Source organism: Dreissena polymorpha, chromosome 13 (assembly GCF_020536995.1).
Source record: "Dreissena polymorpha isolate Duluth1 chromosome 13, UMN_Dpol_1.0, whole genome shotgun sequence".
NCBI classification, from domain to species: domain Eukaryota; kingdom Metazoa; phylum Mollusca; class Bivalvia; order Myida; family Dreissenidae; genus Dreissena; species Dreissena polymorpha.
This window is the reverse complement of record NC_068367.1, coordinates 24,816,401-24,888,489: the sequence shown is the minus strand read 5'-3', so window position 1 is coordinate 24,888,489 and position 72,089 is coordinate 24,816,401. Positions and strand designations below refer to the sequence as shown.

Sequence of the window (72,089 nt, the reverse complement as noted above, 5' to 3'; positions counted from 1 at the left end):
AGATTTTATGAATATTGGTCATAATATTTTTATTTGCAAGCAAAGTTTGATGTTTGGTCATGAGGGATCAAACTATAGGTCACTAGTTAAAATCTTACAAAAACCTCGTAAACACTCCAAACGCCAGAGTTTAGGTTCAATAATGATAAAACTAGACCAGGATGTTTGTCTGGACAATATCTAGTTCAAGTTTGACGTTTGGTAATTTTGGGACAAAATCTAGGTCATTCGGCCTTATCTTTCAAAAACTTGTAAACACACTAGAGGCCATAGTTTTGTTTGTGTTTGTGTTTGTTTTTGTTTGTTCGTGTTTGTTTTTTAGGGTATATGGACTATCTTCTGTTGACATGTATGGTAAATAATAAACAAGAGATGTGGTTGTCAGAAACACAATGCTCCCTATTGCGCAGCTTTGAAGCCATAATTTGACCTTTGACCTTGAAGGATAACATTGACCTTGGCCTTTCAGTACTCAAAATGTGCAGCTCCATGAGATACACATGCATGCCAAATATAAAGTTGCTATCTTCAATATTGCAAAAGTTATGACAAAGGTTAAAGTTTTGACGCCACTTTGAAGCCCTATATTTGACCTTTGACCTTGAAGGATGACATTGACCTTGACCTTTCACCACTCAAAATGTACAGCTCTATGAGATACACATGCATGCCAAATATCAAGTTGCTATTTTTAATATTGCAATAGTTATCTAATATCGCACAACTTTAACAAAGGTTAAAGTTTTCGACAGACAGACAGACAGACAGACAGACAGACAGACAGACAGACAGACAGACAGACAGACAGACAGACAGACAGACAGACAGACAGACAGACGGACAGACAGACCGACAGACATACAGACCAAAAACAATATACCTCCGATCATTCTATCCGGGGCATAAAAATTGCTTGTAGTGTTTTCAATACTAGCTTGTTTTTTAAAGTTGTCAATTTAATAAGCCTGTCAAAGGGCAGCATGTAGGTAGAGACAATCAAGATTGATGCCTTTCACTTTCTTTTTACCATCTGTCCATTCGTCTATCAACTATAACTGCCCTTAATGAACTCAGAAGCTTTGGAAGCTGTATTATTATGCCCACCAGTCTATACCGGGGGACATATTGTTTTCGCCCTCTTTGTTGGTTTGTTTCTTGGTTCGCGTGAAACTGTAACATTGGCCATAACTTTTGCAGTATTTAAGATAGCAGCTTGATATTTGGTATGCATGCGTATCTCATGAAACTGCAAATTTTGAGTGGTAAAAGGTCAAGGTCATCTTTCAATGTCAAGTTTATTGGTTGGTTTGCGTCAAACTTTTAAAGTATTATTTAGACGAATGGTACTTTTCCCAATAGGGCAAAAAATCGCTTGTTTACTTGCTTTCATGATGTGAATTTATGTGTTGACCACTTTTGACATCAAATTAAACAAAACTTATTGTACTTGTAAAACATATTTTATATGCTCCCTTTATTGTTTGCAGTGTGCAATTCATCTACCCCATTTCCATGTTTGGATGGGAGCAAATGTTTTAATGCTACTCACATTTGCGATGGCCAGGACTACTGTGCCGACAAAACAGATGAAAGCCCTGATTTATGTGGTATGTAGTGATTATGATTTTTAGCATTTGTTAAATTCATGTAGTCGTAGTTTTTTGCTAACCTCAGCAACTTGGCCATGGTGTGTTTTTCTGATCGCCTTTTGTCTATAGTGTAATGTGTGCAGTGCATCTTCTGTAATTAGCATTACCTTGTCGACACTCTAGAGGTCAACATTATTGTCTTATTTTGGTCAGAACATTTGTCTCAAAAATATATTGTCTGACCTTGAAAGAGGGCATAATAGCGTCTTTACTTAAGTCTCTAAGGCAAATTAAAGAACTGTGTTATTAACACTCTAGAAGTCTCGTTTTAGCTTACCTGAGCACATTGTGTGCTTTTGTAATCACTTTCTGTCAATTGTTTGTTTTCCATCGTGCATTGTCAACATTTACCTGGTAAATACTTTAGAGGCAAAATTAATTGACTATCTTCATGAATCTTGCACAGAACATTGTTTGTTTGATATCTGAGGTGAGTTTAAAATGGTTTCAGAATATATGCCATAATTTTTCAGGTCCAAATCGGGACAGTCTATAACAATTGTCGGTTTATGTTAACTCAAAGAGGGCCGTCTAGCTGGCTCACCTTAAACAATCTTTCATTTTATCTGTACTAAAAAATGAACACAAACTTCAAATTTCTGACCACTAATTTGTTTAACAATTAAATTTTCACAAACGTTTTCCGTTTTTTGGAAGTAAACACAGGTGCATCATGCTTGTTACTTCATAAAGTGAAATGTGGATAATACGTCTATTTTAAATCAATTGCAAAACAGGTATTCTTATTGAACATTTATAAATCATGTACCGCATCTAGTGTCTGCAAGGTGCCCATCATCTGCGCCATTTCCGTGTTTGGATGGGAACGCATGTTTTAATGCAACTCACATTTGCGATGGCAAGGACTATTGTACCGACAAAACAGATGACAGCCCTGGTTTATGTGGTATGTAGTGATTATGATTTTTAGCATTTGTTAAATTCATGTAGAAGTAAATTTTTTTTTGCTGACCTCAGCAACTTGTCCATGGTGAATTTTTCTTATTGCCTTTTGTCTATAGTGTGTTGTGTGCAGTGCATCTTCGGTAATTAGCATGAACTTGTCAACACTCTAGAGGCCACCATAAGTGTCCCATTATGGACAGAACATTGGCCTCAATAATATATTGTCTTACCTTGAAAGAGGGCATAGTGGCGTCTTTAAGTAAGTCACTAGGGCAAATTAAAGAACCGTGTTATTGACAGTCTAGAAGTCTCGGTTTAGCTCACCTGAGAACATTGTGTGCTTTATGATCACTTGATGTCCATTGTTTGTTGTCCATCGTGCATTGTCAAGATTTACCTGGTAAATACTTTAGAGGAAAATTCATTGAATATTGCAAAGAACATTTGTTTGTTCGATATCTGAGGTGAGTTCAAAATGGTTTCAGCATATATGCCATAATTGTTCAGGTCTAAATCGGGAAATTCCATAACAATTGTCGGTTTATTATCCCTCGCCATAGGCGGAGGGATATTGTTTTGGCGTTGTTCGTCCGTCTTTCCGTCCTTCCTTCCGTTTTTCCATCCGTCTTTCCGTCCGTCCGGAGCCATATCTTGGAAGTGCTTTAACGGATTTCATTGAAACTTGGTATGAGTATATATATATGGATAAGAGGATGATGCACGCAAAATGGCAGTGTACACCATTTGTTAATAAAGGAGTTATGGCCCTTTGTTTCTTGAAAAAATGCTTTTTTGTGTGTCCGGAGTCATATCTTGGAAGTGATTAGATGGATTTCATTGAAACTTAGTATGAGTATGTATATGGATAAGAGAATGATGCACGCCAAATGGCATTGTACACCATCGTTTAATAACGGATTTATGGCCCTTTGTATCTTAAACAAATCCTTGTTTGAGTGTCAAAAATAACACTTTTGTGACCAGAAGCATATTGGCGGAGGATATCAATTCAATGAATTTGCTTGTTTCAACTCAAAGAGGGCCGTCTAGCTGGCACACCTAAAGCAATCTTTCATTTCACCTTTACATAAGTCACTAACGAATGACCACAAACTTTCTGACCACTAATTTGTTTAACAATTTAATTTTCAAAAACGTTTTCCATTTCTTGGAAGTAAACACGGGTACACCATGCGCGTTACTTCATAAAGTGAAATAGTGAAATGTGATTAATGCGTCTAGTTTATATCAATTGCAAAACAGGTATTATTATTGAACATTAATAAATCGTGTAGCGCATCAAGTGCTGTTCTTTTTCGACCAATCGTAATAACATAGCTATTTTCTTAAAATGAGTATTCAAACCGCAGACGGGGTAATACACGGATAAAGTTCTTTTGGGCTTGATTGGACCGTTAAATTCAAACGCTGTAACGGTTGGCTTTTATTCCGTTATAATACATTTATGCAACTTATACGAAAGACGTCTGACCTTGGACATATCCAATCAAATTTGCTGAGGTCCTATAATATTTCCTCGACTGTCTGATCTTGTGTCCGTTAAAAACAACAACAATATTTTAAACTGTGGTTAAAAATGTACACACAACTAAGAATATTAAAGAATAATACGGACTGGTTTAGGTGTATTTTGCTGTGATAGATTATTTTACTTAAAAATAAATCGGATTCGAACGGCTATCTTTTCTGCTGGTGACGTAAAAAAATCAAAGCTCAATTCTTAAAATTACATTTCCCGCTTAGAAAATTATTAGCAATTTAAGTCGAGATGTAACGCGAATATTAATTCGAAATTAACACTAATCACTTTTCTAATATGGCTGGAAATCGGGCAACATTTGACAGTCATACAAAAGTAACAAATGGTTTAAAACGGCGAAAAATAACTGTTTCGGCACGGACATTGCCATCGTGATTGTCACTATGAGAGTACAAGATTTTATATTGCTGTCTAAAATTACTTGCTATGTATGAAACAAAGTTTGTAGATCTTGTTGACCATCAGAATGTTTTGGTATTGGTATTTCAGTTTTATTATTCTTGATTTCATGATGTGATGATTAGAATTTATGTGTCGACCACTGTTGACATTACAGTGTACAAAAATTAATTTACCTGTAAAAATATTTTATATGCTCCCTCAGGGTCTGCAGTGTGCCAATTATCTACCCCATTGCCATGTATGGATGGGAGCAAATGTTTTAGTTTTAATCAAATTTGCGATGGCAAGGACGATTGTGCTGACAAAACAGATGAACGATCTGTTGTATGTGGTATGTAGTGAATATGATGTTAAGCTTTTTTTGTTAAATTCGTGTAGTAGTTGTTTTTTTTTTGCTAACCTCAGCAACTTGTCCATGGTGAGTTTTACTGATCGCCTTTTGTCTATCGTGTGTTGTGTGCAGTGCATCTTCTGTAATTAGAATTACCTTGTCATCACTCTGGAGGCCACCATTAGTGTTCTATTTTTGTCAGAACATTGGCCTCAATACTGTATTGCCTGATCTTAAAAGGGGGCATAGTGGCGTCTTTAACTAAGTAACTAGGGCAAATTAAAGAACTGTGTTATTGGCACTCTAGAAGTCTTGTTTTAGTTCACCTGAGAACATTGTGTGCTTTTGTGATCACTTTCTGTCCATTGTTTGTTGTCCATCGTGCGTTGTCAACATTTACCTGGTAAATACTTAAGAGGCAAAATGTATTGACTATCTTCATGAATCTTGCACAGAACATTTGTTTTTTGATATCTGAGGTGAGTTCAACATGGTTTCAGCATATATACCATAATTTATCAGGCCCAAATCGGGACTTTCCTCAACAATTGTCGGTTTACTTTTACTCAAAGAGGGCCGTCTAGCTGGCACACCTAAAACAATCTTTCATTTCATCTGTACATAAGTCAGTAAAGAATTAACACAAACTTCAAATTTCTGACAACTTATTTGTTTAACAATTTAATTTTCACAAACAATTTCCATTTTCTGGAAGTAAACACAGGTGCATCATGTGCGTTTCTTCATAAATTGAAATGTAAATAATGCGTCTAGTTTATATCAATTGCGAATCGGGTATTCGAACTGAACATTAATAAATCATGAAGCGCATCAAGTGCTGTTCTTATTCGACCAATCGTTATAACATAGCTATTTTCTTAAAATGAGTATTCACACCACAGACGGGGTAATACACAGAATTAAAGTCCTTTTGGGCTTGATTGGACTGTTTAATTCAAATGCTGTAACAGTTGGCTTGTATTCCGTTACATATATCATCATGCAAGCCATACGAAAGACGTCGGACCTCGGACATATTCGATCAAATTTGCCGAGGTCCAATAATATTTTCTAAACTGTCCGATATTGTGCCCGATAAAAACAACAACAATATTTTAAACTTTGGTTAAAAAATGATCACAAAACTAAGAATGATAAAAGAATAATACGGACTGGTTTAGGTTTATTTTGCTATGCTATTTTTGCTGGTGACGAACGGCTATCTTTGCTGGTGACGTAACAAAATCCAAGCGCAGTTCTTAAAATTACAGCTCCCGCTTAGAAAATTAAGAGCAATTTAAGTCGAGTTGTAACGCGAATATTAATGCGAAATTAACACTTATCACTTTTTCTGATATGGCTGGAAAGTGAGCAACAAAATTATACAAAAGTAACAAATGGTTTAAAACGGCGAAAAATACCTGTTTCGGCACGGACATTGCCATCTTGATTGTCACTATGAGAGTACTAGAGTTTTATATTGCTGTCTTATATTACTTGTTATGTATAAAAAATAAAATAAAAACTTTCTTCTTTTTTTAACTGTAAGTTAAACAATATGTTTTCATACAATGGGTTAATTTTTTTATATTTTGTTGTATTTAGAACTATTCAATATTGTGAACGTCATAATACTAAAAATAAATTCTATACATGGTATTTCCTATTGTTTGATCAAAGAAAAAAGAGGTTCGGTAAAATCTGGTTAGGTCTGGTAAATTTTTTAAGTTATCAGACCACATGTCCTTTTGCATAGGTAGCATCTATGAATAGTAATTAGTACTATCATGCAAAACACCAATGTGTGAATGACTGATGAAATCCCTACTTTGCCAATAAAACGCAGCTAAGGCTTTCACAACAAAATTGCAACATGCTTGATTGCTGATAGTAGGGGCCATTTAGAAGCAAAAAACGGATTATCAATGATTTTTTTGGCAAGACCAAGCTTGCATAACTAGTTTAAAGTAAACTTTTATAATCATTTTTATTTTTTTATGAATTTCGGGATCAATCTTCTCAAACTGGGACTTCTTGACAAACTGACAGACATCTCATGGCTATGGTGAAACATGGGAGTTCTTCAAGTCAAATTTTTAGCCCAATCATCATGAAACTTTCTGAGAACATTTGGATTTATATTCTAGTTTGAAACTGATACAGTGGTCTGTTAAAAACATGTCCATCAATAGGCATGTGTTCTTATATCCCTATAGTGAAACCTTTTAAACGCTTTCTCCTACCTTCATGAGACTTTCTCAGAACATTTTATGCAATGATATCTCTGCTGCGATTAATATATGGTATCTGTCCATACAAAAACATTGCCATGACCATGAGTGTGGGGCTTTTTTCTTTATATGGCTGTAGGGAAATCACGTGAACATTCCCATTTTTTACCAATCTTCATGAAACTTCAGCAGAACATAAGAGGGTCATAGCCATACTGGCTCTATGTGCATTTTGTAATGGCTTGATAATGATAAAAACTCTTAATTAAAAGATTAAAACTAAACAGCCTTAATACCTTTCAGTGTTTTTTTCATTCAAATTTGGGTCGAGTATAGGTACTTATTCCCAATGGAAAAAATGTATATATATTTTTCCCACATTGGACCTAAAAATTCCCAATTATAAGTTTTCAAAGAATATTTTTTATAAGTCTAAACATTTCAATTATATCTAAATCCAGCTGTATAAGTTGCACCTTATAAATTATAATATTGAAATCACCTTTGTTATCAATTTTAAAGTATTTGTAAGCATAAAATCAACAACATTAATTTCCCAATTTGATTCAATAGGACGCAATATTTCCCAATCCATATGGACCTGGCCCATTCCCAAAATGGTGAAAAAACACTTCTTTTTTAGTTTACCTATGCTCTTAGTGAGGTGAGGTATTTAATGTCCCTTGCTAAAGCATGGAAGTGGGGCAGTTAAACTTAGAATTCTGATGTAGGTTGTGTTTTTACCTCTTTAGAGATTGTGTAGGTCATGCCCCTAGTTTTGAAACTTTCCTCTTTATATACCACAGGTGAGCATTCTATGGCCATGTTGGCCCTATTGTTTCTTTTATATTTTATTTGAATTTAACATGCATGATTAATAAATTTTGTTTTGTTTATATCGTAGTTCATATATTTTTGTTATTAATTATTACAGAATTAAAAAAAAATGGTTCCAGTTCTGTGGTGTTGAAGGAAACAAAATGTACGTACTTAAAGTTTTGTTTTACTACTTACTTCAAAAGGTTTTACTTTAATGCTGTTATAGTTTCAATAATGAAATATTGAGGAACTCTGTTTAAACACGTTGTTTTGGTTGAATGAAGTATTTGCAAAAAATACAAACGCGACGCAATTATGTCTTAACAACACCAAAATGCTTCCAAGACAGAAACCAATTCTCTTTAGTGCCATACAAAACTTGCAAACACTTTTATTAAACAATATCACTTTTCAAGTGTTAACACACTTATAAAAATTCTCTTTAATATATTCCGACACGCTTTACGGCTGAGCTGCATATCACTTCGTTCATCATTTAAATGAATTTCGCTATATACAGACACGCTCCTACTTGTGCTCGGACTGTGGCTAGGATTAAGATTTACGCTCCTGACGTATGTGCCTGCGTGATTAATGAATAAAAAAAGCTGCAGGTAGGTGTAACTAAAAAACATATGTTTGAACAAATTTTCCTAACAATAATTTTTCTAAGTATGAGTAAATTACAGTGATCCGATTGACGAACGCACGATATAAATGCAACTTTGTATAATTTCACAGTAAGGTTTGTGTGAATATACAGATATTTGATACAAAAAAAGCAGTAAACCGGCCTTAAAAACGCAAGCCTTAACTTGTAAAAGCAGGTAAACAGAGCCATTACAGTGACATAACTTGGGTGCTCTATTTGCTGTATACTTCTCATGTTCAATATAATTTTGTGTGAATTGTTCTTTTATAATATAAATTAATGTTTATTCTGGACTTGGGCTGAAGGTGATTTAAATATGCATTTAAGCACTGTTCTATTATATATTTCTTTTTTCCACATACAGCCGAGTGCAGATCTTGAGAGCCTCGGGTGCTTTTTGCGAGCTAATGAAGATTAAAGCCCTCAAACATATAGTTCTACGACGTTTACATCCCAATATTTTTAGACCAACTAACGACTAATATGTACATTTTCTTCTAGGTGCACAAATAGAAATAACTAAAACGTACTTCTAAGGTTGAGGTCATAGCTTAACTATAAATTATGTATTATTGAAATAACTTCTAGATATGTTTTTACATTGATCTTATTTTCTGATGCTTAATAAACGCTGATACATTAACATAAAATCCTCTTTTTCACATATAGATTTGAAAACCCGATCTTTTATTTCGCGGTCCGTCGTCTTGAGTCTTATTCTGAAATATATAGCTTAAGGTTTTTCTGTCCAGGAAATCTAAATCTTAAGGTTGTGCACATGATTATGAATTCATCTGTATACTAGTGAAAGTAGTAGTATTATGTAATCTCATTATGCGAACATTTCACATCTAAGCCATGTGCACCCGTTTTAATTTCACAAAAGGTCATTGTTAAGTCATATTTTTTATTTTGCACAATTGCTTTAACATTTATAATATTTTGCAGAAATGTGTCGCTTTGATTGAACATTGCATAAAAGAGGTGCGTACAAGATAATGGTTTTTACAAGAACTTAAACATGATATGTGTTTATCATGAAATATTTTAAGTTACCCAGATAATTGTTAGAGACCTCGAGTCTTTACACAAGATTATTTAGTCGCTGTATTTTTTTTAATTGATACTTATACCTGTTGATTGCTATTGTATTGCATTGTATGTACAATATTTAAACAAACTCTTAAAATAACCTAATAAGTTGTATGTACACTTTTACTTAACTTCCTTGCAAATATATTAGCCGTATCTTTTGAAATTGTATTTACATCTTTTTGCTAAATTTGAACTGTAAAAGTATAGGATACATATGCAATATATGCATTTGTGTGATATATGTGTGCATGTTACAACCATAATCTTTGTATTGTACTCATATAATTATTGTCGATCTCATTGTATATATCTGGGGTACAACTAGACTGATCCCTTTGTTTCTGACATGTTTTCAAATCATTTTCATTTACCTTGCTTTGTTAATTGTTCAGGTTCATTAGTGATTATGTTATTAACGATAGCCAATGCAAAACTCTTAAACGACCCTTAAGTAATTTATCATCAATAACAACGAAGGAAATATTTTTTATTGGGTTCGTTCAAACTTACGGGATATGGTTTCCCTGGATTTGAATGCTGTAGGGGATCTTTACGTTTAACATATAAGAACACAGATTTGCATAGAACATATTAGCCGCCATGTATATGTGTTTTTGTGTTTTTGTTATGCACATGTGTATAATCGTCCTGTTTTCAATGATAATAAATTATTTTTCATTAAAAAAAACACGTCAGGAAAAAAACGTTTTATTTATAGAGGTGTCCGTGCAAACTAATTCATTAACATTAACAAAGAGGTTCACAGCCATGTATGTATTATTGGAATCTCATATATCTTAAAGGCAATACTTGGCTTAAAGACTCATTGGTTCTTACTTATCGATGAAGCAATAATGCTAACCTCTTTTTATATGTACATAGAGTTTCATTACAACTAGATATTGTTCACTTTATAACGCGTAGGCTGTATTTTCTATATTTAACTCGTGCATTTTTTTGTTATAAAACAAATGCTAACTTTGGGTAAAATAGCATTATATCCGAACGGTAACACGTAATACAGCTACGGGACATTACTTCAACGGCACACTTACAAACACACGAGGCAAAAGTTCACTAAAGAGCAGATTAACTATTATTATTATTCACAAATCAGTCATTCCACATCGGCCATGTACATTGTCTTTAAAGAAGCTACTATTAAACTGCAATTGCTTATATCAATTTAAATGTATTGCAAATGTTGAAAAGGTTCGCTCCACAAACTTAAATCAGTTTATTGATTCTAAGTGTGACGCCTTGGGCATGATAAAACTCTTTCAGATCTACGCCCTATTTAATGACATTTTTGTTTCATTTTCAATTGCTTAATAAATTTGGAGGTAGTTCTCTTCACAAACTTATTAATCAACGGATGACTCCAATGTACCCGCGGGCATCTAAAACAATGTAGATGCCGCTAATACACACATGCATTTGCTAATAAACAGTGCAGATGTAATGTTATAAATAATATTCATGTTGGAAAACATGTATTGAACCAAATGTCAAAAACACGTCAAACATTCGTCAGCGACTTTAACTCAATGTATATTGCTTGAATATTAATAATTAATAATAGCAAAGATGGCCATAAGCCCACTTAGAGCCCTAATGTTCAGTTCAGCATCATTTGAATTGGTTATATGAGTGCAAGTCGCCATGTTATGAAGTTAATCCCATTTTTAAATTGTGCCGTATGCCATTATAATACTGCATCATCTACATCAGGTTTTACGCATATGAAAACATTAACATATATATTTCAGATACATAAACAACATTTACTATGTAAAAGCTTTATTTGCAAGTGAGATACTTGTGTATACATTTAGGACATAAGTGTCCAGTGCTTAACTAAAAAAGATGAGCACGTGTTATACAGCTTTAATATAATACTCATTGGTGTATTTTTATTGACACAAACTTTATCTGTAAAAAGGAGGGCCAAAATCAAAATGAGTATTTAGGGAGAAACAAAAACACGCTTTAAGTCAATATATTGAAAACTGTAAATTCGAGGATGCTCTGAAAATTAACCTGACCAGAGGCTATTAATGGGTTGCCCTTTTTACAACGCATGAATGAAATCGAGTTATTGCTGTTATTTATTAAATAAGGCAAATGTCAACAAGTCAAATATAGTGCAACTTATCAGCCCTTGTTTTTTGTATAAATGAGAGAGGCTAACGAAGCTGCTCCCGAATAGGTAGCAGTGTTGACGAAAATACCACGTCTGCTTTGTTACAAGGTTACAAGGTTGCCCCGTGTTCCATCCCTACTAAAGAGTATCGGTATTTAATAAGCATGAAATGCTCATTACGATGAGCTTTTGAGTTTTGGTTAAAAGTAGCTAACTTATATAGAAAGAAGATCTTTTCCGGATAAGTTTGTGTTTACAGACGTCCATAGGAATTCGAGTATACCCCGACTACTTATTACGAAGGAAGAGAGTTGACGGTGTGTGTTATTAGATGCATTTCACATTAATGCATTTGACCACTTTTAAGCCCATAAACCCTATACATGAACGAGTATTTCGAACAATATTTCGAAAACAATAAAGTTAACACATACATATTTAATGTTCCTTATAGAGATAGACACACTTTCAACTCGAGATGTGGTCTGGTAACATAGTCTTAACAAGACACAAAATGCTCTGTTTTGTTCTTTTTCGGGACAATATATTCAACACGTGTCAATATACCAAGTTGGTGTTCGCGTGTCGTATGGATAGATAACGTTTCCGGAAACTAATATGTTATATATTGTGCCAAATAAAAATATAAATGGGCATTTTGTATCTCATTAAATCTGTTTTACCGTACCACATGTTTGCACTGAAATTTTGGCTCTTGCTATAAGGAAAACTAAATTGTTTATGGTTTCGCTTAATTTTTACGAAATATTTTGCGAAATATTTGTTTATTTTGAGTATTTATGTTATTTGACGTTAGCTTATGGTGAGTTTTATTTACACGATCCGATCATAGTAACAGACATGAAAACGCGGGTTTACCTCTTTTGATGAACACTTGACTTTTTTGTAGAATCATAAACGTTTTGCTACCATCTGAACGTCTTTGAAACCATCCTGACAGCTCGGCATCTTAGTTAAGCCTTCAGTCAAGCTTCCTTATACATTATTTACCACTAGTAGATGCAGTATACAATCAACAACGAATGCGTCAGGTATGTTTTCATACAAACTATTGTTTAAATGATATACATGTATATGGTAGAGACACTACTCTTGTATTTCAGTTCTGGTAAAGGTTTGGGGTGGCTATTGCAGATTGACTTCGCCTGTTTTTCTGCCTTCAATACTGTTTTACTTTGAATGGCTTCATTCATAGTGAGTTGTTTTATTTTATAAAAAACAACAACATTTGTTTGATAACAACACAAATGGGTCGTAGTCTTTTGTGTTCATTGCTTTGATGTTCCGTTTTTTTACACACCGACCAGTTCCGGTATCGAATTAATTCAGCAGTTTATCGATGGACAGCGATAAATGTCATTCAATACACAAATATTTATAAGCAGTCAAAGTACTTAAATATCCCAAACCAGGACATCACTATTTAATTATACAAATGGCCCCTGTTAACATAGAGTAATTAAACGATCAATATGAGTCCTTTTTAGATAATTGTTTTAGTTCAACTTAAAGGAATACAAAGGAAATATTTTATATTTGTTCCTGTAAAATGCATGTTAATATCATGTGCAGTCCCCTTATGTGAATGTCTTTGCTGCAACTAGTTTAGTGGAGTGTAACCTATATTGTGCGCATGCGCTTCGATTGTTTTATTACATGCGGTATTGGCAGCCATTTAAAGAAATGTGAAAACAACACATTAATCTTACTTGTTCTCGTTCTAAATAATATAATTTTTCAACAGCTTGGTCGAGTATCGAGGTAAAAATATTTAAATGCGTTTGCATATAAACTGAATACCGTATGAAACGTGTAGATGATGCTTTTCTGCATTTATTAACGACTGCAATTGTCTGTGAAATACCATTGTTTTTTACTGTTATAAAATTGTGTATTTCTAATGATATTTGGGTATAATACGTGTGTCTGGATATATTAGCAATATTATATGTTTTTTTTATATTGTGCATATACGATGGATAACTTATGAGGGCTTTGTGTGACGATTCAGAATACAGTTTGGATCCTGATGAGACGCCATGTTTTGTGCCGTCTCATTAAGTGCAAATATTTCAAGGGAGACAACTGTTACAAGTTTCTGATCAGCACAAATTAGACAATTAACTCCCTTTCTTTACGGGCTTAATGAAAATGCTATGTACACGTATAAAACTGTTTAAGCTGTGACAGATCCATGTTACTGTTTATTTGGTTTCGTGCATAATACAATCTTCTCCTTGATAATTTGAGTTAATGAAGATTGATTGTCTGTTTGCTCCATACTTCTACTTGTTTGCAGTATTAATAGTGTTATTGTACTATTGCATTCAATCGATGCACAGTCATGTGATGTTGGTCTGTCACTGCTTTACAGGGGGTTGAATTTGAATTACACTTACTTTAGTCATAGCTTTTCAATTTGTATCATATTCAGTCTGTTTATAATACTTTACAGCAAGTGTATGTCGTAAGAGTTGTACTAAGATTGTCCTATTTTTTATTTCAGTTTTTACGGTTTGATGAATGGCAACGAATAAACACAAACATCAGAAACCAGTTATTTCACATTATATGACCAAGCGGTAGTTGACACCTTACACATCGTCTTAATCATTTGGTCTAAGAACAATATATGCAAATATGACTTATAAATTAAGCAAATCGAATGGGTAGATTGAGCTTAATGGAGATCATTAACAAATTAAGTTTTCCAGAAAACCACCATATGTTTTCTGTGTCAGTTTTAAACACTACATACATGAGTGAAATGTGAGTAATTGCAACTACCGGCAATACATTATAGTTCAGCCTTTAATGTTTTATGTAATAAAATAGCGAACAAAGGCACTTACACTACAGACATGGGCATTCATTTTCCTCAAATTGAACAATAAAATAAGACATCGGACACGGACATAATTATTGATGTTTAATCAAACTTTAATAGAACTTAAATATACATTCTATACATAAAAGCAACAGACATAAGCCAATCGTTAACAATACTCGTATGCAGTTAAAACTTATATAAATTCGATTATATATCACAAGTAATACATATCCTTTCACATTTATAATAACTTTTATAATTGTTTTCACGTTTTCATCCAGGCATTGGTTTATTTTACGTTTAATCATATGCGCAATCACAAGAAATCAACATTTAGCAACGGGTATTTATGTTATTTAATCAGTAACGAACAAAGGCATACTAATAAAATATAAATCATTAAACATTTCGTCATACAAGTATAAACGTGTTAAATATGATAGTCATATTGCAAACAGAAAGTACCCTCTATACATGAAATGTCATATGAATCCGAATATGTACAGGAACACGGATTTGAAAAACCGGCAATTTAGTGTTTTTTTCACAAATGTAACCATTTTGTTCTTTATGATTTTAATTTAACAGGAACAAAACTTCGTTCATATTAAACACAACTGCTCATAGCATAGTTTGACGTAACAAGTGTCCACAAATAGGTGAAAGAGACCATTACATGTATGTATACATCAATTTCAAATATGATCGATTTCACCTATGTTATCCCCATTCGGTTCAAATCTGTTTCTATCCGTTCATATAACTTTCTTTCCACAAAGGCCCTTGCCCATATCCATAGTTTGAGTAAGAACCGTTAAGCTTCATATTGTCATACATTTTTCCTCGTTTCTCGAATACCCTCTTTTCTCCGGGATCACGGGATCCGCGTTTAGCATTTCTCGAGGTAACTTTATATCTACGTCTTGACACTGGCAATGGGGTTTGCCTATGCGCAGGTCTGCAATGTAGAGTTGATGGCTATAACGCTTTAACGCGATCAGTAATTTACATAAAATGCGGTTTTCTGATAAGAAAAGAAATACTTGTTTTGTAACTGTGTACGTATACAGTTAGTTTAAGCCTATTGATTTCTTTTGTCAAGTACAATATATCAAAAAACACAATACAATAGATATCAGAAAAAGATTGAAACGTATACAGTTGTAAACAGTCTTAGTTGAAATGTATGTAATACTGTACCCGTTATCGCCTTTTGGGAGTTGTTTCTTTCGTAGTATGACCGCCACAACAACCACAAAGAACATGAGAAAAAGAATGAGCGTCAAACCGATACCGAGACCAAGTCCGAGTAGAAGTGGGAGGTCATCTGATACAAATAAACACATGCTCTCAGTTTACTAGATGAATACTTAGTTTAAGGTTTATTATGCTAAGATAAAAAGCCAAATGCAACGTAATACAGTTTACTAATAAATCGTATATGATTCATGTATTGAAATAAAAATTATGTTGGGTTTATTTTAAAACAAGTACTGTTCACTTTACATCCTGCAGCTTATTGACAAACCGTCTTCCGGTGTAAATTAAATAGAGAAAAAGCAATAAATGTCATAAGTCAGAATCAATGGAATTGAATACTTTAAATGATAGTTTTTAAGGATGTGCGTTCAGAAACCAAATAGATTGGCTCGCATTGATTTAAAACTTGAAAATCTCACTGAAATCCTTAACAGAGAAATACCCGAAAATACATAATCTGAGAGACATGAAAGCTCGACGAATAGCAATTGTTTGGTACCCAATGTCGTTTTTATATTTCATTCAGCCGAAGAGTCAACTTGATTATAGATTCTAAACTAAACAATCGCACAAATTACACGTACCTTGCTTTTTTTCCCTGGAAACAAAATATAAGAATTTCAACTTATGTTACTTCCAAATGGTAATTATCCATCAAAATTATAATACAATATCACACAAATAAGCATTTGTTCAATGTCTTATTACGTTATCGGAACTTTCACTGATTAATCTCTTAATTAATGGGAACTTTGAATACGTTGAATATTAATCAATTACATGCATGAGCATAATTTTAGTCTTCATATAGATTCGTTAAACAGATATATAGTATTCACCAATCTCGCAACGAAATCAATCTTACTGGAATCTTTATTAAAGTGGAACATAGTTTGATCGCATTTTATTATTCTATTATCAGGATTAACACTTTTGCAATCAATTCATTTGTAAAGCATAATCAACTGCACATTTGTCACATCTTACTTGCAGTACGTAAGGTTTGTGTCTTTGTCCACTTCACACGAGTTACACTGCGCAATAATGGCGTATACTTCACAGAGATGTTTATTTGTGTCGTTACCAGCTTTAGTTCGGTTCACTTAAAAATATATAATTTGTAAAAGAATTGCAAGCTTATACTATAAATTAAAAAATCAACATAATTCCCCCAATTAAATGCAGTTGAATGCTTAATCATCCCTTCTTAAAGGCAGATATTTTAATTCCGGTATCTTTTGAAAGCAACCCAAAAGATTATTTTTTTCTACTTTACACAAATATATATATTCTTGAATCAAACTCACGAGGAATAGTCGAAACATATATAGATTGGATGGTGTATGTTTTGTCTCCGTATACTATCTCCTCCTTGCCGTCACGTATACTTTGGAGTTCTTGTGCAAATTGAGCCATTTTCGTAGGATTTTTGTCCACTACCACGTTCAACTCCACCACTAGTGAACCCTCCCTATGAGTTGATGAAATTGTTCGCATCATAATCGTTATCAACAGAAACACTAGTTGTTGTAGAAACATAAGTGGAAGAAGTATTTATAGTAGTAGTAGTATTAGGAGGAAGGGGACAAGGAGGGAGAGGAGGAAGAAGAAGAGAAAAGGTAGAAATATTAGAAGGGATGGTAGAAATGGTAGAAGAAATAGGGGAAGTAGATAAGGAAGTTGTAGTAGTAATGCTAGTTGATGTTGTTTACAACTTGTCTTATTATTAGATGTATTGAGGAGTATGAACCGGATACCAAATAATTCAAATAAGTTAATAATCTATTTCTAACCCAAAGAAACAACGGCTTAAAATTACCTCACATCACACACTTCACAACTATCAGCATACCGCAATTGCAAACACTGAAATAACATTCAAAAGGAAAAATAAAACAGTGGTTCGGCATTTATCCACTTCGGACATGTTCTTATTAACACTCAATAGTGGATATGTAATAGCATGTACCTCATGTCAATTAACACATCTGGCACACAAAAGTATCGAAAATAAGAAAAATAAAATAAAAAAATATTGAACTTCATATTGTTTATTTTCCAGTTGAGTGTTTTATTTTTTATATATCTACTCACGGTTTTATTTGCATTGTTAAGGTGTTCCTCCTTACAACTCAGGTATGAGAAGTTGCAATTGGGAGTCAGGTCTAAGTTAAATGTTACGTTTTTACTGTTCTCATTCACTGTTCCTACAAAAATATATATACATAGAGAGAGAGATTTATAAACAGAATGCAAACATGTAATATCCTTCGTTAAAGTAAAGCACACAATCAGCAACAACAGTTTTATTCAAATTTAAGATCAAACACGATGCAAAACAAATAATGTTGGTAATGATAATGTAAATCTAAATGTAAGTCATTTAAACAACGTTGTAGACTAACTTTGGACTCTAAAAACCTTTTATTATTGGTAACGCTTGCAATAATTCTAGCCCGAACTAAAGCGAATGACGTCATGCTTAAATGACGCAGTAAAGTGAATAACTTTACGGATGCATTAAACCGACATGAAGTATTATAAATCATGTTGGGTTGCAAACCATTCGGAATCATTTGAATATGTATACAAATATTAAAACACGAAAAAAGTGTCCTATGTTAATTGTATTAAGTTGCGCGGTGTGATTTCCCCATACTACAATTACATTTTAGTATAATTAAAAATATATTAAAAATGTAAGTTAATTGTTAAAATGCGTGTACCAATTATTCATTGGAAGAGTGTGCACTTTAATAACTTACCACAATTCTTAGGTGCTGCAATAAATCAAACACGTATTTGAATGTTTTCAACAAAAACATAATATAAAATTACATAAAACAAAATGTGTTCACAATGATTGAACGGGATAGTTTTTGACATGGTTTAGACGTTAGTGTCATGTTCATATTTTACAAGTTCGCAATTTTTCTATTTTGAATCTATAGATATCTCAGTTTAAAATTTTGACATAAGTATATATTTAAATTGCATACAACTCTGGCGAAAATTACATAAATTAAATGTATTTGTTACGAGCGAAAAGGTTTTCGCTGAGATCTTCTTTTTGAAAGCCTTACGAATATAGCATGCATGGAATAATATTTGGTGGACATAGTGGTTTTTACGTCATACCAAAATCATTAATGTGGCAACGGAAAGCCTTATCATTGTATCAACTGTTTGCTAAATTACCTCAATATCTTAGCACATTTAAGATGGCATTATGTCAAATATTGTTAAAATCTCTCTTTTGTTAACACCAGTGACGTCATCGTGGCAGAACGTATACATGACCTGTGTATTATCATGCATTATAATGGTACGTCATTTACCTTCAATGCAAGTAGAATTCGTTTCTATAAAACCATATTTGCAGACACAATCGAATTTCGGTATTGTGTTTTTACACACTCTGTTTTTTTCTTTTATATTGCACGGATCAGGGACCTGTAAAAATGGTGTTTATGTGAATTATGAAATATATGCATTGTACTAAAAACTAAAACAAACATAAACTATTATAAGTAAGTACATTCTGTTCAACGTGCAATTCAATGATTGATTCAACCAGTACTCGCTTTTATTTTGGATACTATTTAAGGTTGCTTTGTCCGTAAACGTAACATATTTTGCTAAAAAACCTCAACTAGGCATTTCATAGTGTTCTGGCACAATTAAGTGAACGTGTGTGTCATTACACTTACCATGTAACATTCGTTGACGTCCGTTTCGCAAGCTGCTCCAGTCCAGAACTTTGAGCACTTACAATGACCCGTGACAATGTCGCACGTCGGAAACCCAACATCGGCCGGGAGCTTTGCTGGTTCGCATTGACATTCTTGTGCACAGTTTCGACCATATGTATTATTAGTACAAGCTGAAAATTTTGATTTCAGTTTTATATAGTACACAATTCGAATATACGTACATGCTGTTCCAACCATTAAATATGCTGATATGTATATGTCTATACATATGTCATAAAATGTCTTTACTTACAAGTTATATGCGGAGTTAACATTGCGTTCATTCATTTGCTTAATATATGAACAAGAATGTGCGTTTGTCTTTGTGGAAACTAAATAAACAAAGTACAGTGTGAATTCGCTTAGCCTAATCTTTTATCATTCAATAATATAAACGTCTATAGACAAACCTTCCTTGCAAAGTGTACCCTTCCATCCGGCAGAACAGTTACACTTGAAACTGTTTATGTGATCAACACACGTTCCGTTGTTGTCACAGACAACACCTTCGCATTCGTTGATATCTGCAATAGTTACGTTTTCATAACATCACCAAGATTGCTATTTTTATATAATATAGAGTTAAACAAATCAACATAAATGAATTACATATTTCGTACTGAATAATACAACTAATACACACGAGATGGCAAAGATGGCCCTAAATTGCTCCAATGTGTATTTAAACGTGGCCAGTTAAAAATCCAGCTCTTTGTAGAGGACCACACTTTTATGTCACAAATGTGTGTGTATTTTTGTAGGTTTAGTCTACATATATATCAATTATGCTACCATAGGGCCTGACTATTTTTACCACTGGGGCATGGTTTGTACAATCTCTATAGAAGACCGCTGTCTGACGTCACATGCAAAATTACAAAACTGTTCAAAGCTTGTAATACTGCACCAGTACGCTGTATTTATCACATGACGCCTAGGGCGAGGACAGTTAAGAACAAAGGGGTTTGATCCGAACAATCTAAGAACATGATCTCTTTCCGACGGATTATGATACATTTGGTTTACGCACGACGCATTACTTACAAAAACGTTCGTAAGATCTTACCCTGTGCAAGTTGTAATCAATTCAGTTAATCAAAAGGAAATCAATTATATCACAAGGAATCAATATATAAATCCTCATAACCTTAAGCAAACAACTTCTTTGAGACTAAATTAATTGCGGCTTTATTACTATTTGTGCAAACAAGTAGCAAAAGTAAAAACGAGAATCAGACCCAAAATTGTATATGTTTTTTAATAAATGTATATCAGCTTAGCTACATGACATATATAATGTGGTATCGGGGTTGGTTTCAACAAATGCTGACATTTCTAAATCAATATTCGAAAACATAAAGAAGACACGGCATTTTCAAGATGAAATATAGAAAAATACGGCTGTTTACATTTAGTGAGTTATCAGATAACAGCGATATCGTACTTGTTTCACATCGTATCCCTGTCCATCCTTGCTGGCATGTACACAGGTAGTTGTTCACATAAGAAGTGCATGTACCATTATTTTGGCAGGGATTCGATACACACTCATTGACAACACCTAGAAACGAATGCAGCAAGATTAAAGGTATGCGCTATTTAATTACACATTTAAACGAACACAAATAGGCACGATGCACACTTTTAAATTAGATGATACTGGATAAATTATTATCACATGAAATATAACTCCGTCTACAAATACATTGAGATTACAAACACTTACACTGAACTTGATTTAATTGCAAAACGTAAAATTAAAAAACATTTGCTGGAATACTGTGTGTTATTAACTGAAGTGTTGTATGTTATCCAAATGTGAAACACGATACAACAGGTATAGTTACCTCCATCCACAATTATTGTTAAATTGGTTTCAGACGACAATGAGTTTTTGTGTTTGTCTTGTGCCTTCACCATTAAATTATATCTCTGTTGCAAGGGAACGGATTGTAATTTGATGTCGCCTGTGTCTTTGTCAATTAAAAATGTATTGTTTTCATTGCCGGCTGTTAAAGACACACAAAGAAGGTTAAGTAACACATATTTTTATACACATATTTCAATGTATATATATATATATATATATATATATATATATATATATATATATATATATATATATTGCAGTTCTTGATGATTTCCGTTGAAACATGCATTGGTTGTCTGAATTCTTATGTACACTAACATATTTTAAATATCGACTAATTATAAGGTTTGAAGCATCTTAATATCGAGTTAACTTTATATTTATATGCCGATGTCTCGAAAAGGATAAAAGGATATAACCATATACATGTATAAAGTGTTGATGTTCTTCCTTTTTTAAAATTGCCATTTTAGTGCAACATGTTATGCAAATTAAATTACTATATGTTTTACCTGTTTAATGAATTATTTTGGCGATATGTGTATTCAAATGGAAGCAATATGGAGAGATGAGAGGAAAGAACGATAGAATGATACATACCACTAATCGAATACGACGTTTTAGCAAATTCTGGCGTGGCGTCATCATCTCTTGCTGCGACTCTGACCACAACACCATCTACAAGAACAAATTTAAAGTTATGTCAATTTCCTTTTGTGACAAAATAGTATTTCTGGATAACTTCTCTACGCATTTTAAATAGTGTAGTGAATATAATCAAACGTATGTATAAGTATCGCCTCTGTAAAACGAATTCTGAGAATCATGTTGTTAGTACAGAGACAGGCCTATGTGGTTAACTGATTTTTCCTTATCAAGTCTAGTTAGAGAGCTAAAAATGATTACCGATCGTGAAGTTTTCAACTATCGATTTAGTAAAAACAGAAGGGTTAAAGCGCGGAGGATTGTCGTTTACATCATCCACAGAGATATTCAGAGAAAGTGTGCTGTCATACTTGCCGTCGTATGCTCTACAACAATGAAATACATAAGTTTTAAGTGTATTGTTCCGTCACATTATCCCTGATATCAACAATATTATAACTGGGTAATGATGTGTGCATGTAGAATAATAAAATAGATCTTCCTCAAAAACCGGCAGCAAATATATATATTGAGGAATTAATTTGTTTATTGATCAGTAATAGCATTAATACCGGCAAAATGGTATAGTTGCACATTAATAGTTAAATGATTTTATCATATTGTACCTCATCTTAATGGATATAGGATATATATCAATAAATAAACATTACTTTAGTGTAAGTGGTACATTCGTCAACTAAATATTTACATTGAAAATCAATATATGCTTTCGGTGAAAATTATTAATTTTAATAATATTGTCAGGCTGACCTTACAGGATGGCTTCAGAATTTGCTAATTGTTTACTTCGTACGTAATATATGTGCTGCCCGCACTTACCTAACGACAACAGAATATAATGTCTGATTTTCGAAATCAAAAGTTTTGTTAGACGTCGTGAGAGTAGTGCCAATCACTTTGAACATAACAGGAGATGTGGGTGTTTGTGACACAATGTCAAACATCAATGTGGGGTTAGGAGCTGCATCTCTGTCGCTGGCCGTTAGAGACATCACAGACGACTGCTTACTAATGTCCTCGCGAATTAAAGCGGTTCTTACATGCGACGCGGAGAACTTGGGAACTGCAAAATGATGAAATTAGTAAAACTGAAGAGTAAAAGAATAAAATACACATCCAAACCATAACTCGATTTACTATCATTTCACAAGTTACGAATTTCACTAGACAAACGTAAAACTCTATTGAGCAAAATTAACATGAACAAAACTGTTTATAAAAGGGAAAAATATATTAGGTCCTGCAAATCAAAACAAATGACTAGACGCGTATATGCAGCTGTACGTCTCAAAACAAACGTGTTTCTTTTGTGTGTGCGTCGGTGTTACCGTTTATGTTATATCTCGAAGTGTTATATATTAAATGAATTAAATTGTGTTTCACTTACCAGATTCAATATTTACTATCACGGAAACTGTGCCAGTCAATGCCGAACCGTTGGTCCCGCCATCTGTTGCCGCTACAATCAAATTATACGGTGTGTTTCGATAATCTAGCGAAAAGCCGTTCTGCAAAGTAATTTCTCCCTTGTTAGAGATTCGTAATTCCGATGAACCTAACAAATAAAGCAAATATATATACAATTAATTATACACTATAAAATGCAATTAAAAAGTACTTAATATGTATATAACGCGATGCTTTAAACGTAATTGTGAACGGACGGGTGTCTGTGTGGAATTTTCTTTACAAACATTTTAAAATGTGATTTAACCCATTTTGATAAAAATAGCATGTATATTTCTTATGATATGTCCATTGTTGTAAATCAAAGGTTCTACACTTTGCGAAACGATTATTTCTTTTCCAAACGTAGTTGCATATTGCCGTAATATTCCTTATTAAAGCAAACACGATAAGTTATCTCCCTGCAAAAATCAGTTATAAGTCATAAAAAATAATAAATATGCATCAGTATTTAGTATATCATTTATAAACAAAAGCAATAGCGCCCGAAAAAGTTCATATCGCTCAGTTCATAACGCCCACATTTTCATTGATAATCAGATTTTCATAGTTTCAATAAAGAAACGTTCGTTTATGCAAACGTTTGTTTAAATAATTGAAAATGATTGATAGTTCATAATAAAATAAAGTCGTTACAAACAATGTGTTTATATGGCATTAAGCACACCAGGAAAGAACAAATCAAATAAACTTTGGAATTGTCTATAAATTGTTTATCGGGAAATTTTAACTAGGAAAATAAATGGACTTGCTCACACGTTTTTGAAAGAAAACATAACGTTATTTTATGTAGTCATTTACCCCACTTTAGTACTTGTAAGTGTCAACAATAATTATAATAATAACTCACTTGATAAAAAATATTAGCAAACTCTGGAACGGAACCTGGGACTTTACCTATACATACATAGGTATTTGATGTTCATCTTTTCGTAACGGGTTTTTCGTTTTTATTTTGACAAAACTATCGTTCGGCGTAACAGATTGCACTAAATAAGGTGATTGTTCACGATGTTTTAATTCACATACTTACAAAGTGATAAAAATGATGCATCAGCAGGAGTAAAATCGTATCATAGCCATTTTTTTTAAATAGTTATAACAACTTACACATTGCCAACAAGTATGATACAAGACCAATAAAACATACAGAAGTGAGTATACTGACAGCCTCGGGAAACCGGATTATTAATGAGATTCAAGGGGAAATGAAATACCGTATACAGAGAGCATTAACTCAACTGCTATAGTTTTCAAATATAACATCGTAAAAAAGCTTGCCTTTACTAACACCAGGATGTTCAAATTAAACAGGTTTACATGCGAAGAGATATACTTTGTATGTAACTAGGTACGTCCCAACTGCATTACTTTTCGCAACCCTTTTCAAATCATTCTTGAAGTATTGATATCTCACAAATGTATGCAGAAACTTACATACCGCTTATGTTGTACGACAAGATAGTGTTATTCGGTGCCGTGGAATCAGGATCCGTTGCTACCACTGTAGTAACGATTGCCCCACCTACAGAATGGTCAACGCCAACACAAATATGGATATATTTGGGCATATATTCAGGACATAATATGTTCCGATATAAATATAACATTCATACATTCGCAAATTTAACGTGTGCACTAGACTACAAATATCATAACACGTTGCAGATACGGATGGAAGGACGTATGTAATACTGATACCTTAACACAATAGAATATGTACATGGATGTTATATTATGATTTAATATTCTTTACATAAAGTAAACATAGATGAAGGTGAGTCATTACCGAGTAAATTGTCAGGAACCTTTGCTATGAATAACGAAGAGTTAAATTGTGGAGGTTCGTTCACGTCCAATACAAATATTTGCAGAACATGACTTTCTTCGTATTTGCCATCTGATGCTCTAAAACAAATTGGTATACAAGATTACCGCTTCCAAAATTAACCCTATATTTCACAGTAAACCGTTTAAATGGTGATGCAAGATGTCCTATTGATGAGTCTGAAGATGTGAATTATATTTGCCATATTCCTAAGAAGCAAATTTAAAAGGAGCTGTTGCCAAACTAGTATCAGGTTTATAAACATATATACTTCAGATGTATGTTTGTTAATGCCATATTCGTGTTATTCAGTTCATCTCACACATATCCAAACCAACGTTCACCATTTACGTACGAGGTTGCGGACCATGATGGTTATCAAAGTTATATGATACTTTCTGATAATAGTTTTGTTTTTACATAAAACGTTATGCGACAAAGTAATTTAGCGATTACAATTTTTTTACGTATTTTCTCCTCGTTATATAGTACGTGAAAACAATTTTGGCGCGTATTTCCGGTCACTTAACAGCCGTTAACTATGAAACTAAACGTGAAACGTGCCTACACATCGACGGTTTAACTTAACGTTCGCGGATTTTAGGAAATTTAGAAAAAAAACATATTGAATGAAAATCGTGAATGGTCGTCTAAAGATGTTTGAAAACGGATTTGACTGGAAACTTTTCTTGAATCATCCTATTAACAGAAGTACTGAGTCGGAAAATATGAGTCCGTTATGGTACGAAACGCAGCCAAGGTGATTGAGTTTTGGAAGAGGCTGAGTGTCTGCTTTGTAAACGGAACAAAGCTATCCGAATCGCACATTCGTCCTCAGGCTAAAGGGGCATTGTGACCGAAAACGAAAAAAGGGACTTGGCAAGCAATAACGACGATGACCGGCACATTTGCAGATTTAAGAGCGGTTAAAGACCAAGCTGGACAAAGCAAGCAAGGAGGCTCGTATTCATAAAGTACTATTGATATGGTATTTTTGTCTGTATATTGTTTGTAATTCAGATGCGTTGTCCCTTTCAAACGTTATAATTGACGATTAAAGTTTAATGTTGATTGGTGGATGTTTTAATACACATTGAGTAAAAATGAATACATATTTCGACGTTGATGTTGTTTAAATCTTATAGCCAGTAAAGGCTTTAATGTTTTTTTTACCATTAAGAAGTGTATGACATGTTTCCTATAGAAATTTCGCAGTTGTCGAAGCAGGTTGCTAAGGTTTGCTAAGTCTTGACATTGTCTATTTGTTATAGAGCTGTATGTAAATGAGTTGTTTCTTATTTACTTTGTGCTGCATTGTATCCTTTTGTATATTCGACATATGCAGCGGTTACTTTATGTTTAGTGGAAATGTAGTTCCTTGAATTTGGTGACTTTAGTGCTCGATGTTATTTCAAAGATTTTAAGTTCGGTAAAGGCCGAATTACATACACAGTCATTGCGATTCGGATGTTTCAGCAAGATGCTGCTTATGTCTTTTCAGAAAGGCGTTTTGGAAGTAAAGTTGTTCCAATACAATTGTGGTTATTATGGAGAGGGTTACAAAAATGTGGGTTCCTTGTGTTCATAGGAATCAAAACTATATGTGTTTTTATAATTTTCCCTCTGTGATTACTAGTAAAGTTGCTGTCAATAAAAGCCATATTCTAACGTTATGACTTTACTCTTTTGTGTTTAGGAAAAATGATTAGAGAACACTTGATTAGAAAATATTTGTTTTACTCTCGCTTTAATCGTGAGTTAATACATTATTCGTGTCTTAATCTCTTATGTTTACGTGTATTTTTCCATGATATGTAGTAAGGTTTAACTATTTTGTTGATTATGACATCCGTTAAATATTCCGTTTACTTTCATGAAAAAGTTCGTTCAACGGTATCATAATTTTGGACATCTTTATGCAGCCTTTAGGATGCCCGATGGTCGCTACTGGTGTTGATAAACAGACTCTACCTAGACATTAACTCGTTGAAAAGAATCTGCTTATACAATAGATATTAAGTTATGTTTTTATTCTTTCGTAGTTATAAATAAAGGGTATTAACAAGGGATTTTTTTTTGGATTTTTTTTGTGTTTACTCATTTCACAATAGTCAGCTACGCATGTATAGAAACCTAATTGTTAATAGTTGTATACGAGACATATATGCGCCAGTTAAACATTCAAGTTGATGATCAATTTGAAAGCATTTTAAAAGAAAAATGAAATCGGACGATTGTGGCAACAAACAATATCGACGATTAACAGTGAACGTACAATTCAATCGCTGACCCAATGATTGAAAAATGTAGTTATATCGAAATCGCATTCCAAGGATATCGTGATTAATATGATATAGATATTGTCAGTAGCAGTTCATACATGAAATCGAATGTATAACATAAAAGGAAAAGGAACATAATCCTTATATAATGCATGTTTATCTGTCTTTAAGAAACTGTATGCATGCTTACCGAACAGCAAAAGTATAAGCTGTCTTGTTTTCGAAATCAAACGTGCTGTCAGCTGTTGTCAGATTACTGCCATTCAGTTTGAATATAGATGCAACTGTAGGTGCCGCCGATAAGTCAAAAATTAAATTGGGATTAGGAGATCGATCGCTGTCGGAGGCAGAGAAAGACAACACGAATGCTTGCTGACCGATGTCCTCGCGGATGGATGCATGTGTAACATCTCCATTAGCAAACTTCGGAACTGTAATTAGAGTGACGCCATTGTAGTTTTAATCATTATAAACATGGACACAGAAGGCCGTCGTCAATTCGTCTTAACATTTCTTGATTCGGTTTGCGGAACAATATATATTTACAGCGTACAATGATAATTTTATTTTGACAATATTTAATATCCCTCTTTATATCACACGTTATGCAAATAAACCGAAAAACAGATGTCGGCAAATATATAAGTGCAGATATATTTAATAATTACATTGGTAATACAATTACGTCTATACGTAGCATAGTACTTAAAAATTAAGTCATGTTCAAGTAACATTTAAAGTAAAATGTATACATTTTCAAGAAGCCTTTTTGCTAAATTTGTACGCAATAACGTTTGACTTAAACTCGCCCTGGACACGGATATGAACAGGTGTATCGCAGATAAATGTGGTCTTTATTTCATGCAAGACATGCTATAAATATATATTAGTCGTGTTCTGAGAAAATTGGGCATAATGCGTGTGCGAAAAGTGTCGTCCCAGATTGGCCTGTACAGTCCGCACAGGTTAGTCAGGGACGACACTTTCCGCTTGTATGTCATTTTTCGTTTAAATGAAGTCTCTTCTTAGCAAAAATCCAATTTAGGCGGAAAGAGTCGTCCCTGATTAGCCTGTGCGGACTTTACAGGCTAATCTGGGACGACACTTTACGCACAAGAATTATGCCAAGTTTCCTCAGAACACGACTCATATCTTCCACATGCTCCTTGTTCGGTTATGTTATCACCACGGCGCATATGAATAATGCACTTGAAAACATATCCAAATACTTACGAGTTTCTATAGTTACTTGTACGTTGACCGAGCTGTTCAATTCCGAACCGTCTGTCCCGCCATCTGTTGCCGTTACCGTAAATGAATACCTCGATTGTTTTGCATATTCTAGCGAGACATTGTTAGCTATTGTTATCGCACCTCTGTTGGAGATTATAAATTCCGCTGTTCCTATTAAAAATTAATTCGCACGTATTTTAGCAGAATATCCATGCCCTACAGTGGAATTAGCAACTGGAGTATTGAAAATAATTGCAGGTGCTAATATATAATAACTATTTCACACAGTTCATAAAATATAGGTTTGCATACCGTTTATTTGAAAGGAAGTCACGTTATTAGGAGCCGTGGCATCTGCGTCTGTGGCTGACACTAAACCAATGATGTTTCCAGCTGTGAAACGTTACGAAGCTATGTATCGGTATTTGTCAATGCGCAAATACACATTACCACAGCTAGTTTTATAAACGTACACAATGTCAATATTAATATTATCAATACACAGTATGTACACTGTTTATATATTTATAAGTTTGTACATTTCAATTTACAACAATAATGTTGGAACGAGTTGTATTCAATTATACCTGGCGACCCTTCTAATATGGCAAAACTGTAGGAAAGATTCGAAAATACTGGATACTTGTCGTTGACATCGTCGACTATTATTGTAATATTCACGGTAGCTGATTTTGTTGAATCTGAGGCATGAACAACTCTGTGAGAAAAAGAAAACAAGTTGAAACAATGTTCCCGAACGTGATCTCAAATTTATAAACAAATAAAAAATAAAAAGGAATATTAACTTTCTCTATGTATGGTAGCTACAAACAATAAGGCTATATGGAATCGTCATTAAGTATCATTTGACAGACAGGTTGAGTCATAAACGTGGCTCTATAATAAGTACAATGATTTGTTTATGACATAGTACTCTAAATTTGTTCGTGTTTAACAAGTATCGAACTTGGCTTAGAAAGTGTAAAAATAAACGGATTCTGGCAAAATTTAAAAATAACGAGTGGTCTCACAATTTGGCCAGCATAATGTTTAGGATCTAAAATTTGACAATGACTCGGCCTGGCGATCAAGTTTTTGACCCAAATTGACCCATATTTCAACCGGGCAAAGATAGTTTCAGGGGCCTTTTCACAGATTTTGGAATGTATTGAAGTTTGTCATAAAAATGCATTATATTGATAAATATAAACATTTGATATTAAAAGCTGGCGTAAAAAGAATAAACATTAAAGAAAGAAAAAAGTAACCGTTAACTGAGCTCGAGCCACTGACCTCTGGAGTTAAAGTCTTTCGCTTAGACCACTCGGCCATCCGTGCTTATAGAATAAGTAATGTATTTTATACATATATAAAAGCAATCCTCGAGCTTCACAAAATATAACTACAACAACAGGACAATCAATATTATTGTATCGTTTGGCGTTATAATTTTCAGGTTATTAAATCGTCAAAAGATGCAAATAATGTATACTTTAAAGCATTGTAAATGTTCAGTATTACTGGTACCTCACAAATATCACAAATAAAGCGAAAATTTGCTGAAACTGAAACAATTTTTTTAAAATTTTGTCTATTTACCAATCGTCAAAAGGCCCCTTTCAGATAAACATTAAAAGCAACTTCAATTACGATCGAGTCATAAAACTGTCTTCCAGAGTCAATGGAATATTATTTTCTATAAATATTGCTTGTGACTTCATTTTACATCACATTCACCCCAAGTAAAAAGAAGACCCACATCTAATACATATAATTCCGACAAAAGACACACATAGATTCCAAATAGGTTTTCTGTTAGGACCAATATGATTCTCTGTTGCAAAACTAGGGTAGGAACCACATAATGGTCGAATATATAATAATTTATGCTGACGCCGGATGCCGGACGACAGACATAGACGGATCACAATACCTAACCTTTGGCACTTCGTAATCAGCTAAACTAAACTAAGTTTTTATTATTATATATGTGTTAAATATACATGTATATTTGTCTTTGTTATTATTTCAAAATCAATATTTCTATGCTTTGAAAGATCTCTTTCTAACCTTATTCTCTGTAATAATTTAAACAAATCAATGTAACAACTTCACGTGTCTAAAGTTGAATACTCACTTCAGAGTGAGATTGTATGACGTTTCTCCAGATTCTGCGTCAAAAGAATTATTCCCCGCCACTACAAGTTTCTTATCGTTATTTATTTTAAACTTGGTTTGCTGAAAATCAAATGTAACCAACAATTTTGTATAAATGCGCGTGCAAAACAAGAAGCAATACAATCATGTACCATCTTACTAGGATTTTATTGTTTATATGCATTGCAACCGGTACCACGTTCACAAATTGGTGACCTGGCACTATTAAAAGCTTGTGCCATAAATTAAAAAAACAAAATAATATATTTTTTGTAATTATCATCAATCAGAATGGATAAATGATAATGCGCTTGTGTGGAATGTCGAATGTAATTTGTGTTATACTTGATGCACTCATATAATGAGAAATACTAAAACAATTTCCAAATTAATTAGTTTTGTAGTTATGCTAAAATTAAATGATTAAGTTACATAAATATATGAGCAGGTCGTTTTACTGAACGTGCATGTTATGCGGAAATGAATCGATTGAAACATTAAAAAGTCACAGAGTTAAAGAGATTAAACTTAAAATAACTTAAGTATCTTTAAATGAGCAAAACAGTAATCTTTGTTGATGTGACAATATGTTAAGGGCATGAATGATACATCTGTAGACTAAACGCATTGTATCGGGTGTATTGTAACCTTCAGTCACTACATAAATGGTTGTAATACCGTACCGGTGATACGATACTAAATGAAAACCCATCGAAAGTATCTCCCCGCTTCGCTGCCAAGGCAACGACTTCCTCGTCGGCTTGATCCGATTCGCAAACATAATATGTCGTGTAATTCGGCGATGTGAATTCTATTGGCACGTCTTAAAATGATATTGAAAGATTATCTAATGTGTATGTTTATGTATATGACAGAGTACCTGATTTATCCTAACATTACAGTTGCTAATACTCATTAAGTGAACTGTTGAAGCAATGCCCATTAAAACGTAAATTCTTCTCAACGACATGAGTAAAGCATAGTAAAATATATCTCGTGGTTATAGAAAATATTTGTCATTTTGGATGTAATAATAAATTTTCAAAACAGTTATCGCTATTAAAAATCCATACATCAGACTGGGACAAAATATAATCCAAGATATATTTGCAAGTTATCAGCAATTCGTCAAAACCGATAATTTAAAAAATCAAAACAATTTTTGCTAGTCAAAAAAGCATCAAAACAATAAATAGTTTTATGATTAGCAAATAAACAACAATTTATCAAAAATCATTTCTGTTAATAATGGTTTAATCATTTAAAATAACTTTGTTGCAAAATCAACTTATTATATAAGCTGGAGTTAAATTTCAAACAAACGATTAAATATCTTTTTAAATCGCTTCAATGTGTTTTTAGACGAAGCCAGTTGAAAACCCAGGGCATCATTTCAACTCTTTGTAGAGGACCACACTTTTATGTCACAAATGTGTGTGCATTTTTGTAGGATAAGTCTACATATATATCAATTATGCTACCATAGGGCCTGGCTATTTTTACCACTGGGGCATGATTTGTGCAATCTCTATAGAAGACCGCCGTCTGATGTCACATGCCAAATTACAAAACTGTTCAAAGATTGTAATACTGCACCAGTACGCTGTATTTATCACATGACGCCTAGGGCGAGGCCAGTTAAGAACAAAGGGGTTTGATGCGAACAAGCTAAGAACATGATCTCTTTCTGATGGAATATGATACATTTGGTTTACACACGACGCATTACTTACAAAAACGTTCGTAAGATCTTACCCTGTGCAAGTTGTAATCAATTCAGTTAATCAAAAGGAAATCAATTATATCACAAGGAATCGATATCTAAATCATCATAACTTTAAGCCAAAAACTTCTTTGAAAATAAATTAATTGCGGCTTTATTACTATTTGTGCATACAAGTAGCAAAAGTAAAAACGAGAATCAGTCCCAAAATTCTATATGTTTTATAATAAATGTATATCAGCTTAGCTACATGACATATAATTATATTATAATGTGTTGTCGGTGTTGGTTTCAACAAATGCTGACATTTCTAAATGTGTCTTGTTCTGAGAAAACTGGGCTGAATTCATGTTCGTAAAGTGTCGTCCCAGATAAGCCTGTGCAGTCCGCACAGGCTAATCAGGGACGACACTTTCCGCTTTAATGGTATTTTTAGTTTCAAGGATGTCCATCCTTACCGAAAATCAAGTTTAGGCGGAAAGTGTCGTCCCTGATTAGCCTTTGCGGACTGCACAGGCTAATCTGGGACGACACTTTACGCACATGCATTATGACCAGCTTTCACAGAACAAGACACAAATGAATATTCAAAAACATAAGGAAGACACGGCATTTTCAAGATAAAATATAAAAAACTAAGGCTGTTTACATTATGTGAGTTATCAGATAACAGCGATATCGTACTTGTTTCACATCGTATCCCTGTCCATCCTTGCTGGCATGTACACAGGTAGTTGTTCACAAAAGAAGTGCATGTACCATTATTTTGGCAGGGATTCGATACACACTCATTGACAACACCTAGAAACGAATGCAGCAAGATTAAAGGTATGCGCTATTTAATTACACATTTAAACGAACACAAATAGGCACGATGCACACTTTTAAATTAGATGATACTGGATAAATTATTATCACATGAAATATAACTCCGTCTACAAATACATTGAGATTACAAACACTTACATTTGAACTTGATTTAATTGCAAAACGTAAAATTTAAAAAAACATTTGCTGGAATACCGTGTTGTATTAACTGAAGTGTTGTATGTTATGTTAATCCAAATGGGAAACACGATACAACAGGTATAGTTACCTCCATCCACAATTATTGTTAAATTGGTTTCAGACGACAATGAATTTTTGTTTTTGTCTTGTGCCTTCACCGTTAAATTATATCTCTGTTGCAAGGGAACGGATTGTAATTTAATGTCCCCTGTGTCTTTGTCAATTAAAAATGTATTGTTTTCATTGCCGGCTGCAAGTTAAAGACACACAAAGAAGGTTAAGTAACACAAATTTTTATACACATTTATCAATATATATATATATATATATATATATATATATATATATATATATATATATATATATATATATATATATATATATATATACATGTATATATTGCAGTTCTTGATGATTTCCGCTTGAAACATGCATTGGTTGTCTGAATTCTTATGTACACTAACATATTTTAACTCTCGACCAATTATAAGGTTTGAAGCATCTTAATATCGAGTTAACTTTATATTTATATGCCGATGTCTCGAAAAGGATAAAAGGATATGACCACATACATGTATCAAGTGTTGATGTTCTTCCTTTTTTTAAATTGCCATTTTAGTGCAAAATGTTAAATTTAATTACTATATGTTTTACCTGTTCAATGAATAATTTTGGCGATATGTGTATTCAAATGGAAGCAATATGGAGAGATGAGAGGAAATAACGATAGAATGATACATACCACTGATCGAATACGACGTGTTAGCGAATTCTGGCGTGGCGTCATTATCACTTGCTGCGACTCTGACCACAACACCATCTACAAGAAAAAAATTAAAGTTATGTCATTTTCCTTTTGTGACAAAATAGTATTTCTGGATAACTTATCTACGCATTTTAAATAGTGTAGTGAATATAATCAAATGTATGTATAAGTATCGCCTCTGTAAAACGAATTCTGAGAATCATGTTGTTAGTACAGAGACAGGCCCATGTGGTTAACTGATTTTTCCTTAGTCTAGATAGAAAAATAAAAATGATTACCGATCGTGAAGTTTTCAACTATCGATTTAGTAAATACAGAAGAGTTAAAGCGCGGAGGATTGTCGTTTACATCATCCACAGAGATATTCAGAGAAAGTGTGCTGTCATACTTGCCGCCGTATGCTCTACAACAATGAAATACATAAGTTTTAAGTGTATTGTTCCATCACATTATCCCTGATATCAACACAATTATAACTGGGTAATGATTTGTGTATGTAGAATAATAAAATTGATCTTCCTCAAAAACCGGCAGCAAACATATATATTTAGGAATTAATTTGTTTATTGATCAGTAATAGCATTAATATCGGTAAAATGGTATAGTTACATATTAATAGTTAAATGATTTAATCATATTGTACCTCATCTTAATGGATATAGGATATATATAAAAAAAATAAACATTACTTTAGTGTAAGTGGTACATTCGTCAACCAAATATTTACATTGAAAATCAGTATATGCCTTCGGTGAAAATTATTAATTCTAATTATATTGTCAGGCTGACCTTACAGGATGGTTTCAGGATTTGCTAATTGTTTACTTCGTACGTAATATATGTGCTGCCCGCACTTACCTAACGACAACAGAATATAATGTCTGATTTTCGTAATCAAACGTTTCGTTAGACGTCGTGAGAGTAGTGCCAATCACTTTGAACATAACAGGAGATGTGGGTGTTTGTGACACAATGTCAAACATCAATGTGGTGTTAGGAGCTGCATCACTGTCGCTGGCCGTGAGAGACATCACAGACGACTGCTTGCTAATGTCCTCGCGAATTAAAGCGGTTCTTACATGCGACGCGGAGAACTTGGGAACTGCAAAATGAGTAAAAGTGAAGAGTAAGAGAATAGAATACACATCCACACCATAACTCGATTTACTATCATTTCACAAATTACGAATTTCACTAGGCAAACGGAAAACTCTATTGAGCAAAATTAACATGAACAGAACTGTTTATAAAAGGGAAAAATAAATAAGGTCCTGCAAATCAAAACAAATGACTGGAAGCGTATATGCAGCTGTACGTCTCAAAACAAACGTGTATCTTTTGTATGTGCGTCGGTGTTACCGTTCATGTTATATCTCGAAGTGTTTTATATTAAATGAATTAAATTGTGTTTCACTTACCAGATTCAATATGTACTATCACGGAAGCTGTGCCAGTCAAAGCCGAACCGTTGGTCCCGCCATCTGTTGCCGTTACAATCAAATTATACGGTGTGTTTCGATAATCTAGCGAAAAGCCGTTCTGCAAAGTAATTACTCCCTCGTTAGAGATTCGTAATTCCGATGAACCTAACAAATAAAGCAAATATATACAATTAAGTATACACTATAAAATGCAATGAAAAAGTACTTAATATATGTATATAACGCGATGCTTTAAACGTAATTGTGAACGGACGGGTGTCTGTGTGGAATTTTCTTTACAAACATTTAAAAATGTAATACAACCCATTTTGATAAAATAGCATGTATATTTCTTATGATATGTCCATTGTTGGAAATCAAAGGTTCTACACTTTGCGAAACGATTATTTCTTTTCCAAACGTAGTTTCATATTTCCTTAATATTCCTTATTAAAGCAAACACGATAAGTTATCTCCCTGCAAAAATCAGTTATAAGTCATAAAAAATAATAAATATGCATCAGTATATAGTATATCATTTGTAAATTAAAGCAATAGCGCCCGAAAAATTTCATATCGCTCAGTTCATAACGCCCACATTTTCATTGATAATCAGATTTTCATAGTTTCAATAAAGAAACGTTCGTTTATGTAAACGTTTGTTTAAATAATTGAAATTGATTGATAGTTTATAATAAAATAAAGTCGTTACAAACAATGTGTTTATATGGCATTAAGCACACCAGGAAAGAACAAATCAAATAAACTTTGGAATTGTCTATAAATTGTTTATCGGGAAATTTTTACTAGGAAAATAAATGGACTTGCTCACACTTTTTTGAAAGAAAACATAACGTTATTTTATGTAGTCATTTACCCCACTTTAGTACTTGTAAGTGTCAACAATAATTATAATAATAACTCACTTGATAAAAAATATTAGCAAACTCTGGAACGGAACCTGGGACTTTACCTATACATACAAAGATATTTGATGTTCATCTTTTCGTAATAGAACGGGTTTTTCGTTTTGATTTTGACAAAACTATTGTTCGGCGTAACGGAAATGTACTAAATAAGGCGATAGTTCACAATGTTTAATACACATACATACAAAGTGATAAAAATGATGCATCAGCAAGAGTAAAATCGTATCATAGCACTTTTTTGTAATAGTTATAACAACTTACACATTGCCAACAAGTATGAAACAAGACCAATAAAACATTAAGAAGTGACTATACTGACAGCCTCGGGAAACCGGATTATTGATGAGATGCAAGGGGAGATGAAATACTGTATACATAGAGCATCAATTAACTGTTATAGTTTCAAATATAAACATCGTAAAAAAAGCTTGCCGTTACTAACACCAGGATGTTCAAGTTAAACAGATTTACACGCGAAGAGATATACTTTGTATGTAACTAGGTACGCCCCAAATGCATTACTTTTCGCAACGCTTTTCAAAGCATTCTTGAAGTATTGATATCTCACAAATATATGCAGAAACTTACATACCGTTTATGTTGTACGACAAGATAGTGTTATTCGGTGCCGTGGAATCAGGATCCGTTGCTACGACTGTAGTAACGATTGCACCACCTACAAAATGGTCAACGCCAACACAAATATGGATATATTTGGGCATATATTCAGGACATAATATGTTCCGATATAAATATAGCATTCATACATTCATACATTCACAAATTTAATGTGGGACTACAAATATCATAACACGTTGCAGATACGGATGGAAGGACGTATGTAATACTGATACCCTTAACACAATAGAATATATACATGGATGTTATATTATGATTTAATATTCTTTACATAAAGTAAACATAGATGAAGGTGAGTCATTACCGAGTAAATTGTCAGGAACCATTGCTGTGAATACCGAAGAGTTAAATCGTGGAGGTTCGTTCACGTCCAATACAAATATTTGCAGGATATGATACTTGAAGTATTTGCCATCTGATGCTCTAAAACAAATGGGTATACAAGATTACCGCTTCCAAAATTAACCCTATATTTCACAGTAAACCGTTTAAATGGTGATGCAAAATGTCCTATTAATGAGTCTGAAGATGTGAATTATATATGCCATATTCATAAGAAGCAAATTTAAAAGGAGCTGTTGCAAAACTAGTATCAGGTTTGTAAACCTATATATTTCAGATGTATGTTTATTAACGCCATATTCGTGCTATTCAGTTCATCAATCATCTCACACATATCCAAACCAACGTTCATCATTTACGTACGAGGTTGCGGGCCATGATAGTAATCAAAGTTATATGATATTTTCTGAAATTAGTTTTGTTTTTACATAAAACGTTATGCGACACAAAAAATGAGCGTTTACAATTTGTTTTACGTATTTTTTCTCGTTATATAGTACGTGAAAACTATTAACAATATATATTGTGTTTGAAATGAATACATATTTCGACGTTGATTTTGTTTAAATCTTATAGCCAGTCAAGGCTTTAATGTTATTTTACCATTAAGAAGTGTATGACATGTTTACGTGTTACCTATAGAAATTTCGCAATTGTCGAGGCCGGTTGCTAAGGTTTGCTAAGTCTTTATATTGTCTATTTGTTAAAGAGCTGTATGTAAATGAGTTGCTTCTTATTTACTCTGTGCTGCATTGTATCCTTTTGTATATTCGGCATATGCAGCGATTACTTTATGTGTATTGGAAATGTTGTTCCTTGAACTTGGTGACTTCTATGCTCGATGTTATTTCAAAGATTTTAAGTTCGGTAAAGGCCGAATTACATACACAGTCATTGCGATTCGGATGTTTCAGCAAGATGCTGCTTATGTCTTTTCAGAATGACGTTTTGGAAGTAAAGGTGTTCCAATACAATTGTGGGTATTATGGAGAGGGTTACAAAAATGTGGGTTCCTTGTGTTCATAGGAATAAAAAACTATATGTGTTTTCATAATTTTCCCTCTGTGATTCATAGTAAAGTTGCTGTCAATAAAAACCATATTCTAACGTTATGACTTTACTCTTTTGTGTTTAGGAAAAAATGATAAGAGAACACTTGATTAGAAAATATGTGTTTTACTCCCGCTTAATTCGTGAAATAATAAATTATTCGTGTCTTAATCTCTTATGTTTACGTGTATTTTTCCATTATACGTTATAAGGTTTAACTATTTTGTTGATTATGACATCCGTTAAGTATTCCGTTTACGTTCGTTTAACGGTATCATACGTTTGGACATCGTTATGCAGCCTTTAGGATGCCCGATGGTCGCTACTGGTGTTGATAAACAGACTCTACCTAGATATTAACTCGTTGAAAAGAATCTGTTTATACAATAGATATTAAGTTATGTTTTTATTCTTTCGTAGTTATGAATAAAGGGTATTAATTAGGGATTTGTTTTGTTTACTCATTTTACAATAGTCAGCTACGCATGTTTAGAACCTACTTTTTAATGGTTATATACGAGACATATATGCGCCAGTTAAACATTCAAGTTGATGATCAATTTGAAAGCATTTTAAAAGAAAAATGAAATCGGACGATTGTGGCAACAAACAATATCGACGATTAACAGTGAACGTACAGTTCAATCGCTGACCCAATGATAAAAAAATGTAGTTACATGTGTATATCGAAATCGCATTCCAAGGATATCGTGATTAATATGATAAAGATATTGTCAGTAGCAGGTCATACATGAAATAGAATGTATAACATAAAAGGAAAAGGAACATAATCCTTATATAATGCATGTTTTATCTGTCTTTAAGAAACTGTATGCATGCTTACCCAACAATAAAAGGATAAAATGTCTGGTTTTCGAAATCAAACGTGCTGTCAGCTGTTGTCAGATTACTGCCATTCAGTTTGAACATAGATGCAACTGTAGGTGCCGCCGATAAGTCAAACATTAAATTGGGATTAGGAGATCGATCACTGTCGGAGGCAGAGATAGACAACACGAATGCTTGCTGACCGATGTCCTCGCTGATGGATGCGTTTATAACACCTTCATAAGCAAACTTCGGACCTGTAATTAGAGTGACGCCATTGTAGTTTTAATCATTATAAAAATGGACACAGAAGGCCGTCGTCAATTCGTCTTAACATTTCCTGATTCGGTTTGCGGAACAATATATATTTACAGCGTACAATGATAATATTATTTTGACAATATTTAATATCCCTCTTTATTTCACACGTTATGCAAATAAACCGAAAAACAGATGTCGGCAAATATATAAGTGCAGTTATATTTAATAATTGCATTGGTAATACAATTACGTCTATACGTAACATAGTACTTCAAAATAAAGTCATATTCAAGTAACATTTAAAGTAAAATGTATACATTTTCAAGAAGCCTACGTTTGACTTACACTCGCCCTGGATACGGACATGAACAGGCATATCGCAGATAAATGTGGTTTTTATTTCATGCAAAACATGATATAAATATATATGAGCAGTGTTCTGAGAAAATTAGGCATAATATGTGTGCGAAAAGTGTCGTCCCAGTACAGTCCGCACAGGCTAGTCAGGGACGACACGTTCCGCTTTTATGACATTTTTCGTTTAAATGAAGTCTCTTCTTAGTAAAAATCCAATTTAGGCGGAAAGAGTCGTCCCTGATTAGCCTGTGCGGACTTTACAGGCTAATCTGGGACGACACTTTACGCACAAGCATTATGTCCAGTGTTCTCAGAACACGACTCATATCTTTAACATGCTCCTTGTTCGGTTATGTTATCACCACGGCGCATATGAATAATAAACTTGAAAATATATCCCAATACTTACGAGTTTCTATTGTTACTTGTACGTTGACCGAGCTGTTCAATTCCGAACCGTCTGTCCCGCCATCTGTTGCCGTTACCGTAAATGAATAACTCGATTGTTTTGCATAGTCTAGCGAGACGTTGCTAGCTATTGTTATCGCACCTTTGTTGGAGATTTTAAATTCCGCTGTTCCTATTAAAAATTAATTCGCACGTATTTTAGCAGAAAATCCATGACCTACAGTAGAATTAGCAACTGGAGTATTTTAAATAAATGCATGTGTTTATATATAATAACTTTTTCAAACAGTTCATAAAATATAAGCTTGCATACCGTTTATTTGAAAGAAAGTCACGTTATTAGGGGCCGTGGCATCTGCGTCTGTGGCTGACACTAAACCAATGGTGTTTCCAGCTGCGAAACATTACGAAGCTATGTATCGGTATTTGTCAATGCGCAAATACACATTACCACAGCTAGTTTTATAAACGTACACAATGTCAATATTAATATTATAAATATTATCAATACACAGTATGTACATTATTGATATATTTATAAGTTTGTACATTTGAATTTACAACAATAATATTGGAAGGAGTTGTATTCAATTATACCTGGCGACCCTTCTAATATGGCAAAACTGTAGGAAAGATTCGAAAATACTGGATAATTGTCGTTGACATCGTCGACTATTATTGTAATATTCACGGTAGCTGATTTTGTTGAATCTGAGGCAAGAACAACTCTGTGAAAAAAAAGAAAACAATTTAAAGCAATGTTTCCGAACGTGCTCTCAAATTTTTAAAACAAATATAAAATAAGAAGGAACATTAACTTTCTCTATGTATGGTAGATACAAACAATAAGGCTATATGGAATCGTCATTAAGTAACATTTGACAGACAGGTTGAGTCATAAACGTGGCTCTATAATATTTACAATGATTTGTTTATGACATAGTACTCTAAATTTATTTTTGTTTAACAAGTATCGAACTTGGCTTAGAAAGTGTAAAAATAAACGGATTCTGGCAAAATTTAAAAATAACGAGTGGTCTCACAATTTGGCCTGCATAATGTTTAGGATCTAAAATTTGACAATGACTCGGCCTGGCGATCAAGTTTTTGACCCAACTTGACCCATATTTCAACCAGGCAAAGATATTTTAAGGGATCTTTTCACAGATTTTGGAATGTATTGAAGTTTGTCATGAAATGCATTATATTGATAAATATAAACATTTGATATAAAAAGCTCGCGTAAAAAAATAAACACCAAAGAAAGAAAAAAGTAACCGTTAACTGGGCTCGAGCCACTGACCTCTTTCGCTTAGACCACTCGGCCATCCGTGCGTATACAATAAGTGATGTTTTTAATACTTTATAAAAGCAATCCTTGTAGCTTCACAAGATATAACTACATCAACAGAACACTCAAAATTATTGTATCGTTTGGCGTTGCAACGCTTCATAATTTTCAGGTTATTAAATCGTCAAAAGATCCACATAATGCATACTTTAGAGCATAGTAAATGTTCAGTATTACTGTTACCTCACAAATATTTCTTTTTTAATTTTGTCTATTTACCAAAACGTCAAAAGGCCCCTTTAAGATAAACATTATAAGCAACTTCGATTACGATCGAGTCATAAAACTGTCTTCCAGAGTGGATGGAATATTATTTTCTATAAATATTCCTTGTGACTTCATTTTAAATCACATTCACCCCAAATAAAAAGAAGACCAACATATCATACATATAATTCCGACAAAAGACACATATAGATTCCAAATAGGTTTTCTGTTAGGAACCAATATGATTCTCTGTTGCAATACCAGGGTAGGAACCACATTATGGTCAAATATATAATAATTTACGCGGAGGCCGGATGCCGGATGACGGACATTGACGGATCACAATAGATCTCTTTCTTACCTTATTCTCTGTAATAATTTAAACAAATCAATGTAACAACTTCACGTGTCTAAAGTTGAATACTCACTTCAGAGTGAGATTGTATGACGTTTCTCCAGATTCTGCGTCAAAAGAATTATTCCCCGCCACTACCAGTTTCGTATCGTTATTTATTTTAAACTTGGTTTGCTGAAAATCAAATGTAACTAACAATTTTATATAAATGCGCGTGCAAAACAAGAAGCAATACAATCATGTACCATCTTACTAGGATTTAATTGTTTATATGCATTGCAACCGATACCACGTTCACAAATTGGTGACCTGGCACTATTAAAAGCTTGTGTCATAAATTAAAAAAACAAAATAATATATTTTTTGTAATAATCATCAATCAGAATGGATAAAAGATAATGCGCTTGTGTGGCATGTCGACTGTAATTTGTGCTATACTTGATGCACTCATAGTGAGAAATACTCAAATAATGTCCAGATTAATTAGTTTTGTAGTAATGCAAAAATTAAACGATTTAGTTACACAAATATATGAGCAGGTCGTTTAACTGAACGTGCATGTTATGCGGAAATGAATCGCTCGAAACTTAAAAAAGTCACAGAGTTAAAGAGATTAAACTAAAATAACTTAAGTATCTTTAAATGAGCAAAACAGTAATCTTTGTTGATGTGACAATATGTTAAGGGCATGAATAATACATCTATACACTAAACGCATTGTATTGGGTGTATTGTAACCTTCAGTCACTACATAAATGGTTGTATTACCGTACCGGTGATACGATACTAAATGAAAACCCATCGAAAGTATCTCCCCGCTTCGCTGCCAAGGCAACGACCTCCTCGTCGGCTTGATCCGATTCGCAAACATAATATGTCGTGTAATTCGGCGATGTGAATTCTATTGGCACGTCTTAAAATGATATTGAAAGATTATCTAATGTGTATGTTTATATATATGACAGAGTACCTGATTTATTCTAACATAACAGTTGCTAATACTCATTAATTAAACTGTTGAATCAGTGCCCATTAAAACTTCTTCTCAACGACATGAGTAAAGCATAGTAAAATATATCTCGTGGTTATAGAAAATATTTATCATTTTGGATGTAATAATAAATTTTCAAAACAGTTATCACTTTTAAAAATCCATACATCAGACTGGAACAAAATGTAATCGAAATAATATTTACAAGTTATCAGCAATTCGTCAAAACCGATAATTTGAAAAATCAAAACAATTTTTGCTTGTTAAAAAAGCTTCAAAACAAGAAATAGTTGTATGATTAGCAAATAAACAACAATTTATCGATAATCATTTCTGTTAATAATGGTTTAATCATTTAAAATAACTTTGTTGCAAAATCAACTTATTATATAAGCTGGAGTTAAATTTCAAACAAACGATAAAATATTTATGATTTTCGTTCCGACAAAAATTATAAATATTGTAAAAAAATCATAAGCCGCATAAGTAATACAATACATAATCCTTTTTCAAACTTAATATATATTGTAAAGTAATCACGAACGGTATAAGTCATGCCACAGTCAGACAATGCTCAATAATTGTGTTTAATGACAATTTAGCAATAAAAAAAAATAAGTTCCTTAATTGTGATTATGTTAAGCCGCACGTACCGACTACTGCGGTGGTGGTCGAAGGCGACGTAGTAGTACAAACAAAATAGAAACTGTCATTTATAATGCAGCCGACAGAAAAAATAATGTCAGTAACACAACTTTTGGGAAATGACATGCTCGTTTTGTATAAGGAATGTTAATTTATAACTAAGAGAAATTTTGTAAATTTGTTATGATAGTTTAAATTACTTAATAAATTCGTCAATCCTATAAAAATGGTTTTGCTTTGAAAAATAAATAAATGCATCTCACAGTTTTGTGCCATACAGTACAACATTCGTGTTGTCTACAGAGCCCTGTCCGAGTTTTGGTAATTGCCACCTATCAGAGAATATTTGATACAAGCTACTCATATGCACCAAAATATGATCCCCGAAAAGATTATTAGACAAGTTGTGTCCATATTGGCGTAAACTTTGCGTTTTGAGTGTCATTGAAGTAAAAATCATTCGATTTATTGTACCATTAAACAATAGTTCACTAGTTTCATATTAACTGTTCTCAGTTATTGTCACGGTTTAGGTTGAAGACTGCGCACAAATACTTATAACGCAAGTAAATATCCATGCATCAGAACTGACCATTGTGTTTTATTACAATATATCAAATCAATAATTAAGTTCCTTAATTGTTATAAATGACAAGTCGCACTTACCGATTGCAGCCGTTGTAGTCGAGGTCGCCGTTGTAGTCGGTGTAGTAGATGTTGTAGCTGTCGTATATACAAACGGCGTATGTATTGGTCATTAATTATTGTAAACAGTAACATGTATGATCAATTGGTATAATAATTACATGTTTGTATTAAGGAAAATACTTCATAGAACATATGAAGAATGGATTCTTGAATCTTGAAAGGTATTAAGTGGAAAACAGCACAATAAATTAACTAAGTTACTACACAGTACAATAGTTTACAACATTTGAATAACATCAGCTATTTTCATTTTGCATTCATATTTAATATTAAATATAATATCATTAATATTTTATACATAATCGTCGCATTTTTACATTTTGAGATAATTGGTTTGCTTGCATGTATCCTAAGAGTAATATGTACCGATGTTTAGGCGTACTGTCATTTGTTGATGATTGCCTTTAAGTTTAGGCGTACTGTGATTTGTTGATGATTGCCATTACTGAGGTGACTTGTTTTCACTGATGAGGTGTATTGTTGATTCATTTCAACGATTGAATGTATAGGTGATTGAAAAAGATGGTGTACATCATTGATGCTTCCAAATGATAATTTGTATTGTCGATGATTAAATCTCCACCGATTTATAAAATGTTGGATTGATTGCATGTGTATTTTGACTTCAACAATTGTTGATTAAGGAAAAATTGTATAATAGTATATTTAGAATTAACGTGTTCAATTTACATACTTTAGTTTCATGTGTTTGAAATTATTTTTCAATGCATGTCAACCAATTAAATCCTTTTATATCCGAAGAAATTGCCTGAGTATTGCATTTTTGATGCCATTTAAATAATGATAAGCGGATGTTATATCTAACAAGTATTTCGTCCTCAGCTAACAAAAAGCGTAGGGCGCGGAGGAAAACATTTATGCGAAAATGATAATGACGATACGTCAATGTCACTGGTTTAAGTGTTAAAAAAGTAATGGAATCGAACCGTTTATTATATGCTGAAAAAGAAATGCTAGTTTGCGAAATAGTAGACAACACATTCTACACCAAATGAATAGTGTTTGATTTTTATATCATTAAAAGATATCGACATCCTTCATTGTTAATTACACAATAGAAACGTCAACTTCACAAACAGCAGACTAATTGTATATGAGCATAATGTTTTTGAGATGCTTTCACACGTAATATAAGTCAAGTCAATAATATAAAGACTTTGAAAGCTTCCGGAAGTTGTTTTTATACTGGAATTGTTTAAACGTGCATTATTCCGGGTCAGGTTATATTTAAAACAATGTTTGCACGTTAACAGTCGTTCGTAAGTACGGATCATGTAAGATTCAAAATAAGTTAATTGCTACGCATCTGAATGTTGAAGAATTTTTATTTTGGCAAATCTTGAATAAATAGAAAAACATCACAAACATATCCATGGTTACAAAAGCCATTGGAAATAATTATGTCAACGTATCGAGTTATTATATTTGCTGGATTTAATTTTTAAACAAACATTTGTATTTGTATGATGCTTCGTTTCAATACCAAATATATTGTTACCCTAAACACATCAACAATAACTGTGATCATAATCTGAATATAAGATACATGTCGGAAAAAAAGCACTCGTATCAGTACTTTGTCTTACTTGGTAAACCAGAAATGGTCACGGTAAAGGTGTCATAAAGTGTTGTTAGTACGTCATCGTCTACGACATCTTCTACACTGAAACAAAGTAAACAAGCACATTTAACTACAGGGGATTTGGATATTTTTCAATACTGCAGTTTAACGTGATTTTAAAGTAAAATTCACTGTAAGCTACGGAATCCGGATAGTGCCATCTATAATCTCGATCTACTTTCATCAAGGGAAACATACGACACACGAAGCGATACACGATATTTTGCGCGACAGTCACGGCGACGCACGATATTTTGCGCGGTACACGAAGCGACGCGCGAGAATGTACCACGAAATATCGCCCTTGTGTAAGTAGCCCAAAAAACGATATATCGTGTTAAATATATCGTGCGTCGCCGCTAATGTCGCGCAAAATATCGTGCGACGCCGCGACTTTCGCGCAAAATATCGTGCGTCGCCGCGACTGTCGCGCAAAATATTGTGCATCGCCGCGACTGTCGCGCAAAATATCGTGTATCGCTTCGTATGTCGTGTCTCGCGTTTGCGTTTATATGTATTTAACAAATTATCCAGCAATGTCAATACATACACCAAATGTGAGTTGTTTAATCAGCGTGTTATCCCAATTTTAAAATTATGTCAGAAATCTGGGGCTTAACTGTTCACTTCAATTTTTGCAAAAAACTACTAGGCGTGAAAAAACACACACAATAATTGTGTATATCTCGGAAGAATATTCTTGATAACTCAAAGAGCCATCAATGTATTACAACTGTGCTGTATCGGTTAAAAAATATTCAGTTACACATTCTTAAGTATGTGAAGTGTATTTATAGCAATATGTCTGAGAATTCAATAAATAAACCAAATACATATTCTGGGGCAAAAGCTTCCAAGGCGCAGGTGATACAAATGTTTTAACACAGGTAATGTCTACATTAAATGATACATGTTTCCAAAACTGGATGTTAGAACTTAATTATAATTCAAGAGCAATAAGTAACTGGCAGTTTTGTAAACTTGAATTGCAACCTCACTTAAAAATGTTGTATAAATTAAGGTAAACCTAATTATTTTAGCTCGATTGCATAGAAAGCCTTGTTTGAAACGCTCTCGAGTCCGTTTCCTGGGACTAGAACCAGTACTGGGTGTCTATGGGGGAAATCTACGCTCCCACAGTGGGGATCGAACCCTCCCGATCATATCCACTACACCACTGCGACCTAAATTAGTATAAATTAGTTTAGGTCTTATCTTTTTAGATTAAGGGTTTCAGCTCATAGATTATAAATAGATTCTGTCAGATGGTATTAACCTGAATCGATACCTTTTCTAGATAGAAAGTGTCAATATTGCAATGTTCTTGAGGATAAATAGCATTTTTATTAGAACTTTCATTATACGATGATATTAGGAAATTAATAATAAAAAATAATATACATATTATTTGAATTGTATAAAATTCATTACTCAAATCTGACTTCTCGCTCTCTTCCAGATTCATCTTTGTTGTTTTTTTATGAGGTCGTTATAAAATTGTTAAATAAATTCTTTAAGCTGTAATTAAATTGTCCTAGACCTTTTCATGAATTGATACTTTATTAAACAATTTATGAAAGTCAATACTGATCACATGAAATGCTTTTATATATTTTAATATGTTTTAATCATGGACTGTATGTCTATTGTATATATTGAATAAACCATAACTAAGGGCCACTGTTCTTGACAATGAACCATGATGAAGAATAAGCTGTTTGTGGAACAATTACATACTAACCTCACGTTTAGGGTATAACTCGAGTAGCCGTTGGATCTAAGGACAGTATCAGTACATTTTATTCTGAATCCTGCCATATAAAAACCACCATTGGGATTCTGAGACAGCAAGCTGTAAACATAAAATGTTACAACTATATTCATGAAAGATAAAACATACCAATTATAAGTTATAATGTATAGCCACCGTTCAAAATGTTTCCAAGAAATAAAACTGTAAAAAAAGATATGTCACGGAAAAGCAGTTTTCTGTAATTTCACACAATCAATAGTTAGTGATTCCTCTGTTATTATATCATAATGTAAATTTAAATTATATATTTCATTCCAACCACGCGCGTTCGACCATAACAAACTACGGTTTTCCGTTACTTCCACTTTTTGTTCCGCATTATCGACCTCTCGGTCGGAATGGCGAGGGCGCGAATATACGATAGGAAGAAGCGAGCGGAAGATGTCAGAACAGGAGATAATGAGTTGAGAACGCGAGATCGCGAAATATGTGTCTTGTTCTGAGACAACTGGGCTTAATTCATGTGCGTAAAGTGCCGTCCCTGATTAGCCTGTGCAGTCCGCACAGGCTAATCAGGGACGACACTCTCCCCCTAAACTTGATTTTCGGTAAGGAGGGACTTCCTTGAAACTAAAAATACCATAAAAGCGGAAAGTGTCGTCCCTGATTAGCCTGTACGGACTGTACAGGCTAATCTGGGACGACACTTAACGCACATGAATTAAGCCCAGTTTTCTCAGAACAAGACACATATAATGATTCCGCACAATAATCTCTTGTATTCGCATCGTGTTTTTAGGCAATCCTTGTCTTTTAAGAGGTCGAAACAACGAAACACTATGTAAAATCGCGATATTAATACTACGATACTGAAATTTGCTAATTTAATAGAACTTAAGCATCGTAATATTCCAACCTAACATCGTTATTTCGCTCCATCTTCCTTTAAATAACATGGGCGAGAACGCGATATTACGCTGCGGGGTCAACATATTTCGATACGAAATTGCAAATTAACGATACGAGATCACGATCATAATATCGCGATCTGGGATCGTGATTACATGATCTCGTCTGAGCATGGCTCGAAAACGCGAGATCATGATATAAACCTTGAAATCCCGCCTTCTGGTTACATAAATTATGCGAATACATGCCATATTATAATTATATTGACTTTCAATATAAAACCTGTATAATTTCATGACGCAATTAAAACGACTACATGTCAAATGTGTAAATAATGCATAATTATGTCAGCTTTTTGGATTCCACTATTAGAATTATTATTAATTCGTATTGGAAATGGGAACTTTTGTACAACGTGTAGACTAAAATCAAATTTATGCATGTGCATAGCACATGACAACTGTATTAATACGGTTTGTTTTATGAAACAAAATAACTAAACGGATCCGAATTGTATGGCTTTATTGTGAGGAAAATCCGATTTGGTGTCAGCGTGTATTCAGGATAGCTTTCAAATGATTATTTGCGTTTATTGAACTATAAACTTAAAAATCAATACAGCGAGAAATACAATAAAATAATTTATAATATGTATTGAAGTGTTCAATTATTTGATAATGTTTTTATGTTTTTCTTTTAAAAAGCATCGAGAGTCATAAACAGAGAACAGAAAAAAGAGTTAACATTCAACACATGTCATTTGTTTTTGAACCCTACACCACCAATGTGAGTTGTAAATGTTTTTGTTGTCGGTTGTGTTAATTGTTGTCCCCGTTTGTGTATGTTTGCGAAAATAAATGAGGACCGGGTTAAATCTCTCGAATAATACAGTTTAAAATAGCTCATGCATAATGCAGACACTTGGCCTTGAATAATTGTTATAACATGAAATACTGTAAACATCGTGTGGTGAGCGTTTAACAATTGCATGATGGTTAGAAAATACATTTTTAATCAATGCGTATAACGTATGTTACTAATGTTATCAATTAATAAGTGCTATGGCAAAACAAAAAGTTGCTTATATTGGTAAAGGTATACACTACACAGTCTAAACGTGAGGATGTTTTTAAAGGTATCAGACGAACGTATGCCTGGTATTTCTAATAAAGATTCGGATCCATCAGCGCTACACGATTTCTCAAAATAAAATGTTTTGAACACATTAATATTTAGGATTAATTGTTGAGTACATGTATGCTGACTAGACTAATAATAGTTTGCCCGCTGAGCACTTCAACACCAATCCGCTCTACCGCCGCACTCGCTTGCAGCAATTGGACCCGGAATAGAAACATCAATGTGAATAAACACAGACATCAACATAATGTTGCCCAACTTTTATTAATTATGTTTCCAGCCTTCATATATCAAATAGTAAAGCAATTACACACGACAGAGCTGCGCAGGACGTCTATTATCGGCCCGCTGCCGAAATAACGGCCCGACGGCCAATTGCGGCTAGGGCCGATTTTATTATTTTAAAATTTATTATAATTATTTTATAATTTATATTGGCCCGCTAGAAACGAATTACGGCCCGCTCGCGACGTCATTTTTTACAATGTATAGTAACAATATGTAATATAGCTTCATAATTTCATTCTGTCCTAGATTACGGAATTATTACTTCACAGATCGGTAATTCGTATTCCCAAAGCAAGTTTGCGAGTTTGAGATACGTATGTTAGACAATGCGATGCGAGATCACGATAAAACTATATGATCTTTCCTCCTGTTTGAAATTGTCGACCTTTGAATGCACAACGTCGAGAACGCGAACAAAAGATGAAAATACACGAAATAAAAGGGTATCTACATTGCTATCTCGAATCGTTATAGCTCGATCTCAAGACGTGATCTCGTGCTCTCGCATCGTTAAGTCGCTCTTCATATCTTGATATCGCTTTCTCGCCTTTTGATTCCAGAGGTCGACATAGCGAAACAACACTTATCTTGAACGGAAAACCGTTCTGGATGCTCGTTTCGGTAAAGAAATTAATTTATTCTTGTTAACGGAAATTTAATAAAGTCATATATGAATGCCAGCGGCAGGGTGCGTTGTTCTAGTATATTCGGCTAGCGAACAATTGCGTCAAGATACGTAACTACTTTACACTTTAATTCGCCCTTGTTGCGTTAACGCCCTTGCCAAAACTACACTCAGCTATTTATTCCGAATGATGATTTTCGATATAATTGGTTAGCGTTTTTGTTAATGGCCAATTATTCTTGAACGCTTCATTAAATCCATAGTAAAGACACCCAACAGTATATAAGTGTCCTTGTAGCAATCTGAAATGCTCTTTTAAAGTTAATAAAAAAGGCTTAAACCAGACGACCAAACTATAATACAGCAGGCATGCATTGTCTTTAATGAAACTGTTTCAGTGAATGTTTTACATTTCAGACGGGTAATATGTCGGTCCATTTACACGACATAGCACATTGATTGCTTGGTGAAAGAAATTGTGGGGTGTGATACATGGCAAATAACGCTCAACATTTTAAAACTTCGATGGTAGAAACACTTTTTTGCAATATATGAACTTGTATTACTGTCGTCTTCATTTACGTATGTACGAATACGATGCTAATACACGATTGAAGTAGTAAATGGCGTGTGCAACTGTTCCCCTATGTCAATTGGCACATAGTCAAGTGATTATCTATTAGTTTTACCTGTACACTGGAGTCCCCTCGATGTTCTCCACTGACAAACTAGTAAAAGAATTGAAGCATGATCCAGTTAAATCAACCCTAGGGGATTGGCTTGAAAGGGGAGATCCTCTCCATGTCATGGCTCCTTCCGCCCGAAAGTCCAAAACTAAATAAAATTAAATGAATTGATAACAAAAACTAAATACGATTTTAAAAATTATCATAATAGAACAACACCATGTTTATTAACGGAACAACACCATGTTTTATTAACGGAACAACACCATGTTTTATTAACGGAACAACACCATGTTTTATTAACGGAACAACACCATGTTTTATTAACGGAACAACACCATGTTTTATTAACGGAACAACACCATGTTTTATTAACGGAACAACACCATGTTTTATTAACGGAACAACACCATGTTTTATTAACGGAACAACACCATGTTTTATTAACGGAATTGTGATAATGAAGGGTACACATTCTTGGATATAAACAGGCGACAATGACATTTATTGACTCGTTATTATTTATCAAATTACGTAAACATATTAACCTTAATAGTTCAACTTTTTAAGCGAAAACAGGAAGGTAGCATTTAAGGGTGTATATATTCAACATAAGCATTTTGATTAACTTTGCAAACGGACCACGTTTAAATGCCTATCTGGGTATTTTACATAAAAGCCTCAGAATATGGTGATGTATATGTCAATTCATTTATATAGAAACTGAAAATATGTATAACAACACTAAGGAATATCGGATTTTCATACGATCAAACTTTTTTTTTAAAGAATGTGTTAAATATCGATCAGTTGCTGTACTCGTACTCATGATGTATCTATATATATATATATGAGTATATATAAACGGAAACGCTGTATTTATTTACGCCGAAGCTTTCGACCTCACGGTCATTATCAGCGGCCATTTTTTATTTCAAGAAGTTTCATTTTATCCTGCCTTTGTTGCAAACATTGACCAAATAAAGCAGGGTCGGATAAACTAGTTGATATCCGGCAGTGCATCACGTGACCGTGATCTATGTATTCCTACGCACCGATTAACATGTTCTTATATTTGACCTTTGCGATTTATTGGGAGTCTGGGACGCACCATGAATGGTATCGTTATATTATATATCATCCTTTTTTTGTTCTTTAAAATATATTACCGAACCAGCTTTCCGTATTTATCATTTTCATTTACTTGATTACGCAATTTATGACGTATATAGTGAGACGTCATTTCTCAGACAAAACATACTACGTATGTAAATAGTGTCTCTCAGGATTTTAGGGACACGATTTTGACGTGGTGGTTTTAACAGTATTTCTTTTAAATATTTTAAAGCATGGAACGAATCATAAACGTATTTTGGATTGTGTGTTTGTGTTTCATAAATGTTAACTTCGAAAGGGATAAACTATTCGCTGCGACAGGATTACGATTTCGTAAATCGGGTTTTGGGTCAGAAATGGTTAGCATTCGATGCAAACGCTATCAAAAAATAGTGTGGTTTAAAATACATTTCGATAATAGAAATGGAAAACAGAAATCGAGTTCGACAAACTTTGAAAGGGATGGAAGAACAGAAAATGGATGTGTATATCGTTGTAAATGTATTGTTATAAGCAATGGATTAAAGTTGTCATCAAGGTAAATAAAATTTAGTTTTTGTTTTGCTGTGGCATTTTGTTTCCTTTTTTTACCAAGAAAAATATCACGTTCTCGATTCGTTTTTATTTCTTCTCATATTTTTAATGGAAATTATTTAAAGGAACAGTTTAACGTGGACCTATTTTTTTATGTGACACAATCGGTAGTTATTCGTTCATCAGGAATGTAGGAGGCCCGACAAGAATAATAATATTGTTATGTCAATTAATCATTTTTATCCTGCCTTTGTTGCAAACATTGACCAAATAAAGCAGGGTCTGATAAACTAGTTGATATCCGGCAGTGCATCACTTGACCGTGATCTATGTATTCCTTCGCGCGGATTAACATGTTCTTATATTTGACCTTTGCGATTTATTGGGAGTCTGGGACGCACCATGAATGGTATCGTTATATTATATATCATCTTTTTTTGTTCGTTAAAATATATAACCAAACCAGCTTTCCGTATTTATCATTTTCATTTACTTGATTACGCAATTTATGACGTATCTAGTGTGACGTCATTTCTCAGACAAAACATACTACGTATGTATATAGTGTCTCTCAGGATTTTAGGGACACGATTTTGACGTGGTGGTTTTAACAGTATTTCTTTTAAATATTTTAAAGCATGGAACGAATCATAAACGTATTTTGGATTGTGTGTTTGTGTTTCATAAATGTTAACTTCGATAGGAATAAAATATTCGCATCGACAGGATTACGATTTCGTAAATCGGGTTTTGGGTCAGAAATGGTAAGCATTCGATGCGAACGCTATCAAAAACTAGTGTGGTTTAAAATATATTTCGATAATAGAAATGGAAAACAGAAACCGAGTTCGACAAACTTTGAAAGGGATGGAAGAACAGAAAATGGATGTGTATATTGTTGTAAATGTATTGTTATAAGCAATGGATTAAAGTTGTCATTAAGGTAAATAAAATTCAGTTTTTGTTTTGCTGTGGCATTTTGTTTTCCTTTTTTACCAAGAAAAATATCACGTTCTCGATTCGTTTTTATTTCTTCTCATTTTTTTAATGAAAATTATTTAAAGGAACAGTTTAACGTGGACGTATTTTTTTATATGACACAATCGGTAGTTATTCGGTCGTCAGGAATGTAGGAGGCCCGACAAGAATAATAATATTGTTATGTCAATTTATCATTTGTATTTGATAAAATGTGTCAACGGCATGAAGCAGGATAAATCGAATACATGGTTGGTGCCGAGTTGGAGAAAGTTTATCCGGTTCGTCCCGAAAAAGAAAATTAGGGCTCGCTAAAGCTCGCCCTATTTTCTTTTTCTAAGCCTCACCGGATAAACTTTCTCCATCTCGGCACCAACCATGTATTCTCTATGTATTTGATAAAATGTGTCAACGGATTGAAGCAGGATAAATCGAATACATGGTTGGTGCCGAGATGGAGAAAGTTTATCCGGTTCGTCCCGAAAAAGAAAATTAGGGCTCGCTAAAGCTCGCCCTATTTTCTTTTTCTAAGCCTCACCGGATAAACTTTCTCCATCTCGGCACCAACCATGTATTTTCTATATATACGGATATGACATCGTGCATTTCCGGCGTCAACGTCGTTTTCGCGCGCTTTCATGAACGTTTATTCCTGTACGTTGATACCATATGGTCGGTATGAAGACCGTAAGGTCGAAAGCTTCGCCATAAAATAAATACAGCGTTTTTGTTTAAATAATACAAGGCTTAAAGAGACTGTGTTATACAAATATTTCTCATTATTTATTTCAGGACCTGCAAAATCATTATCTGTATCATACTTACTTTTAGGTATAAGATTTATTTTACTGGGCATAATTCATGTGCGTAAAGTGTCGTCCCAGATTAGCCTGTGCAGTCCGCACAGGCTAATCAGGGACGACACTTTCCGCCTAAACTTGATTTTCGGTAAGAAGGGAATTCCTTGAAACTAAAAATACCATTAAAGCGGAAAGTGTCGTCCCTGTGCGTACTGCACAGTCTAATCTGGGACGACACTTTACGCACATGAATTAAGCCCAGTTTTCTCAGAACAAGACACATTTGTTCTCATATTGGCATGTTTTCAATCGTAAAGCAATAGCATGGCTAAAAATTCTGTATACGATGTACAGACAAGCGAAGCACCACATATACATAATTCGATTAAGTTTACTCATATCTAGGCGAGTGATATATTGTAAAAGCGTTTGAATTTGTTTTCTTAAGTGTACAATGGATGTGTTGTTATAAACTAACTGTAGAGGGTCGGATAAGATTTCATTTTGAGAACAGTTGACATAATTACTGTTTTATTGTATTTAAATCATATCAAACACAGTTTCTTTTAAAAAAAGATCATTTATAAATATATTATTGTCCTTTCATATTCATGTACAAACCATTCCAGTTAATTTCACATTGTTTAAATGTCCATTCGGATAGAATAATTCAACCATTGTTTATATAAAGTTTTCAGTATATTCAAAATGATATCACATATATTTTGCAATTTTTAAAAGTTGCTTACTACTGTTATTTATAAAAACGACTACTTCTGTGCATAACATTATTGTTATCACAGTTAGCACAGTTTTCATGATTTGTTAATTTAATATACGATCTTTGAAACTTTTAGAACGCGATATTATAAACATTTCAATTCAGAGTTATCTTTATCTGAGTGAGATGCCGAACCTCGCCGCCCCAATTTTGTGCCGACGTCATTATTTTCCCTGTGTCAAGCACCAATAAACAAAAGTAAAATTTACCTAAAACGATGACAAATGTCCGCCAAAGACGAAGGACCATGATTCTCGAACTGAAAGATAAAAAATCATGATTTCATGTAAAATAATCCAGTGAGTTGAATGTGATATGTACGTTAATTTAGTTCTTTGTTCGTTTTTCGTCTGGCACTATACGCGCTTTGTGATTTGTTTTAATTCCGTAACATCAATCTTCTACAGCGCACGGGATACAAATGCACACAATTGTATGTAATTTCTACTTTACAAAGTCAGAATGTAAAGTATTGATTAAACGTTAAAGTATAGGAACGATTGAGTATACAACATCAACATTAAAAATGATATATGTTTTTAACTATATGTGCGCATTGAACAAATATGTTCAAATCAAAAGTACGTATGGTAATTCTTATATGTATAAAAAAAACAATTTGCATAATTACTATGGATTAATTTTGTTTCGTGTATATAAACCTTATTTTTTATATTTTAATAGTTTTCTCACTATTCTCATTTTATGTTAATCCATATTTAATGACATACACATAATTACTGTTTGGAACGTGAACACACACACTTATAGCTGCAGATATTACACCATGTAAATATTATGACTAAATAGATGGTGTATATAATTAAAAAATACACTACCAATTCACTGTTACAAAAACTTAATATCCAAATTGGTTATCCAAAACCACTGTTAGCAAACGAAGTACTTCACTCACTCTTGTTATTTGAAATTATGGGGATTTCATTGACAACACCCGGCGTGAAATATGATAGCGATGAATGCATAAGTGGTTTTCGAACGAACTGTAAACAGGCAAGCTATGGAAAAAAGTAATTTAAAATATTCTACCTTAGTGTATTCTACCTTAGCTGAGGCATTCCGATCGTTTGAGAGAATGTATTAACATTAACCCATTTATGCCTAGTGGACTCCATCCTTCAAAATTGGATCAATTTATTTATAAAAATAGGGATGTATAGTATATTTATTTCTATATTTATAATATTTCTTAAAGATATCCATTCAAGCAAACAGCATCATTCGCCGTCTCATCTGGGTCTACGCTGTTTGCTAAGGGCTTTTTTCTAGACGCTAGGCATAAATGGGTTTAAGCCGTGTTTAAAGTTTAAATCATCCTTTCTGTGCAAATAGCAGTCACAATTACCATGGCTGAAAAGCTATTCGATTAAAACCAAACAGCATATTGTTCGTTACTTTAACGTATAATTGGAACATACGCACTTTAACAAACTCAAACTACTGTTTATGTCTGCACGATATACCTTTAAAGAAGCCTTTTCGCGTTTTGGTAAATTGACAAATGGAAAAAAAATTGTTTCAGATTCGCTATTGTTCGTTGCAGTTTTGATATGTTCGAAGAATAGAAATACTGAACATTTACCATGCCCTTAAATATCCTATCTTTTGACGATATAAAAACCTGAAAATTATAAAGCGTTGCAACTTTGTTTTTGTCGTTATATAATGTCATACTTAGACGATTGCTTACATACGGTAGAAAATTCATAATTATTATTAGCACGAATGGCCGAGTGGTCTAAGCAAAAGAGTTTTACTCCAGAGGTCAGTGGTTCGAGCCCAGTTGATAGTTACTTATTTGTTTCTTTAATTTTCTTCTTGTTTTTTACTGGAGCTTTTTTGATCCAATGTTAACATTTATCAATATAAAGCATTTAATGACAAACTATAATACATGTCAAAATCTGTGAAAAAATAGCCCATTTACTTCCTTTAATGTGGGTAAAAAATCTGATACTAGCCAGTTTTTTCTCAAACGCAAGCCGTTTTTACATCGATTTTGGTGTTGTTTTTTTTCGCTGTCGTTTTCTATTGTATGTGCATAGAACCAAGTTAAGAAGATTAGAGTATAACCTAAGCATATGCTTTCCAATAACTTTCTTTCGCACGCCATTTGTGCCCCCTCCCCCCAACGCGCCCCCCCCCCCCCACTCTTAAACCGCCTATGAGCACAACTAGAAAGATACGTTTATCTAACCGTAAAATAAATATATGAAACGTTAAACCTAAATTTCATTATAATATTGAAGACATCAAGTTCGTGTAGACAGACTCTAACCTGAATTTCACATTTAATAATATCCTGATTCGGCCAAATTTCAGATCAGCGTTAATGGTCAGTGACATTACATGACGACCAAAAGTATATAGATCTATGTTACAAATTAACATCTAATGAAATAACACATATTTGTCCTTGCTACACAAACATTATCGTGAATGTTCAACACTGAAACAAGCATAGGCCTTTCAATCCGCACCCCTGATTGAAGAAGGGCAGTCTTCAGTTACTGCCATAAGTTGAGCCTTGTTCTGAGAAAACTGGGCTTAATGCATGTGCGTAAAGTGTCATCCCAGATTAGCCAGTGCAGACCGCACAGGCAAATCAGGGACGACACTTTCCGCCTTAACTTGATTTTCGTTAAGGAAGGACTTCCGTGAAACTAAAAATACCAGAAAAGCGTAAAGTGTCGTCCCTGATAGGCCTGAGCGGACTGCACAGGCTAATCCGGGACGACTCTTTACGCACATGCATAATGGCAAGTTTTCTCAGAACGCGACTCAGTAGATGCACTAAATATCGGTTAAACTGCTAACACAAGACAAGTAAGAGTTAGTTAACTGACGACCTTGATATAATTGAATATTAAATATTATTAAATTAAATTAATTACCATTGAAAATCAAGGTAAAGTAATCAGAGAAAGCCAATGTATCTAATTAACCTAATTTAAAACGTCGGATTTGGTGTGACGATCATTTACTCATGTCATTCAAGTATAAATCGTTTTCTTGTTCTTGAATTGAATTAACACGCAAGTGTCGGGCATCGTTTACTATACTCTGTCTTTCTAAAAAAACAAATAATGTAGCTTGAAGTACGCTCGGGAAGTTGCTCAAGTTCTCTATTTACACCGTTAATCACAAAGTATATTCATGTTTTTACAACTATATTTGTGTAATTGTTAAATCTATGAATAATGGAAATGTGCGGGTTTAAACATAACAATAATTAAATGTTTTGGATGGTTGTTTTCATTATTGACTTTCCAATTTTTAAAATAATAATATGCTTGTTGTCATTTTACTGTCACCATGTACGCTTCAAAATAGTACTAATCAACGATGACACAACCGTAGCTATATCCGACCAACTCTCAAATATGCGAGCATACGAGAACAAGACACCCATTGGGTGTGGAACAGAATTTACCAAACGAATATGTATACACCTCATCCACAGTCTCACTTTATACAGCAACCACTTTGACGGGCATGGTCTGCCTAGCTGTTTTGAAATTGCAATTTCGCTGTGCCTTGATATACACTGTAAGTGGTGCATTACCGAAACGATACAGATGTAGCATTTAACGACGTACCTCATTTAATTACGTGTATGTAGCTGTTTATAATAAAATAAAATTGTACGTTTAAGCCTTTAAGCAACGTATGTGCGGCTGACTGCACTCTCGTAAAGCTAAAAGTGTTTTTTGTATATGTCAAGCTGTTACACGTTCGTCATTGAATAACAATGTAAAATTGTATGAATTTAGTTGAGAAATTTACGAATTTTATTTAAAGACCACACTAAGTGAAATATATATTCAGCAATAACATATTCTTCTGCAAAGAAGGCGTAAAACGGAAACTTACCAGACATATTTTATAACAGACATAATGTGGGCCGAGGCAAACAACTGCCGTTAATTTCTGACGGAATGTCGGTGAAATACGTTCATCAAGAATGAATCCTTGTAATATGTGATCACAGACATATGTTAAATATGAAACGCGAATTCGTGTGTGAAAATGCAGTGAACAAATATATATTTTGTTGCGATTAAACGATTAAAAGTTTTAAAGTTTTCTTTAAACCCAGTAGCGTTATCCTCCGCTAAACAAGGGCGTTATTGGTAGCGATGTTATCAAATACGACATAAATGTAATGCATTTAATGGCTTTCGGTTTCGCATGGTTACATTTTGCATATCATATACTCTTTTCGAGTAGGCATATTCAAATTATGACACCTTCATGGTTATATGAACAATAATTAACTGATGAAAATTATTAGTGTTTCATGATGAAGCATTAATAATATCTAGTTTTCGTATTCTACTTCAATTGGATATCTGCATAATAATCAACATGATAAACATGTTTACAGTTTGACTGTTAAGTTAATGTAATTTGCCTTTGAATTCTTAAAAAAAAGGACATTCGATATCCTAAGCGTGCATAAAGCCTTTTGATACTGTATGCACATTGCATTGTCATGGACAATTTCGCAAAATAAATGTAGAGTTAAAAAAAAACAAATCATCAAAACAGCATAGAATGAAACGCATCATTATACATTCCTTATTCAAAATCAGATATAAGAGAATCACTCCCGGTTTAGACCAAAAAAGAAAGAAATACTGAGTGCATTTTGTGTTTTAAGAAGGTAGTTTTGTTTACTTGTTCGTTTGTTCGTTTTTTCTGTCATTTGCCCGTTTGTTTGTTTAAACCGTATTTGGGACACATAACATCGGTCAGTTAACCTACTCACACGTGTTTTGGTTAAGCTGTACTATCAGTTTATGTGCATATCTTCAAGTAACTGGACGCTTGAATCAGGGACACGGTTGGGCTGGCCGCAAATCGTTTCTCATGTATTTCAGTCGGCATATTCGCAAGGTATGAGTCTTTACTAGTATTAGTATATGCGATTGGATTTTAATATAAGTGCCCTGTTAACTGTACATACTGGCCCGATAAAGACAATTACTAATGTTCTTGCAACTGCACTATTTAATGATTTATTTACGTTTTAAATTCATAACTTCCTCTTTGTCAATTTCAAAAAGAAATACTGTACACCATTAGGATACGGAGTGTCGCGTGCAAAACGTGGGCATAATACCTCATTTTCCTATTGAAACTGTATACGTATGTATCACTTTTGCAATAACATATCACACATGTTATATTCATATATTGCTTCACCCAATAAAGCAGAGTTCACACCCACATTTTAATGTAGGTAAAATGGGGCATACCACACTTACACTTAAGGTAAAAGGTGTAACAATAATGAATAATGCTTATAATTTACACTAATAAAGCAGTTGCGGTTTGTAACGCATGCTTCAATGGATATTCTTCGTAAACCTTTTTTAATATATCCTGCCTTATATAGTCCTGATTTGGTAACGACGTGCAATTACATGTAGTCAAATATTCTCATAGATTAACTTCGAATAATTTGTCAAGCCAACATCGTCTTTAACTTGCGGTTTCCCAGCCAATTCATCAAACTAATTATGACTACCGGTACACATTCTATAACATATCGTGGGCTCCTAAAAATCTCTTCCAGTCAATAACGAAACAGCAAACATTGCTAGTACATATATTGTTACGGTTTACTTTAAAACAGGGCATTAATGTTTGTCGAAATATGATAAGAGCGTTAAGTTTTATGCAAATGTTGATTTCAATTTAATGTATTCACGTCAAATGCGTTCATTTAGACGAGTGTCGCCAAAGAAGATACGCCTGTGATTGCTTGGTTGATATAAATGAACTCTTTACACTCACATACAAAACACATAAATACAGAGAAATCAACAAACACTTATCTCCAGACTAAATGATATACATGTACCAGACAAACGTATTTGGTAGATATTATCAGATGTTTTATTATCAGATGTTTTATTATCGGATGTTTTATTATCAGATGTTTTATTATCAGATGTTTTATTATCATGTTTTATTCCATTTTGTGTGATATGTGGCACTTAGCTTTACATGGCGAAAACACCCCTTTCTTAGTTAGAATTTAACATGTACATACGACCACAATCTACATTAATTTAATTTAAAAAAAGTTGTAAGATGTTGCCATACAACGGAAAAATATTGATTTGCCAAAAGTAAAATATAAATAGTACCTATTGCTATTGAGAATAGTTGTCATCAAAATTGATATACATGTGTGACATTTTGAATAAATGTTTCTGCAAATCGACACAAGTCTTGTCACAACAATTCATGTAGATCACATTAGTTTCGAATGGCCGCGTCATACGATTTTTCGGGTTCATACTGATGTCATATATTAAATGTCATTACTTCCGGAATCACATGGCATTACGGTTATACGTAGAATGATTTATAATCAAAATCGTTGAGCTATTCGATCCTTCTAAGTATTAAACACAAATCTTACCCTGACTTTCGACCGCACTTATCTATGCCACGCCTCAGCGTTCAAATACCTAATTGTCACTGCAATATCGCCACGCTTCGTGAGTTCAATAGAAAACTACGAAGAAAGTCGGAATTAGGTTTCAGTGAAAAATATGTTACCATTATTCAATCTTAAAAATTCTTGTTCACACTTTGGAAAAATAAACGTGTTCTAAAAATTTCATATATATTACAAAAATGTAACGCTGTTTAAAAATCCTTCTTTATTGACTACGTTATAATAGCACACAGCAACATATCGGTTCGTTTATTGATAAGTATAGGCAGCACTATAAAGCATGTTTAAATATTATATTAAGTCAGAGTGTTGCAGAAGAAGACTTTTCTCCCAAAGGTCCCGGGTGCGAATCGACTCGAAGTTAAATGCTCTACACAGAATACGCAGATTAAACTTGCTCCAGCCATTGTTATTGGCGGTGTAAGGTTGTTTTAAAGTAACATGGCTTATGAAATTATAGTTTTTTTATGAACATATTGGTATATGCACGTTTTTGTAAGGTATGAAACGTGTCAAGTGCCGAGTAATTCCGTATGATATAGTCTTATTTCGAGCATATTCAAAATTCGCTTGTGTAGTTAACGTTGAACTATTTAAGAACCGATCAATCAAGTCACGCTGTTACAGCCTAATAGACATAATTTACTTTTAATCTGGATATTGTGGAGAAAATAACATTTTAAACTGACATATGTACATGAGGCAATGGTCACACCATATATAAGATATAAATATGTGAAGGCAGTACACAAAAGTACTTATACTAAATGTTCGAAAAAAGAAAGTCGCTGTTCATTTATAAGGGAATAAAAATTATATTCTGACACAAGATTTAATCGACGTAATTTGGGAAAAGGTAAACATAAAGTGAAATAAACAATGTGACACGTAAATATGTTTACGTCCTCTTAATTTCACATGAAAATCTTTTTAAAAGGAGTGGACTTTAGCTGGAATGTTAAATTACACACATGTTATATACTATTTTCAGGCTTCGTCATTCATCATGGACATCATACAGCCTGTGCCGACTGTAACTTCGCAACTGCGTATCACACACTGAAATCTGAGTTTAAGTACAAACACTTCAAGCCATCCTACTTAAGAACATCCTCAGTGCGTTTGATCTCATAAGCAGGTCGTTAATCATCACCAGTATGTATTACTGGACTAAGAAACTGGGGGAACGTTTCAATAAACATCGTAATACACGTTTACGATACGATACATTCTTTTGAAGATGCATAATTGCTTTAGTCCATATCATATGTTTATAAATGTTCAGCACTTAATTACTGACATTGGCATCTCTAGCGCCGTATATATTTGACGAGCACAGCGAGCTAGTTCGTCTATATATTAAGATTACAAAATTCTCTCGTAAGTTAACATTGTCGTATGATCCTTTATGAAACGGCCCACGGGTTTGTTTCCATGACATTGTGTATGTTTGCAGTAAAGGATAACCCGTGAAAAAGCAAGCACTTATTTCCTAAGGGGTCCTTTGGTTTTGCTGAAGAGACAGCAAGCAAATGGTTACAGTATTTAGATAAAAGGAATCCGGGTGCGATACCCTTGCTCTTTGCGAATAGATCCCTTACTTAGTGTATAGCACCGATACACGCGAGAATTACCTGGGTTTCATACCAGTACATCTCTAATTGGGTGGAAAAAAACTTTAAGCATTTTTGAAATGCCCAGTGCCCCGGCTAAGAATTGAACCGGTAGACCAGAGTGTTACCACTCGACTTCCGCACCACCCTTGTTGTCCTCAGCACCATATTTACTAGTATTTACGTCATTTACTGGCGTCACTTAATACAGTCACAGTTGTCCTTTCCAAGCTGGTGTACCAGCACATTTGTAAATATGCATGTTTCTTACTACTTGAATCAGGTGTAAAGATAGAATGGTATCAGAATAATTTCATGCTTAATCAACCACACTAGCTATGTGACCGGGCGGTAAATCGAACTCGTGATCGTTAGTAAGATTTATTTGTAGACCGATGCTTTAGTCATTATCTAGGAGTGTTGTATAAAGCCCCACGCATTTTTTTCAACAATTCACCATTTGATTTCAAGGTACGAGGTGAGGTGAACAGCACGTATGGGCCTGTGGTAAAAATAGCAAGTACATGAAGTAGAAGAATTCACCGGATTGAGAGAGTTAACGCAGGTATGAATGCAAAAATATATACATATCATAAATACTGTTTTATATTACCATTGTTATGTTTTATCTAAAGGCTGGATGAACATATTTCAAACTACATTTATACAGCGCTCCTCTGTACTTGTTTTTTAAGAGCATAGTCATCCAAATGTGTTCGATATGTTTACTACTAGACTGAAAATTGATTCAAAGAGGTAACTGTAATCCCTATCCTTGCAAAGCCAATCTCATATCGATACCCACGGTATTTTCATTCAAATATGTATATTAAATATAGTATTCGATTTTGAGAGGATTTTTCATCGGATTGGTTTGTTTTGTGTCATAAGACACATCAGTTGGCTTTTCCTGAATCTAGCAAAGTCCATTGTCTATTTGTCAAACTACGAGGTTTCAAAATTAATGTAAGAAACATTTCATCTTGTATGGAAATATTTGAAGGATATACTTGTATTTCAATTTATATTGAAGCACTTTATCGATACCAGCTATTACTTTGCAATCACGATGCCATTTGTTAAATAGTATGGTTCCGCATAATATCATTTAAGTATGTTCAGGTACATTTATAAAAATGATCTACGCTAAAGGTCAGGAAATGCTTATGTTATAGAATCCTTTAATTACGCAGGGGAAATAAAGATAACCATACACTCTCTACCATAAAACAGCACATACTATATTTCTGTGACGAAAATGGTATACAATTTTTGTAAATACCTTATATAAACGCAACATTACACTCGCATTACTTTGTTGAAAGCGTTGATAATGGCTTAAACTGACATCGTTTGATGATTTACTGTAGTATGATGTTGTCATATATTACATTAAATTACTATCGGTATCATGTGACATGACATTTATAATTTGAATGACTGAGCTTGTTTTCAACATCACTGAACTATGAACACATTCAAACGATAACTATGGAATTCTGTTTGATGAGCATGAGTGTTGCACGTAAATTTTCATAAACATTGGATATATAAGTCGTGTTATGAGAAAACTGGACATAATGCATGTGCGTAAAGTGTCGTCCTAGATTAGCCTGTGCACAGGCTAATCGGGGACGACACTATCCGCTTTTATGACATTTTTCGATAAAATGAAGTCTCTTCTTAGCAAAAATTTAATTAAAGCGGAAAGTGTCGTCCCGGATTAGCATGTGCGGACTGCACAGGCTAATCTGGGACGACACTTTGGGCACATGCATTATGACCAGTTTTCTCAGAACGCGACTCATATATTATCTTATGGGAAGAATCGGATACAGCATCTATTTACAATGTGTGCTTTAGTTATACCGAAGGTGAACTGTATACTGTACATAATGAAAATGAAACAGCGAAATTTCTTTTTTTTATTTGCAATTCAATACTGCAATACTTAAAGCCCAAGTCTGGCTATTGCCGGTAGAGCCCCGGTCCATCCCGGTTTGCTAACGCCTATTGACCGGCAAGAGCCGGGATGATTCGTAAATTTTGTTTAACGTGGTCACACTATTTTTAGGTGCCGCCCCGGTTGGAGCCGGTCAACAACCCGGCAGAGTCCCGGTCAACCCCGGACTAGCTACGGTTTATCCCGGTGAAGCCCCGGCAGACCCCCGGTTGTCGCCGCAAATGCCCCGATGGAGCCCCCATTAAAAGCCGGCAGCGTCCCGGCAGTGCCCCGGTATACCGTAATTCCGCCGGCACTCATAAGGGCTATACCGGTATCAGACGCCGGAAGAGCTTCGGCAACGACCCGGTTTAAAACCGGTCGTCGCCGGTAATGCCCCGGCGGAACCCTGGTGAATGCCGGTGGCGTCCCGGCAGAGCGCCGATTTACCTATTTACCGTAGCTATGCTGGGACTCTGACTGCATTCACCGGGGCTCCACCTGGGCACCACCGGCGACAACCGCGGCGTTGCCGTAGCTCTGACGGGATCTGTATGGGCCCCGGATGAGCTACGATGCCGTCCCGGTTGTTCCCGGTGCCGTCCCGTTGTTCCCGATACCGCGCCGGTCGTTGTCGGTCCTTGACGGTGAGTCCCAGTGCATCCCGGAGGTATTCAACAATTAAAAACTTTCACGGTGGAGCACAGGTTGTCCCCGGTACATCCCGTTCGTCCCCGGTGGAGCGCCAGTTCATCCCGGTAGAGCCACGGTTCATCCCGATAGATCCCGGATCACGCACCGGGGCTCCACCGGCACCATAGTGAGATTGGGACTAAAGATCATTGTTTGGCCCTTATCGGTGACCTTAAATGAAGCTCAATTAAAATATTCAAATACTTAAATCTCTGTATTTTAAGAGACATTGAGTTTAATCTGAATTACAGATGTAATAATACCTTCATTCTGCTAATGTGCATACTTAAGATGTGACTTATATGTCCTCGCAACAAAACAAACCTTGAATTTTCTTGACCTATATCTTACTTAAGCAAGGAAGTTGTTAGTTAATGGCATAAGTATGCACTTGGTATTGGTAAAGCAGCAGACGTAGAAGAAAGCATTAGTTTGTAAACGGACATCGTGATATAACTGAAATAATATTGAAAACGTTCATAAAATTGAAAAGTAAAAACCCAACTAAACAAACAAAGAAAACAATTTCATTGAATTAAAATTCGTTTTTATTAATTCGAAGACACATGGTAATGCCATGCATCGTTTCAAATACACAGACCAATTAATTTAGCTGTAATTACTTTAGGGTCGGTTCTTAAATTTCTCCAATTAACACACAATGCAAAATATTTTTATATTTTTACGTTTAACATGCATTTAAAACTGTATTCTTGTAATAGAATAAGTTACATATTAAGTTAAATACTCTAATGCACCACATTGCGTTAACGTAGAGTTGGATAAAATAACAAATAATACCTCCGTTCAAACTGACAGCAACGAAAGTGAGGCTAAGGACACTCGTTACGATAACATTGTAATTCGCACTTGTCATTCAGTTACATTTTAGGTTTAAGTTAAACAGGTGCAAGTGCATTTATATGTTAAGATAAATATCAATTTTAGATTACCCGGTTTGTTACCCGGTTTGGTAGGAATGTACGGTCAGCATTTACATATTGTTCTGCAAAAAAGTCTTGAAAACAAAACCGACTATATATGAGCCTTGTTTTGAAAAAAAACTGGGCTCAATGTGCGTATAGTGTCATCCCAGATTAGTCGCACAGGCCGCAATGGCTAATCAGGGACGACACTTTCCGTCTAAACTTGATTTTCGGTAAGAAGGAACTTCCTTGAAACTTAAAATACCATAAAGCGGAAAGTGTCGTCTCTGATTAGCCTGTGCAGACTGCACAGGCTAATCTGGGACGACACTTTACGCACATGCATTATGCCCAGTTTTCCCAGAACGCGACTCATATATTTGTCATAACAGATATAACGTGGGCCGAAGTAAACAACTGCCGTTAATTAAAAACGGAGTGTGTTAAGCCGGTGAAACAATAGAATTTGCTTTAATCAAGTGTGAATACTTTCAATTACTGATCGGAGAATGATTAAACTTGTGAAACACGAATACGTGTGTGGAGCGGCGATGAACATCAATCCATTCCGTTTAGATCTAAAGGTTTTCACATGTTACTATAGTTTTGTATTTGATTTTCATTTTAACCCCGATGCGCTACACACTGCTAACTAAGAGTGGGGTTGATATTGATGTTATTAAATATAACACAAATGTAACTCATTTAATGACTGTCGGTTTAATATGACAGATGGATTTCTTTTTGAATATCATAATCTCTATTCGAGACGGCTTATTCAAATTAGGACATCTGCATGGGTAAATACATATTAATTTACCTACGAGAGTGCAAAACGACAGCTAGTACTTAAACGAACTTGTTAATAAGATTTTCTTTATTTGAAAAATAAATGATTACCAGTTTTCTCTACACCTTAACAATAGTTAACCTGATAACAAAATAACTGTTATAAAGTTAACAAGTAAAAAGCCATGTTCCTTATGGCAATAGCCAACAGATGTGGTCTGTTAACATAGATTTAACGCAATACAAAATGCTCGTTTTTATTTCTTCGTGTCACAATATGCACTTCAACACCGTTATTTGGAAGTCGTCGTGACCGTTAAAACAACTAAGGATTAACAATCATTCGAAATAAACATTTGACACAATACTTTTTTGTTTTTGTAAAAATAAAACATTGTGGAATTCGCCTTGGTATCGGGCCCTTCTCCAGATTGCCCGACAATTGGTTGGGAAAAAAGTAACGTGGTTGGCTTGTTTGCATCAGTCATTTTTTAATGAGTTTTGTTAAAAAGGTAGAGTTTATTTTGAATGCATTTCATATGACCACATTTACTCCTACTTAACTTGACACGTTTGTTTGTTACTAAAAATGCAAAACTACATAAATAGTAATTATCGGCGTTGGATGACATGATAAAATTAACATGCTACGCGCAGACGACAAAGGTGTAATTATCGGCTTTTGACGCGCCACACGCAGACGACAAAGATGTGAAATTACGCTCAGTGTTTTGCAGGTTTGACTTCGGATTAAGGATTGATACTGAGGTGCGAATTATAGTGTTGGGACCGACAGAATCACTTCGAATTAACAATTTCTTCGGTTTAACGAAGTTCGGATTAACAATGAAATTTTACATTAAACAAAGAAGAACCAAAATCGGGACCCGAAAAAAACTTCGAAATAACGGTGATCTCGGATTATCGGTGTACGAAATAATGGTGTTGAATTGTATTCCATTTCCGGCTACGATATCCGAACATTTACGAGCGAACGCGAAATCGGCTTCGGGCATCTTCGGAAGCACATGAATATGCACAAATTTTCAATGCGTCCATAAGAGTCAGTCCGCACATTTCATCCAACACTTTCAAAATAATTATTTACACTATGAGAACAGGGCGTGTCTCGTGCATGACACGTGTCCCAAGCTCAAAAGCTCACTTTTTAATGTCAAAGGTTAACTGTTGGCAAAATACACATCGTCAATACATTACTAAAACAACTTGCTCACATAATAAATACAATGTGTCGCATGTAATACATTTGTCCTTAGCTAAAAGCTCATGGTCATATATACATATAAATGTTAAATTCGAACAAAATACATAAACATTGCCGCAAGCATTCATTATGCATTTTAAAAATACGCATCAACAAATGTTTCAAATATGAACATCACGTGTCACGTTTACAAATCATGTCCATGGCTTTAATGTCAACGTTTTTCTTAGAGATCAAAGTTATTATAATGATACTGAATGATGATTATAACTCATAAACATAAACATGGTTTGTTCTGTAAAGCATGAGTCAATGGATCCTTTAAAATTACCTGTCAAAGATATTCGTAAAAGGTAAAAACCTGCAATTACATGCAGTTAAATATTTTAATTGATTTAATTACAATCATTTCACAAACGAACACCGTAATGAATACAAATAAATTTCTTTGGGTGGCTTTTAAATTTCATTGAAAAAAAGAACACGTTTTGTTACGGTTGACTCTCACTAGGGTATTTATTTTGTCAAAATATGGTACGTGCGTTATGTGTTATGCAAATTGTGATTCAATTGTAATTTATTCACTATGAATGAGTGCGTTTAGAACGGGTGTTTACACCGACGATACGCTTGTGAATATTGAGTTGTAATACATGAAACCCTGCATACAAAACATCAAGCTATGCAAAACAAATCACTTATGAAAATTGATCAAGCAAAAAAGTATCTCCAACATCAACAATATGCATGCAGCAGACCAAGGTTTTTAGATATTATATAACCTTTTTTTTAATTCCACAAATTCCTATATTTGTAAGAATATAATATGTTCGTTACAGAAGACCACATATGATAAAAGAAATTAAAACAAAAGTGATATAAAGATAGCACTGAGAGGAGACTAAGAAATATTAATAAACTAGTAATAATTTTTACTTAGTAGGTATTGCCATTGAGAATAATTGACATCAAAATTGATATACATGTAAAGTTGTCACATTTTTAATAACTGTTTCTGCAAATACAATCAAAAGTCTTCTAACAACACTGCATTTAGTCCACAACAGTTTTTGTGCTCAAATTTTAAGATTTTTTGGATCCATACTGTTGTTGTATATTAATTTTATTCAAGTTTCAAGTTTTTATTGGAACATCGGCAAAATGCCTTTGACCATTTACATATTCAAGTTAACAAATTATGGTCGAAGTACATCAGTACAATACAAAGAACATACATAATTGTACACATAGATAACTATGTAAAGTGTTCAAACATCATTTACAAAAGTAAATGTATTTTATGTAAGAAGTAACAAGTAGTAAATAAACAATATATTAACGATTCCGTACACCATTAATTTAAGAAGCAGCAAATACTTCTAATTTTTCATCACGCAGTTTCATTGCCTCAGTAATGAATCTTGCAACATTGTTAATTACTGTAGTATTTTGACAAGATAGTATATTTTTAAATTTGACTAAGTTTGGCCAGTTAGAACGAATACAATATTTTGTTCGTAGATCTTTATAGATGGAGCAAGTAAGAAAGAAGTGATATTCCGATTCAACAGTGTTTGCGTTACATAGTTTACACTTACGTTCAACTCTGGGTATGTTATTATATCTACCAGTCTCTATTTCTAATTTATGGGCGCTAAGTCTAAATCTGGATAACTGTTGTTTATTATTTCTATTATTAATGCAATCTAAATATTTTTCATAAGCGAATTCAGTCTTAAACATTTTATAGTATTCTAATTTCGGTTGGCTATTAATTGTATCATGCCAATTTTGTATAAACTGAACTTTTATTCTTTGATTAATTTCATAAGAATAATTACAGTTGTCATTTATGTTATTGTAAAATATACCATGCCCTAGTTGATCTAATTGTTGTTTTACAAATGCACACCACATATTTGTTTTATGATTATTATTCTCATTGTAAATATTACATTGTTCGTTATAAACCGTATGCATCAAAGAGTTCGGGTTTTGCTTAATTTTAA

At 33.9% G+C, this 72,089-nt stretch overlaps 1 protein-coding gene and 1 long non-coding RNA gene across 2 annotated transcripts; both read right to left on the bottom strand.

Annotated features, from left to right (window-relative positions):
- Window positions 1-16,427: 16,427 nt before the first annotated feature.
- LOC127856494 (protocadherin Fat 4-like) lies at window positions 16,428-52,277 on the bottom strand. The gene is made up of 41 exons (XM_052392746.1): window positions 52,191-52,277; window positions 48,528-48,638; window positions 46,752-46,828; window positions 45,103-45,159; window positions 43,574-43,713; window positions 42,874-42,974; window positions 41,485-41,615; window positions 41,201-41,281; window positions 40,889-41,059; window positions 39,878-40,118; window positions 37,946-38,064; window positions 37,595-37,678; window positions 36,071-36,238; window positions 35,511-35,754; window positions 34,931-35,055; window positions 34,629-34,706; window positions 33,975-34,136; window positions 33,563-33,679; window positions 31,839-31,978; window positions 31,136-31,236; window positions 29,586-29,716; window positions 29,311-29,391; window positions 28,999-29,169; window positions 27,956-28,196; window positions 25,445-25,563; window positions 25,097-25,180; window positions 23,576-23,743; window positions 23,008-23,251; window positions 22,429-22,553; window positions 22,123-22,200; window positions 21,500-21,661; window positions 21,097-21,213; window positions 20,063-20,176; window positions 19,611-19,783; window positions 19,239-19,353; window positions 18,666-18,680; window positions 17,995-18,107; window positions 17,720-17,766; window positions 17,208-17,371; window positions 16,888-17,002; window positions 16,428-16,498 (listed from the first exon to the last, which is right to left on the bottom strand). The coding sequence occupies exons 2-41, from the start codon at window positions 48,602-48,604 to the stop codon at window positions 16,453-16,455; spliced, it is 5,037 nt and encodes a 1,678-aa protein (XP_052248706.1). The 5' UTR covers window positions 48,605-48,638; window positions 52,191-52,277; the 3' UTR covers window positions 16,428-16,452.
- Window positions 52,278-52,280: 3 nt separating this feature from the next.
- LOC127856495 (uncharacterized) lies at window positions 52,281-57,309 on the bottom strand. The gene is made up of 3 exons (XR_008038070.1): window positions 57,236-57,309; window positions 56,606-56,655; window positions 52,281-52,335 (listed from the first exon to the last, which is right to left on the bottom strand). It is a non-coding gene; the product is annotated as an uncharacterized LOC127856495 (long non-coding RNA).
- Between the last annotated feature and the right edge of the window lie 14,780 nt (window positions 57,310-72,089).

Excerpts from the sequence above, each read along its gene's own strand:
- LOC127856494 (XM_052392746.1), bottom strand. The coding sequence starts at position 48,604 with ATGGCAGGATTCAGAATAAAATGTACTGATACTGTCCTTAGATCCAAC. Across the intron at positions 45,160-46,751 it reads GACCATTTCTGGTTTACCAA|CTACAACATCTACTACACCG; the intron begins GTAAGACAAAGT and ends TATATACGACAG. Across the intron at positions 20,177-21,096 it reads AGGGATACGATGTGAAACAA|ATATCAACGAATGCGAAGGT; the intron begins GTACGATATCGC and ends TAACTATTGCAG.